A 72,089-nucleotide genomic window follows, 5' to 3' on the forward strand; every position below is an offset into this window, starting at 1 on the left:
GAAGCAGACAGAGCAGATTGAATGGGCCCAGCCACAGTCATGGGGCACAAGCGGTGCCATGATCCTGGAGCAGCCACTGAGCTGCCCCTCCTCCTTCCTTCTCCCAGCCTGTCTCTTAGCAGCCCTGCACTCACAGTTGGGTGCACCCCCAACCCCGCTGTCCCCTCCCCTGCTCCGCAGCCTGGGACCGGTTCCTGGGAACCTGCAGGTGGAGGACTCATGGCTGCAGGCAGGGTGATTACCCGCCTCACCCCTGCCAGTCTCCACAAGACTTCCCCTGAGGCCCAGCTCAAGAATGCACTGCATTTTTCTCATCTCAATAAAGGTACAAATGGTACTTCTGGAGCCAGGAAGCCAAGAAATCACGCCCTTTCAGGTGCATTCTTGGCTGCTGTGTTGAGGATTTTTTTAGGGGGTTGGTAATGCTGCTTTATTGGATAATTTACCTCTTTGACTCAGGCCTGAGGAACGCCAGTCCGCCCCCTCCATCCTAACCTGCAGAACCCTCAGCCTGTGACTCTGGTAACAAGGAGGACCTCAGTTAATCAAGGCAGGGAGGGATGTGGAATTGCAGGTTGGGAAGAGGGAGGCCCACCCAGCAAGGGGGGCAGCGAGATAAGGAACTGAGGCCCTGTGAAGCCAAGTGGCTTGAAGGAAAGTGGCTTGAAGCAAAGTGGCTTGAAGCCCCACATGGTGATGGCAGAGAGAGTGCTCTCGGGGCTGCAGCAACTATTGATTTCATCACTTTCCTTTGCAATGTTGGCTTGTGGACACACCAGCCAGGTGGCCTAAGGATAAACCTTGGCCTTCAAATCTTGAAATTCACCCTTTCCCAGTTCCAGCTTTGACACATTGAGTGACTTAGGGGTCACTTGGCTTGCCCCAGTCTGGGCGTCCTTGGTTTGAAAATGAGTCGGTTACAGCTGTGAGCTCATAGTGTGTCGTGAGAACTGGTGACTTACTAATGCTTATGAATTCACGGTTGGGCTCTCTGAGAGCTCGGGCAGGGCACACCATACAAGGCACCAGGCCCGCGGGGCGGTGAGGAGGGAAGATCAGGGGAGGGAATGTTTCCCCTGTGTGCCCAGCCCCGTGCCCCTCTAGGGCCTGCTCCCAGTGCCCTGTGACCTTGGGCAATAAATGGTGCTATTAATGGTACATCTGTCTTGCCTGCTGGAACGTCAAGCAGTTTCACAGCATCAATCAAAGGCTTTGAGCTTCTGGGAGAAGGCGCCAAGGAGCTCCAAGGTGTTATTAGAAGTAATTGGGTCTGCAACTGGGGAAACCTTCAAAGCTGCCAGACTCAGTTTACTTTACCCACTTTCTCTCTTTCACCTTTCTCCTCCCCCCACTACCTTGCTATTGCCCTCCTTTCCCTCTCCCTCCTCCAACAATTCTTTCTCATCCTGTCTCACCCGCAAGTTGCCCTCACACTTTCCCTGCCAGCATAAGAACCACCCCCAGCCCCCACAGCCAATAGTCTGATTCTACAGTGATGGACCCTCACACAACCAGGACTGGCAGGAACCCCGGAGAACATGGAATCCAAACCTCAAACCAGAGAGGTGAAGGTTGTCCATCCATCCATCCATCTATCCATCCATTCATCCATTCACCCACCCATTCATTCATCCATTTATCATCCATCCATCTATCCATCTACCCACTCCATCATCCATCTTTTTGTCTATTTATCCATCATCCCTCTATATATCCATTCATACATCCACCCTCTCCATTTATCATCCACTGATCGATCCACCATCCATCTATCCATTTATCCATTCATTCATCTACCCACTCATCCATCTATCCTTCCACCCACTCTACCATCCATCTTTTCATCTATCTATTCATCCATCATCCTTCTATCCATCCACCTGTCCATCATCCATCCACCAGCCAGCCACTCCATTCATCATCCATCCATCCATTCATCTACCCACTCCATCCACCATCCATTCATCTTCTCATCCACCCATCCATCATCCATCCATTCATCCACCCGCTCCATCCATCCATCCACTCACCCATCCATCTATTCATTAATCCATTCATTCATGTATCTATCTACCCACTCATCCATTCATCCTTCCACCCACCATCCAGTGCTGACTCTGCCAGGCCTACGTTTCTTCTAAACATACCCAGATAAAGAATTTAGGCCTGCCTTTAATGTCTAGTCAAGATGCAAAAAACAGGACTCCCCTGGTAGGACAAATGTGGGACAATGCCCTGGCTTCTTACAGGGAGCCCCTTATCCTGCCCTACACAGCCCTGTGGGGCCTTTCTTCATTCTCATTGCCCTGACTCACACTCCGTGTTGCTCCTCACAGGGGTTGGGGTGAAGGGGCAGGGGGTTGACTCCAATGCTCCCCTCCCTGTTCTTCTGACCTCATGACTCCTGAATGCTCTCTGCTGGGGAGATCATGTGCAGACAGGCAAATATGGGTCCTGGAGAAAGAATCAAAGGTGGGGGCAGTTTCATGAGAGGGAGGTCCAGCAAAGGGAGAGTAAGCAGAGAGGACTGCCAGCTCTGCTGGTCCCTCCTCTGCCCACAGTGGGTTCTAAGGACTCTCTGTCATCTTTGACACACATCAAATTCCTGGGGAAGGCAACAAGTTCCCAGGGAGCAGGACCGCCCAGAGTGGCCCAGGCACTATCTGCATCAGAATCTGGAATCACAGAGGAGCTTGTTAAAAGCATGCATATGTCTGGGCCCAGCCCCTTCGAATTAGGATCTAGGCCAGGCCCAGGAATCTGCATGTTAACAATTTCCCAACGTTCTTTGTACACAGTGTTTGAGAACAGTGGCTCCAGAAGCTCAGTGTGTGGTTGAGGGTGGGATGTTCCCAAACACCCTGAAGCTGATAGTGCCACAGCCTTGCCTATGTGGCTGAGATCCAGGCACAACAGAAGGGCTCTTGCTACCGTTGGGTGGCCCTGTGGAGGTTCCTCTTCTTGTTCTCAATCCTGAACACAGGGGATGCAGGAGAAGCCTTGGATTTGCAAGGGCAGGGGAGACAGCCAGGCTGGCTTCTTCCTCCACTCAGGACAAGAGCCAGGGTTTGGAGCCAAGCCAGCCCTACACAGAAAAATTCAGAGTGTTTCGAGCCCATCTTCAGCTCCAGCCCCCTGCTCTGTGCCCTCTCCCCTTTCATCTGCCTCCCTGGCCTCAGTTCCCTCACTGTCCACCTCGATCCTCACCAAGCGGATCTGTGGAGTGGGACGCTTTGCTTTATGGGTCTTCTATGATGTGCTGGGTAGCCTGCCAGGTGTTTTCTATAACAACCCACTTACGAAGTGGGCTTGCCTTCGTTCCTTCTTCCCTTCCTTTTTCTGCTCTGCCTTCGTGTCTTTCCTTCTCTCTTCTTTCCCTCCTCTCTTCCTCCCTCTCTCCCTCTTTTCTTATTTTTTATTTTTAATTTTTTTTCTGAAATGGACTCTTGCTCTGTCACCCAGGCTAGAGTTCAGTGGCATGATCTCGGCTCACTGCAACCTCCACCTCCTGGGTTCATGCGATTCTCTTGTCTCAGCCTCCTGAGTAGCTGGGATTACAGGCGGGTGCCACCACACCGGGCTAATTTTTGTATTTTTAGTAGAGATGGGTTTCACCATGTTGGCCAGGCTGCTGTCAAACTCCTGACCTCAAGTGATCCACTCACCTCAGCCTCCAAAAGTGCTGGAATTATAGGTGTGAGCCACTGCGCCCAGCCTTCTCTCCCTCTTTTGTTTCTCCTTACTTCCCTCTTCTCTTCCCTCCCTCTCTCCCTCTTTCTTTCCTTCCTTCCTAATATATTTTTTGCTGAGTACCTATAATGTGCCATGCATACTCTAGACCCTGCGAAAGGACTCACCTCAAGGAATTCACATTCTCGACGGGGAGACAGACACTAAGAAATAAGCAGGTAAATCTGGGAAGCCTCCTATGGTAGTAAGTCCTTTGGAAAAGGTGAAGCTGGGGAGAGAGATTGAGAGGGTCAGAATTTTAAACTGGGTATTCAGGTGAGATTTGAGCAGAGGCCTAAAGAGGTGTGGGAACACCCCAAGCAGGTAGCTGGGAGAAAAGAAGGTTAGGCTGGGAGGCCAGTAAGTGCAAAAGTCCTAAAGCAGGACTGTGCTTGCGGTGTTTGACAACAGCAAAAGGCATGTGACCTGAGGTCAGAGAAGAAGCAGAAATGACAAACTACCCCCACACTGCACAGCTGAAAACAACCCATTTTATTTCTTCATGAGTCTGCAATCTGGGCTGGGCTCGTCTGGGCCGCTCTTCTGCTGGTCTTGCTGGTGGCCCTCCATGTGGCTGCTGTTAGCTGGGATGTCAGCTGGGCTGGCCAGAATGGGGGTGCTGGGGTGACTGGATTTCTCTCTCTATGTCTCTCCATGTGGTCCCAGGGCCTCTCTCCCTTCTGTGGCCTTTCTGTGTGTTCTCTCCATGAAACTTTTGGCAGGATAGCTGGCCTTCTTATGTGGTGGTTCAGAGCTCCCAAGAGTGCAAAAGTGGAGGCTACCAAGTCTTCTCAAGGCTTAGGCCCATAAGTGGCACAGCGCCACTTCTGCCACATTTAATTAATTAAAGTGAGTCCCAGGGTCCACCACATTTAGGGGGAGAGGACCGTGTAAGGGCATGAATGTTCAAGATGTGTGTTCTGCAGTGGGCAGGTCTGTGCAAACCTACCTCCAAAGTCTGAGGAAGCGGAGAGGCTGAAGAGAGAGGCTGAAAAATCCAGTTTCTTAGAAAGAAATATTTATTTATTCATTAATTTTTTTAGAGACAGGGTCTTGCTCTGTCACCCAGGCTGGAGTGTAGTGGCTCAATCATAGCTCACTGCTGAGTTAAACTCCTGGGCTCACGCGATCCTCTAGGAGCCTCCGCCTCCCTAGGAGCTGGGACTACAGGTGTGAGCCACCGCGGTAATCCAGAAAGAAACATTTAACAGGAACGTGTGAACAGAAGCCATGTCTATATCTCTGTCAGCAGCAAGACTAGATGGTGGATCCCCATTACTCCTCAGACTTACACAGTGCCAGAAGGAAGGTGTAGGACAATTGTAGGGAAATTTCACATATGCAAGAATGCTATGTGAATTTGCCTAAGGACAGGAGTTATGGTCAAGGTTGTTTTGACCTAAGGGTGAGATTTAAGTGGGTGCTCTTACACAGCAAACAGCGGATAACTTAGAAATCATAGAGGCCTTCCGGAACTGGGGTCAATTCAAAGTCAGCATGGTGGGTTGGCATCCAAGCTGGAGTTGCTTTCGCCTCCACGTGTGGTTCCCGGGGGCCGGGAGCACAGATCACGGAGGGCAAGGCCCAGCAACAGAGCCTTGCCTGGAGACTTGGTAGAAATGCCAGTTATCAGGCCCACCCCAGGCCTGCTGCCTCCGAACCACGCTGGCAGGGATTCTGGGGTTCCTCACGCTGCCGGCTCTCTGGCTCTCTACTGTTGAGAACAGTGAATATAGGGCTCTGTAGACTGTTGAAAGGACTTTGGCTCTTGCTTTGCATGAGGTTGGAAGCCACTGGAGAAATGGCTTAGAGCAGAGGCGTGCTCAGAGAATCCCTGTGAATGGAGCAGGGCACTCAAGACCAGGTGGGGGCTGTGGCCAGGACACAGGTGAGAGCCTGATGGCGACGTGGCCCAGGGTGGCGTGGAGGGGAGAGAGAGAGGTGCCTAGGTGGGGACAGTTGAAGTGGAGCCACTAGGAATTCCCAACACATTTGACATAGACTGTGAGGGGGGCCAAGGGTGCTGAGGTAGGATCATGCCTGCGATGTTCAGGAAACCGAGAACACTAACAGGCTAGAAGCAGTGCAGTGGAGAGACGGAGCAAGTGAAATGAGTGTTGCTTCCAGCTGTGAAGTTCCAGGGTGTTTGTCACGCCCTGGTCCCTCTCAGGCCTCAGCTGGACCAACCGGAAGAGTGGCATTTCCACTGCAGAGCTAAGGAGAAAGATTGCTGCAGGTGCGGGAGGCAGGCAGGAGCTCAGCTGGGATGAGTTCAATGTGGATGCTCTTAAGACATGAACAGCTACGCAAGTTGAGAGGTCTGGAGGAGCCATACAGCCATGGAGGTGGAGAGCTCTCCATCCTAGAGATGGGTCTATTTTGTAGTCAGCATCTAGGTACCTAAAGTCTTGGGACTAGATGGATTTTCTTTTCTCTTCTTTTTCTTTTTTTTTTTTGAGACGGAGTTTTGCTCTTGTCCCCCAAGCTGGAGTGCAATGGTGCAGTCTTGGCTCACTGCAACCTCTGCCTCCTGGGTTCAAGCGATTCTCCCGCCTCAGCCTCTCGAGTAGCTGGGATTACAGGTGCCCACCACCATAGCTGGCTAATTTTGTGTATTTTTAGTAGAGACAGAGTTTTACCATGTTGGCCAGGCTGGTCTCAAACTCCTGACCTCAGGTGATCCACCCACCTCAGCCTCCCAAAGTGCTAGGATTACAGGTGTGAGCTACTGCTCCTAGTCGACTGGATGAATTTTCTAGGATGTGAGGGTGGAGAAAAGAAGAGGTGAGGGAGGCAGCAGAGATTGAAAGGTGTGGGGGTAGAATGACGCCCTTGCTGAGGTTGAATTTTTTACAAGTATGACTCTTATGTAACAGGAGCATCTGTCAATGGTTTATGGAACTCAGTATGGAAGCCAGCATGGTGGCAGAGCTGGTTCAAAAAGTAGAAAAAGAATGAAAGACTACAGTCTCTGACAGAAGGCATGCTGGAAGGATGTTGCCAGATCACAGGGCCCTACGGTGCAATAAAACAGTCCCTGTTGGGTGATGATCTATTGTTCAGTAAGCTATTAGCATCTCGACAAGACAAATTCAACTGTATTGCCAGCAGATAGAGTCAGTTGCATCACTGTCCATTTTCTTCAAGTTAATATGAACCTGGCAGAGATGTCAAATGTCCCATCAATGGAAAATAGTCAAAGCAAGAGGCCGTGCCCCTGAGATAACTAACGGTCTCTGACATGCCACCACCGGTTCCTGAGGGCTTGTTAACAAGACAGTGTCTGACCTGAGATAAGGAGGTGACCATCATTTCAAAACAGTTGAGAACTAACTCCTGCATGTTGGTTGTTGCTGTCACTAACTATAGAAGAGAAATCCACGTGGGATCATCTAAACCTGGCAGAGGTTGCATGGCCGGAATGTGCTGGGTCACACTCAAACTCTGGTCTCTCTGACACCAAGGACCACAGATGCTGAGTCCAGCCAGCACTTTCCAATGACCTCAGTCCCTCTCAGGACAGGCCCATCCAAGGACGATTTGCCTCAAGGGGAAAGCAATGACTAGCCCAAAAAGAATGACCTGGCAGGGAAGTGCCTGGGCTGGGGGAGGCACTTCCAATACACTGCCTAAAATGCAATTTTTATCCACTTTTCTTTGCACAATATTCATTATTTCCAAAGAGTGTCTAAAGACCGACTACAGAGGAGAGATTCCAGCCCCCTTCACACTGCAGATTGTTAGAGCTAGGGCTGCAGGTTCCCTGGGACAGGGACAGGCCCATGTTAGGGGGCTGCCTCTCACCGGGAGTGCCCTGAGTGTGGTGGATGCTAACATTTTGGGTAATAGCACAAGACACAGGCTTTCACTGAATCTGTCTTTTCAGCAAAGGTAAAAAAAAAAAAAAAAAAGGCAGAAAGGAAAGAAATCGTCCCATGGGTACTGTGGGAGAGGGCCAGGAAGAGCCAGAGAAATCCACAAAGTTCAAAATGGCCAGACCCTATCAGGTTCCCCAGGGAGCCAGCAGCTTATCACAGCTTAGTCACAGGGTTTTGAGAAAACCCATGCCTTACTGGAAACCCCCCAAAGAACAATGACCCCATTGATCCAAATCAGGTCGTGGCCCCCGGAGTGCTCAGATCCTATCATCAGGAACACAATATCCCCATTTCAGGGCCTCCGTCAGAAGGCTGGCTGGCACATCCGTGAGTCACAGAACGGAAAGGAAGGCAGCGTGCATGTTCATGGAAAGAAATCCTGTTTGTCTCTCTCCTTTCTTCTGATACAAATGCAGACAGTTTCCCAGTTGTCAAAATTGAACATGATACGAGGAAAATAGCTTGGTAAAAAACATGCATTAGTCATTCAGCAGTAAAATTTTCCGAGTTTTACTAATCTCATCATCTTGACCACTAAATGGACTTTCCAACAATGGATTTCTCTGAGAGTGGCACAAGTGTGTTAAGGAATTGTCACAGGCATGGCGCCTGCTCCGAGCTCTGGGGGCTTGGACCCCTCAAAAGCTCACAGTCCCTGGAATTCACTAAGCTGCAGAGCACAGGGGCTACTAAATATTTCTCCAATTGGACAGACTTTCACGTGGGGATAGACAGGATTGAATTACCCAGATTCAGAGAAAAAGGGTCTATTATCTCATAGAACAGTCTTAAGTTCAACCGGGAAGTCATATTTTCCACTTAAAACCACAGGGCAGTTATCCAATCTCCGTGCAATTTCATCAGAGGAGAGGTGAGACTGTCGGGGGGCGGCAGGGCTGACTGGGAGGCTGTGGAGAGGGTGTGTTTAGGATGGGCGACCTTTCCTGTGGGCTAAGGTAGGAAAGCAGAAAACAGTTAGTGTGACATTCTCGGTGTCCTCAAGAGCAGCCTGTGTAACAAAAAAGACCGTTCTTAGTTCCTTCACTTTTGATTAACATCGAAGGTATTGTTTCACATTTCTAATGTCTAGTTTTCCTTGGGTTTTTAATAGCACTTTCAGGGAGACTTAATTCAATTAATGTTTGGCCAGGGGAAGTGGCTCATGCCTCTAATTCCAGCACTTTGGGAGGTTGAGGTGGGAGAATCACTTGAATTCAGAAGTTCCAGACCAGCCTGGGGAACATAGTGAACTCCTGTTTCTACAAAAATAAATAAATAAATAATAAACAAAGTTAGCTAGGCATGGTATAACTAGCCTGTGGTCCTAGCTACTCAGGAGGCTGAGGCAGGAGGATCACTTGAGCCCAGGAGTTCAAGACCAGCCTGGGCAACAGAATGAAACCCCATTTCTACAAAAAAAAAAAAAAAAAAAAATTAGCCAGGTGTGGTGGTGCTACGCTGTGGTCCTGGCTCCTCAGGAAGCTAAGGTGGGAGTATCGCTTGAGCCTAGGAGGTCAAGGCGGCAGTAAGCAGTGACTGTGCCACTGTACTCCAGCTGGGCAACAGAAGGGAGACACTGTCAAATATATATATATATATATATATATATATTACAATGGCTATTACTACAAATAGCTTAGAATAACTACAGTGAGAGCTGCCGCAGAGACTGGAGCTCTCACACCCTGTGGTTAGGAATGTAAAATGGTATAGGCACTTTGGAAAACTGACAGATTCTTGGCAATTAAATACACAATACCACATAACCCCATCGTTCTACTCAGAGGTATTTATTCAAGAGAAATGAAAGCCTGTGCCCAAGTGAAGACTTTTGTGTAAATGTTCATAGCAGCTTTATTTGTAATAGCCAAAACTAGAAACAACCCAAATGTCCATCAACAGGCGAGACGGATAAACACATTGTAGTACATCCGCGCATGGAAGGAGGCATATACTTTCTGTCTTGTTGTTGGGGTGGTTTCAGGACATGCCCATGTGTCGACAAATGTCAAATTGTACACTTTGAGTATGTGTAGTTTATTATATGGCAATTATACCTCAATTACCTTGTTTAAAGCCTTAAAAATGCTTTCCAGATTAGTAGTAACTAGGGGCAGGGCTCAGGGGAAGGTCAAAAGAAAACTTTTTAGAGTGATAAAAATGTTCTATTTCTTGACTGTGGTGATGGTTACACTACAGCTACCAGTTGCTAAATTAAAATGGGTGGATTTTATTGGATATAAATTGTAACTCAATAAAGCTGGGGAAAAATAAATTTGCACTGAAATATCTTTGCATATTAGGACAAGGGCAGAATACTGTGGTAACATGTAATTTTTATTTCTAATAAAGCAGACATTGTAATTGCAGAGAAAAAAATTAAATTTAAATTTAAATTTTCATTTCTCTTGGACAAATATCTAGGAGTAGAACAACGAGGTCATGCGGTAGTTGTATGTTTAATTTTCAAGAAACCCTCAAGAAACGCTTTCTCAAAAAGGAAAAATAACATGTTTACATTGAAGCAAAAAACTAATATCTTCTTTGTTGTATTGATTATCTGAAAATTAAAAAACAATTACAAGCTGAATAACTATTCTTTTTTTTTTTTTTTTTTGAGAGAGAGTCCCCAGGCTGGAGTGCAGTGGCACGGTCTCGGCTCACTGCAACCTCTGTCTTTTGGGCTCAAACAATTCTCCTATCTCAGCCTCTCCAGTAGCTGGGACTACAGGCACGTACCAGCATGCCCGGCTAATTTTGGTATTTTTTTGTAGAGACAGGGATTCTGCCATGTTGCCCAAGCTGATCTTGAACTCTTGGGCTCAAGTGATTCTCCCACCTTGGCCTCCTAAAGTGCTGCGATTACAGGCAGGTGCCACTGTACCCAGCCTGAATAATTATTCTTGATACCTAGTCACATTCTTTAATCAGTTTTTTAGCCTTATTTGATTCTATCACCATTAGTGGCATTTTTTCAGAAGAATGCATTATTTTCAGAGCTATCTTATTTTAATCTCTCATTAAATTGCCTGGAAACTTCTTTAAGAAGACATTTTTGTGGCTAATGAATTTGAATTTGCCGACCAGCTAAGTGGAATCTTCTCCGTAGACCCTGAGGTTGTCAGATGACTGAGCACCTGTGGATGAGCTGACTCTGCTCAGGACAAGACAGTTTCAATTTTTCCTAATGGAAAGGTCAATATTTCACCCAGATATTGTCACAGATCCTGTGTTCTGACTTCAATCCAAAGGATCTTTCTTTCATAAGTGTCTTTATAGGGCAAATTGGGTCAAATAGGCTTTTTTCATGCACGATTCTTTTAAATATTTTGTCAAATTTAGGTGTTAAAAGTCATAGGCCTTTTCAATTTTACTCCATTCTGATACATACTATACATATATCCAATTAAAATAAGAGCTCTATAAAATTTGTTCCACACATTGAGACACTCCAGGAATAAATTTTAGAATTCCAAAGTCACTCTCCTACACGGGGTAGGCATCATGCATTTTACTCAGTTCCTCTCTTACTTTTGTGGTGACAAATTTAAATAGTCTTTCTGTTTGCAATCTTGTTTTTAATAATTGTAATAATTTGCTAAAAGTTTCAAAAGTTTTTAGTTATGTATTTGTTGAATAGTTTGATTAAAGATTTCCCACTGATTTGGAACTAAATGCAAGGTAAGTCGAGAAGACCCAATTATGCACACACAAACACACACGAATCTATTGTAAGTCATTTAGATGGATTTATAAACTACTTTCTCTGGGGCTGTGCACTTCCAAAATCTGACTAATGATGGAGCAAAAAGGAAGAAAGTATATATTGCGCTGATTAAGGCCTTCTTGCCACTTCTATTAGCATTGTTGTGGCAATGTTGCATTTTAGTACATGTAAAAAATTTGTAAGTTTTAATATCGGCAACTTTCTCTTGAATTAGAGGCGTATTAAAGTTTAAGACTCATGCATAAATTATTCGTTCACTAAAAACAGCTCCAACTTGATTTCTGCTCTATGCTTTTTTTTTTTTTTGAGACTGAGTCTCGCTCTGTTGCCCAGGCTGGAGTGCAATGGTGTGATCTCAGCTCACTGCAAGCTCCGCCTCCTGAATTCAAGTGATTGTTGCGCCTCAGCCTCCCGAGTCGCTGGGATTATAGGCGTCTGCCACCATGCCTGGCTATTTTTGAATTTTTAGTAGAGACGGGGTTTTGCTGTGTTGGCCAGGCTGGTCTCAAACTCCTGACCTCAGGTGATCCGCCCGCCTTGGCCTCCCAAAGTGCTGGGATTATAGGCGTGAGCCACTGCACCTGGCCTGCTCTATACTTTTTAAATTTGATAATAGCACATTTCTACATGATGCTGTATGACACCAACATTTGTATTTGTAGTATCACCATAAGAACAATGATACCAGCAATATTGAATAGTTAACTGCAAGTTACATCTTGCATTTTTAAAAGGAGCCAGTGATACATCTTCAACAAAACGAATGTTCAAAAGCTTTACTTTTTTTTTTTTTGATGAAGTTTCATTCTTGTTGCCCAGGCTGGAGTAAAATGGCACGATCACTGCTCACTGCAACCTCTGCCTCCTAGGTTCAAGCGGTTCTCCTGCCTCAGTCTCCTGAGTAGCTGGGATTACAGGCATGCGCCACCACGCCAGGCTAATTTTTTGTAGAGATGGGGTTTCTCCATGTTGGTCAGGCTGGTCTCAAACTCCTGACCCCAGGTGATCTTCCCACCTCGGCCTGCCAAAGTGCTGGGATTACAGGCGTGAGCCACTGCACCTGGCCTCAAAAGCTTTACTTTTATTTAATGATTTAATAAAAATTAAGTTATTCCAATTAACTGAGTGGGCTTTTCTGTTGGAAGCATCTGATAATACACATATTATATCCACGTCACTTAACGGTCTGTGAAATTCTGCTCGTGGAGGTAACACATAACAGCTATCACGTCATCAAGTAAATTCATAAGAAAACTCGAAGTTGACAAAGAAGGAAATTAATGAGCGCTGACATTTGATCTACATGAAAAGTCCCAGAGTGACACGGCTGCAGGCGTCAGTCACTGTCTTTGGCTGCCTGAAAAGAGTTACCAGCCTTTGAGGCCGATGCTGCTGGTTCTTCTGTTTTTCATGTGCTTGGTGATGTCACTGCATTTACCGCAAATGGTAAACCTTCACAAACATTTTGCATAAGTAGACATCATAATCAACTTTCCGGAGAAACAGAAATCCAATAACTTAATTTTATATTTTGCATGCGCTTTCATTTTATTTTTTAGTTCACCATGGCCCAAAGGGTTTATGACAAGTATAAAAATGTGTTGCCAAATGATGAGATAAATAGAGTTATGCCATAAAATATTGACAGAACCAATATTGAATGTAATAATTTTCATATTTCAATATCTAGTTTTCCTTGGGTTTTGAAGTTCACCTTACAAATCAACTCATTTTATTTGTCAAGCCAGATAATTTTAATATTATTTTCAAGGAGACTCAATTCAGTTAATGTTTGGCCAGGTGTGGTGGTTCACGCCTGTAATTCCAGCACTTTAAGAGCCCGAGGCAGGAAGATGACATGAGTCCAGGTGTTCAAGAGCAGCCTGTGAAACACAGTGAAACCCCATCTCTAAAAAAAAAATAAACAAAACTAGCCAGGTGTGGTGGTACATCCTAAGGTCCCAGCTATTTGGGAGGCTGAGGTGGGAGGATTGCTTGAGCCCAGGAGGTCAAGGCAGTGGTGAGCCATGATCACGCTACTACATTCCAGCCTGGACAACAGAGTGAGACCCTGTCTCAAAAAAACAAGATTAATGTTTGAACAAATGGATTTGAACTTCTAAACGCCCTAATGGTATCAATCATATTTACAAACCTAATAAATGAGGTTCCCTTAAACACGTTAAACTGCATTGCAAATTCATTACGTCTTCTAAAATTATTGTAAATGGTTCTAAGAAGCAATAACATCTCCAGTACTAAAGTCACTCCACTAAATCCAACAAGCAGAGTTTGAACAGGTGAATATCCATGCCCTGGACTGTCCCAACATTGTGCAAAAGCTCAGTAAAATGCTCTTATATTTTCCACCCAAAATCACAGGCTAAAAACAATTGCTCAATGACATGATTTAAACCCAAATCACAAGGCTAATTAAATGTGTTTTTCCTCTAATGTGCCAATTTCTCTTAATATTTCAAACACTTTAAATACCAAACATGCCCAGTATTTTTATTCTAGACTTAATTCTTCCCATACTGATATTTGTGGTTAGACTTACTCCATCATTCTGATGTTTAGTTCTAAACCTTCCTCATGTTAAAAGACTCTTGCCAGCTAAGAAAAAAAATGCTGCCTTCCTAGGCAGATGGGGGTTCCCGTCCCCTCCTGAAGTTGCTAGTAAGTGGGTACTTTTAACTTGGACACAGGTCTCTCTCTCCCTGATACACCCGCAGCTGTGTTGAGCCCTTTTTAGGGTCAAAATGGCAACTGGTGACCAGGACCCCAGACCCTCTGCCCCAGTTCCACCTGGATGGAGCCTCCCCTCCCACTCCTGAGACTAAGGTGTGGCACCACATGTGAATGTACAGGGAACAGGCAGTGTTCACACAGCTCCTTCAGGAGCAGGCGCCTGTCCTCTTTTCCTTTCCTGACTTCTTCCAGCTGGAGCTGTACCCATGGCTGGGACCACAGGACGGAGGCCACAAGCCCACCAGAGAGGGCCACAGCGCAGGTGGAGTTAGACTGGCTTCCCTCTGGACCTCGAACATTCTGACAGCTTTGTCTGGCTGCACATTTACAACACTAAAGTTGTGTGGACTGCAAGACCAATGGGCTGGAAACCCAAAGCAAATGCATTCCAAGGGAGGGTGATGTCTCCGTGGATGTGCGAAGCTGAAGATAAGGCACAGCAGCAGGGTGGCAGGAAGAGCAGAGAAGTGTTCATGGCTCAAGATGGCCAGTGACCAGCTGGGCCCCGGGGGAGGCAGAGGGAAGCAAAGCGCAGACCCGTGTCCCGTGTCCGGAGGCAGCTGCTGCACCCAGACGTCCCTGTCCCTCCTGGGACCAAAAGTGTCTCCCAGCTGTGAGTGGGAGCTCAACATAACTCCACAAGATGAAACCTGCATTGAGGCACCAGAATGAGTCATGTATGGGACTTGCCGTTATTATCTCATCTTTTATCTAATTCAGCCAAAATACTGACTTCTTTCCAAAAATGTTTTGGTTTTTTCAAAAGTCCCAAGTTAAGCCAGGTGTGGTGGCTTACGCCTGTAATCCCAACACTTTAGGAGGCCAAGGCAGTAGGATTATTTGAGCCTAGAAGTTCAACACCAGCCTGGGCAACAAAGTGAGACCCTGTCTCTACCAAAAAAAAAAAAAAAAAAAAAAAAGCCAGGCATGGTGGCACCTGTCTGCAGTCCCAGCTTCTTGGAAGGCTGGGGTGGGAGGATTGCATTGAGCCCAGGAGGCCGAGGCTGCAGTGAACCATGATCACACCACTGCACTCCAGCCTGGGCAACAGAGCAAGACTTCATCAAAAAAAAAAAAAAAAAAGTACCAAATTAAAGGACCACATTCAGGAATTGTTGAAGTAAGATGATTTCAAAATAAAATAAAACATTGTAAACAATTGAAAACCACCAACAATTGGACACTGATTGAATCGATTAGGGTAAACCTATAAAATAGAACATTTTGTAGACATTCAAAATGTTGCAGAAGAATGTTTAATGAGAAAAATGTTCATAGTATGTAAAAAAAGACTTTATTATAGCATAATCCCAATTCTATACAAACATTTATTTACAGTTTTTAAAAGCTAAATTTTAAACAACAACAGAAACAGATTCAGCATTAAAAGATGAATCATAAAATTAAAAACATATATTAAAAACAGTTTGAGTCCAACTTCGCCTGACTGATTTCTCATGGTTCCCACGGTGGCAGCCCCAGGCCAAGTCTGTCAGCCTAGGTTAGACTCTGGTGTGGCGGAAGGAGAGCTTTGCTTCGGTGTGCTGGGGAGCGAGCTCACTTGGCATAAGCATTTTTTTTTTTTTTTTTTTTTTTTGAGACGGAGTTTCACTCTTATTGCCCGGGCTGGACTGCAATGATGTGATCTCGGCTCACTGCAACCTCCACCTCCTGGGTTCGAGCGACTCTCCTGCCTCAGCCACCCGAGTAGCTGGGATTACAGGCGCCCGCCACCACGCCCAGCTAATTTTTTTGTGTTTTTAGTAGAGACAGGGTTTCACTGTATTGGCCAGGCTGGTCTCAAACTCCTGTCTTCAAGTGATCCGCCTGCCTTGTCCTCCCAAAGTGCTGGGATTACAAGTGTGAACCACCACACTCGGCCGGCATAAGCATTTTAAGGCTCCTGGTGATAGAACTTAGAAGATGCTTACTAATTGCACCATCTAGCACTTAGAGGATAAAAGATATTTGATGTGGAGTCTGAAAATCTGGGTTCCAGCCCCCATTCACTGTCCACTGACCCTGAACAAGAGACAGCCTGCCCTGGACTTCCAGGTTGATGGAATGAGCTAAGGTACTATTCCTCCCCACTCACAGGGCTACTGGGAGGGTAAAAGGCTCAAGGTGAGTGAAGTAGCTTGCAGGTGGCAAAGGGCATGTGAAAGTTCTTTGGGACCAGGTTTTCACATTGAGGGACACTTTGGACCTCTGTTATCTCCTCTCCTCTGTCTTCACCTGCTCTCTAAAACCTGGTTACCACATGGAAGCCAAGCAGGAATAGCTCGAGACTGCATATAAGCTGCATTGACTGACTTAATCCTGCACCCAGCCTGGCTCCATCTTCACTTCCAGAGAGGTGGTGTCTGCTGGCTCTGTTCCATGCATCTGTGCCTCCTCCAAGGGCCAGAAGGTCACACAGGGAGCCTGGGAGAGAGGTTGTTTGTAGGGCAGCACCTTTCTTTGGTTTGGTTGTTTAGTTAAACAACACACATCACCATGGTGCGGGCAAAACACAAACACGCTGTTCCTCTATTCTATTCTCGTCCATTCCCAAGGCCTACAGCCGCCCACGAGCAGCCACCAAGGCACGCACCCCCAGGCTCCCGAGCTCAGAAGGGCCTGTGCGTCCGTCAAAGCTCTGCTGTGGACGTCTTGAAATCCTTAATACTTTCTGAACGAGGAGCTCCGCGTTTTCATTTTGCACTGGGCCCTGAAGAGTCTGTCCTGCCTGCCCACTCCTTCAGCCAAGGTTCCTGCACATCACAGACTTTGTCTGGGGCTCTGCAGGGCTGAGGCTCATCAACAGGAGAGAACTTTGGAGCAGCAGAAGGAGATAGTAGAGGAACAGCCAAGCAGGTGGAGGATTAGGTCTGGGACACGGAGAGGGTGTCCCCTCTTCATCCCCAGGTCCTGCCTTCCAAATTGCAGGAAGGGACGGGTTGCACATACTTGCTGCATGTACTGCGTTGCAAAAGGCCGAGGAGAGTGAGGGGGAAACTGCTCCCTGGGATTCTGAGCCCCGCCCCCCTCCCAGTGGATGGCCAGCTGTATTTCTGAAATGCAACCAGGGGTGAAAAGAGATAGTTCCATGTTTTTCCTCAAATACTTCACAGCAATGTCACATTAATTTTTTTTCCCTTCCTGAGTTCCATCTGGTTTGCAGCCAAGGAAAGGAGGCAGAGAGGGCGTGAGCAGCCCAGGGGTCCAGCGAAGCATCGCTGTGTCTGAGAGGCCCTGCCAGCTTGGGGCTCTGGGAAAGAGTATGGACATGCCCTCCCCATGGGCACTATCCCTTCCTCTGCCAGGGAGAACTTCCTCCTGGCTGCTGCTCCTGGAAATGGCTTATTTCCTCAACACAGTCATTAAAAATCACTCTTAGTAGTTCAAATTTAGAAACAGGAACTGGCATATATCTTATTAATTTCTAAAATAGTAAGTACAAAACCAAAGAGAAACGGAATTTTTACAACACTTTCTCCTTATTTCCTAACAAGCCCAAATGCAAAACACAAATTTATGAATGGCAAAGGCTTCAAATCAAACCTGATGATCTTTGACCTAGGGCACTGCCCATAATTTGCAGATGAAACAAGAGAGGACAGATCAGAGAGGTGGAGTAACTTACCAAAGATCACACAGCCAGGGTGAGGATCCAGTTCTTCTAGATCTTGGGCCAGGAGAAAAGGAGAGGGAGCCTGACTCAAGCTACAGTCATTGAGGTCAGAGAACCAAGGGTCACACCAGACATCACGAAGATCCAACTAGTGGCCGGAGAGAGTCACTGGGGGTGATACCCAGGCCTGTCTCCCAGCCAGCGAGGGAGTCAGGGCCTCCCAACAGAGCTAAGCAGTGCCAAGGGACCAGGTCGAGGACAAAAGATTTATTTGATGTGAGGCATTAGCACCTACTAGCACCTTACTGTAGGGAGTTTTGTTGCATTTTTTAATTCAAAATATTTTAAAAATAATTTTATTGAGCCATAATTCATATGCCAAAGAATTCACCCAGGTAAACCGTACGATCCAATGGTGTTTAGTATATTCACAAAGTTACACAATCATTGCCACAGTCAATTTTATCTTTATTATTATTATTAGTTTTTCTTTCCAACTTTTGTTTTCAGTTCAGGGGGTACCTGTGCAGACTCGTTCCCTGAGTAACTTGTGCATCGTGGGAGTTTGGTGTACAGATTATTTCATCACCCAGGAACCAGCATGAGACCCAGTAGGTAGCGTTTTGATCCTCACCCTCCTTCCACCGTCCACCCTCAAGTAGACTCCAGCACCTACTGTTCCTTTCTTTGTGTCCATATGTGCTCAGGGTTTAGTTCTCACTTCTAAGTAAGAACATGTGGTATTTGGTTTTCTGTTCCTGCATTAATTCACTTAGGATCATGGCCTCCAGCTCCATCCATGTTGCTGCAGAGGGCATGATCGCGTTCTGTTTATGGCTGCACAGTATTCCATGGTATATATGGACCACATTTTCTTCATCCAGTCCACTGTTGATGGGCATCTAGCTTGATTCCATGCCTTTGCTACTGAGAATAGTGCTGGGATGAACATACAAGTGCATATGTCTTTATGATAGAAGGATTTATATTTCTAAAGGATTTATATCTCTTTTCTTTTTTCTTTTTTTTTTTTTTTTTTTTTGAGATGAAGTTTCGCTCATGTTGCCCAGGCTGGAGTGCAATGGCATGATCTCAGCTCACTGCAACCTCCACCTCCCAGGTTCAAGTGATTATCCTGCCTCAGCCTCCCAGGTAGCTGGGATTACAGGCATCCGCCATCAAGCCCAGCTAATTTTTTGTATTTTTAGTAGAGACAGGATTTCACCATGTTGGTCAGGCTGGTCTTGAACTCCGGACCTCAGATGATGCACCCGCCTTGGCCTCCCAAAGTGCTGGGATTACAGGCATGAGTCACAGCGCCCGGCCAGAAGGATTTCTATTTCTTTGGGTACATACCACAGTCAATTTTAGAACACGGTCATCACTTCAAAAAGATGCCCTGCACCCTCTAGGCATCACCTCCTCAGCCCCACCATTCCTTCCCCCAGCCCCTGGCACCACTAAGCTCCTTTCTGTCTCTATGAATTAGCCTATTCTGGGCACATAGATAGAATCGTTCAGTATGTGGCCTTTTGTGTCTGGCTTCTTTCATCCAGCATGATATCTTCAAGGTTCGTGTGTGTTGTGGCATGTGTCAGAGCTTCCTGCCTTCTTATGGCTAATGTTCCATTGTGCAGATATTCCATTGCACGAATATGTCCTATGGGTAGATGCTCTGTTTCTCCCAAGGCCCAGCAGGCTGCCCAGGGAAGGGGCCCTGTGAATGGAGTGCAATTCTCTGCTGCACCTGTGCTGGCCTTGCTCCATGTCTCTAGCCGTCGGCCCTGCAACACCCTCGTTGGTCGTGCTGGAGGCCCCCCCTGACATCTTCCTCTTCCTCCACTACCTCTAGGGACAAGGAACCTGCCAAGTCCTATGGTCCTGGCAACAGGGTTGCTTGTGCCAGAGCCTCAACCTGCCACACATTTCCTTTCTTTGAGCTCTGCTCAAAGCTAGCAGCCTTCCACTTTGCCTGATGGGTGGGTCAGAGAGGTATTCCAAGGTGCAGCACATGCTGCCTTCAAAATCCAAAAAGGCTGCCAAGCACTGTGCTTCCTTCTTAATGGTAGGAGGTGCAAGGTGCAATAGCTTGTACTTTACTTTGGAGGGAATGTTCTGGCAGGTCCCAAACCATTCTAAAAAATTAACCAATGCAGCTGGCCCCTGAAGCAATATAGAGTTTATCTACTCCCCTTTGGAATGCACATGTCTTGCCAAGGAATCCAGAATACAGGACTTGTCCCTTCTTGCTCCTTAGGTCTAATCAGCATATAATGGGCCACTGTGGTGTTCTGCAGAATGTCCGGGTGGTCTGGGTCACCACCAGCTATATTGCAACAGAGCAGAATTAACAGAGTCCTGGGGAGAGATGGTGCATGTGCATTGTTGTCTATCTCAGGTAAATAAAAACTGCTTCTGATCCTTCTCTCTGGTGGGTATTGAAGCCAGATGGTTACACATGTCATACCGGAGGCTAGAGTGATCTCTGGTATAGACCCCACACCCAGCCCAACAGCTGTGATTGGAAGGGTCTACTGTCGTGGACATGACCCACCCAGCTTCGGCAAAGGCTGGACTGGTGAATTGGACGGTGTATTAGTCCGTTTCCATGCTGCTGATAAACACATACACGAAACTGGGAAATTTACAAAAGAAGGAGGTTTAATGGACTTACGGTTCCATGTGGCTTGGGAGGCCTCACAATCATGGCAGAAAGCAAAGGCACTTCTTACATGGTGGCGGCAACAGAGGGAATGACAGCCAAGGGAAAGGGGTTTCCGCTTATCAAACCATCAGATCTCGTGAGACTGATTCACTACCATGAGAACAGTATAGGAGAAACCACCCCCGTGATTCAATTATCTGCCACCAGGTCCCTCCCACCACACATGGGAATTAAGGGGGTACAATTCAAGATGAGATTTGGGCAGGGACACAGAGCCAAACCATATCGGATGGGAATATGATGACAACCACCATCCCTGTGTTAAATTAAGTTTATACATTGCAAACAATGCTATTCACTGTCTCATATAAAAATGAAATGTAGGCCGGGCGCAATGGCTCACGCCTGTAATCCCAGCACTTTGGGAGGCCGAGGCAGGTGGATCGAGAGGTCAGGAGATCGAGACCATCTTGGTTAACATGGTAAAACCCCATCTCTACTAAAAATACAAAAAAATTAACCAGGTGTGGTGGCGGTTGCCTGTAGTCCCAGCTACTGGGGAGGCAGAGGCAGGAGAATGGTGTCAACCTGGGAGGCGGAGCTTGCAGTGAGCCATGATCACGCCACTGCACTCCAGCCTGGGTGACAGAGCGAGACTCCATCTCAAATAAATAAAAATGAAATGTAGCTCATTCACACTGCCAAATCTCTCTCATATTCTCCTTGATATTTGATGATGGCATGATTCCAGTTATTTCCTTGACTTATTTTGAAATGATAAATAATATACTTAACTCTCACTTCTTCTTTCATCAGTTTTGCACAGTAGCTTAATTCTCCTCCGTGTAAGTTGATCAGCGTTTCCCTCGTGCAATTTACTTCATCTTTTCTCACCTCCAATTGCACCATTTCTTCCCAGTTTCTTACTGTGGTTACAATACTACCACAAAATTGACCATCTTAGCATTGTTAAATGTAGTGTTTAGCAATACTAAATACATTCATAATGTCATGTAACAGTCACCCCATCTACCTCCAGAATTCCTCTTTATCTTGTAAAGCTGAAATCGTATATCATTAAATAATTGCTCCCCATTTCCTCCTTTCCTCTGCCCCTGACCATCACCATTCTACTTCCTGCCTCTATAAATTTGATACCCTAGGTACCTCAGGTAAGTGAAATCATACATTATTTGTTTTTCTGTTACTGCCTTATTTCACATAGCATAATGTTCTCAAGGTTCATTCATACTGTAACAAACGTCAGAACTTCCTTTTTAAGGCTGAATAAAATTCCTTTTTTAGTATATGCCACACACACACACACACACACACACACACACACACACGGATTAAAAAAAAAAAAAAAAACACTTTACCTTCCAGAACCTGAGTTACAACCACTGGATGGGTCAGAGGACCCAATGCACCTGCTGTGTGAGAGGACCCGAGAACTGGAAACTTCATGTATTACTTCACCTCATACACCCTCACCCTAGCAAGGAGCCGTGAAGGCGCTTTGAATCTCCAGATGTCAGAATTAATTCAGACTGTAAATCCAACAGCCCCCAAAAGATCTGGACGTGCTCCTTTTCCAGTGGACTACCTGAAAAATGGCTCCAGGGCCCTCCAGGAAAGGCCTGGGGAATTGCTACAGCTTTTCTCATGGTGGGATTATGGCATCTTGTTGTGGGGACTTGGCTTCTCCATTCCATGGGTTCCTGCTCAGGTCTGGAAACTGGCAAAGGACTGTGACTTTCTACCAGTCAAAAGATATTAAGAATGATGGCCACTCATTCTTAAAACCTTTTGATTTTAAATATTAAATAATACTCTTTTTAAAAATGTTATCTTATTTTATAAATAGAGACAAGGTCTTGCTATGTTACCCAGACTGGTCTTGAACTCCTGGGCTCAAGTGATCCTTCCATCTCCCAAAATTCTGGGGTTACAGGTGTGAGCCACTGCACCTGGCCTAAATAATATTCTTAGTATTAACTGTTGTATCAGTCATTGTTCCACCATTGAAACAGAATCCGTAGGAAATACATGTAGAGAGATTTATTGCAAGGAATCAGCGTGTGCGATGGTGGAGGCCGCCTAGGCAAGTCAGGAGGCACAGGCTGGAACTCTGGGGCACAGACCAAAGCTGGCATCCCTAAGGGAGCTTTTTCTTTAGGAAAGTCTCATCTCTATTCTTCAAGCCTCTGAACAGACCAAATGAGGCCCACCCAGATTCCCCAGGAAAATCTCCCTTACTTAAGGTAAACCAACGATGGACTTTCGTCGTGTTCACAAAACACCTTCACAGCAGCAACGAGACAAAGATTTGAGTGAATAACCGGGGACTCCAGTCTGGCCGAGCTGGCATGTAAACCCCCCATCACACCTGACCATCTCTCTTCTGGGAGCACTACGTTCTGCCATCCAGCTCTCCAGATTCCTGCAGGCCAGGAGTCTCTGGCTGCCTTTCTGACCTTGCTGTGCAGTACAGGGATCACACTGACCTTGCTTCTGATGGTTAAGGGTTGAATAGTCTCTGCCAGTCCAGGAGCCCATCACCCCCCACTGCTGCCAGGGAGTTAGTTCTGTAACAGCATCTCCTATCATCATCCGCATTCTAGAGAGATCAGCCTCCACTCCGATTCTTGGTAGTGTTGGTGTCCGCCCACCCCATGGAGTGTCCTCTGGGCCCTTCTAAGGAACCCAGCTGATAGGTTTTCCAACATTCCCCAGTAGACGCATTCTAGCACAGCCCCTTCCCTGAGCCACTGTCTGCCATGCAGGGTGCAACTATTCTTCACTTAATGTGGACTGTTGGCTTTTCCAAGCTTTTTAGGGCCATCCTAATGGTGCACTGAACTTTCCCAGGGTCCTTCTAAGGTGTCAAATCCTGTGCTACAGTGACAGCCTTCAGGGCAGTAAATTTCTTATCCAGCTTTCTTTTCTGTTGTTGGGGAAGAAAAACCTTTCCTTCTACCCTTATAGGTTTAGCAAATGAGGGCCTGTGAATTAAACTGACAAAAGACAGATTAGCAAGAGAAAAGACAGAGTATGTGGGGTGGGGGGGCGCCGGTGGGGGGTGCTTGGTGGCTCACACCTGTAATCCCAGGACTTTGGGAGGCTGAGGAGGGCAGATCACAAGGTCAGGAAATCGAGACCATCCTGGCCAACATGGTGAAACCCTGTCTCTATTAAAATACAAAAAATTAGCTGGGTGTGGTGGCGTGCGCCTGTTTTCCCAGCTACTCTGGAGGCTGAGGCTGGGGAGTCGCTTGAACCTGGGAGGTGGAGGTAGCAGTGAGCCGAGATCATGCCACTGCACTCCAGCCTGGCGACAGAGCAAGAATCCGCCTCAAAAAAAAAAAAAAAAAAAAAGGAAAGAAAAGCCAGAGTTGATTTACATGTCCAGCACACACACATGCAGAGTGCTCAGTGGTGAGGAACTCAAAGGGCCCGTGCCTGCAGTGTGAACAAAATACCAAGCAACAGAAATTTATTTCTCACAGTTCTGGAGGTTGAAGAATCCAAGATCAAGGTGATGTAGGGCAGACAAGCCCCAAAGTGGAGCTTAGCCTGTGAAGACACTTGGTTTTGTCCAGGAAAGAATTTAAGGGCAAGGCGGAGGTAGAAGGAAAGTTTCATTGAAGCAGTGGAGTTACAGCTCCAGGACTGCTCCTGCAGAGTGGAGCTAACCCACAGGCAGCGAGTAGCAGCTCAGGGCAGTTCTGTAGTCATATTGATACCTACTTTTCATTGCATGCAGGTTAAGGGTGGGTTATGCAGACATTCCTAGGGAATTTTGGGTCTTTGGGTCATTGCCATGGAAAGGGGCAGTAACTCCCAGGCGTTGCCATGGCGATGGTCAACTGACATTGCACACTGGTGGGCTGTCTGATGGAAAGCTGCTTCCACCCCAGCCCTGTTTTAGCTAGTCCTCAATTTGATCTGATGTCCAAGCCCCACCTCCAGAGTCAAGCCTCGCCTCCTACCTCCCTGGTGCCAGCAGATTCCGTGTGTGGTGAGGGCACGCTCTCTGCTTTCAAGATGGCACTTTCTGCTTGCATCCTCACACAATGGAAGGGATAAGGCAGCCTCTTCCACCTCTTTTTTAAGGGCACCAATCCCAGGGATGAGGGTGGGGCCCCCTGGATTTAATCTCCCCCAGAGCCCCACCTCTTATCCACCAGGTTAGAGATTAGATTTTAACACAGGGATTTTGGAGAGACACAAACATTCAGACCATAGCATGTGCCTAAATTATAGGGGAAAGGGAGAAGGAGACAGGTTTCTAAGGAAGAACAAAGTTGCTTTAGGAAAGACACATGGGCTTTTAGCAGGACAAACGGGAGATGAGAAAGTGAAGGACAGAGTTTGTTTATGCAGATGTGAGTGGTCATCATTGTCACAAAACTCCCCTGGAGAAGGAATTCATAGCAGGTTTATTCTTGATCTCTCTCCTGGGAGGAGAAGCCACCTCAAAGAGGGAATTATGGCACTTCTCACCTCTTAGAAGTTTCTTTTAGTGAGATAAGAGAAGTTCTAAGAAGCTTTCTTTCTGCATCTATTAAAATTTCTTACATGACTTCAGCTTAAAAGAATCTTCATACCGACTCTGGGGTTCCCAGGGGTTCCCCACCCTGTTTCCCTGGATCCAAAGCCCTGGAGACTCCCCTTCAGGGATGGTCTTCTGGGTCCTGCTCCAGGTGTCAGCCAGGCAGTGCTGCGATTTGACCAGACACCCAGAGTTCAGGCCAGGAAGGAGAGGGAGGCAGGTGCTGAGGAGGCCAAGATTTGTCCCACAAGACATCGCCATACCAGACCCCTTTCTACCTTTAAGCAGAAGAGAGGGTGAGGGTGAACGGGGGAATCTATCTTTGAACAAGGGGCAGGGGACCACTTTTGCAAGCCCAGAGAATTAGGTGGAATCTGGCATTTAAAGACTTCAGATGCACCTGCCCAAGTATTTCCCTCCCAAGGCTCGGGGTCCCCTCCCCGTGTCTCAGACCCTTGACTTCAGCCCCGAGACGGCCCGTTTTCCTCTTTGAAGGTGTAGCCGCCCACTTCTAGCCTTTACAACCACCATTCCCATGACCTTCCAGCCACTGTCACCTTCCTCCACTGTCACCTGCCCACTCATCCAGCTGAGGGGAAGCTCCCTGGACACCGGGGCTGAGAATCTTCTCATCCCAGGTGCTGGGACCCTCAGGGCTGCCGAACTGGCAGGGATCCCACCTGGACGGGGTCTCATCTGCAGAGTCTGCTTCCTGGGACCCCTTCCCTCGACCCACAGCCTGAGAGACGGATTCTCATGGCCAGTCTATTGAAAAGATGAGTGGCAATGGGAGGGGGCCTTGAGCAAGCCGGGGGCCGTGGGGAAGGAAAGAGCCGAGACAGCCTCTGCGTGTGGTCACACCACTGCGTTGCCCCTCGCTGACGAAAGGGGCTGTGGCTGTACCCCACATCAGGCAGTGAGGCCCTGGTTGTAGGCTGGGAGTAAGTGGTCACTTCTGGAGGCTGCCATTAGGCCCAGAACACTGCTCCAGGTACAGGCATCCGGGTGGGGCCACCTCGGCACGCACCTGCCCTCATGTGGGCAGCCCTGATTCCTGGGACAGGGCTGAGGTTCAGCTCTACGGCAGTTGGTGGAGCTGCCCCCCTCTGCCCCCACTCCCCACCAGCTATTGCAAAGCTCAACGCCTACAGGGCCAGGCAGTAAGTAGAGAGTGCGCCAGCCCCCGGGGACTCTGTGAACTGCAGTGTCAGCAACTCCCCTACACTGGGAAGGCTTGGCCCAGGGCACTGGACTGGTCAGATCCGGCTGACTCACAGGTCACCAGTCCGCAACCTTTGCCAAACACTCTCACTCCATCCCGCTATCCGGAGCCAGTTGGCATCACCTTGGCCATGCCAACATTCCAGGGTAGAAGTTAGCATTTCCAAACCCGGTTTATCGGCAGAATTGCCTGAGACACTTTCTTTAGACTGTCTGGATTTTCTTCTCTTTTTTTTCTGGAATTTTTTAAATTTCAGAAGTAACGCATAGTTGGTTTCAGTAGGTAAAGCATGAAGGAAGAAGCAGCTACGGGAACATTTTGCAGCTGAAAGCCTGTCCCCCACAACCTCTGTAGGGCAGCTGCGGATGCCTCACACATGTCAGTCCATTCCGAAGCAGGACTTTTGGGATGCGGCCGTGCTCTTGGATGGTCCACTCAGTGCTCTCTCTCACCCTCTCCAGGGTGTGCTGAGAAATGGTAGACTTGGGAGACACCCACTGTGAGGACCTGTGGCTCTAGAGCCAGGTACTCTGAAGGAAAACAGCAGAAAGGGATGCAAGAGTGGCACGGGCTGGGTGGGCACAGCCGTCCCTTCGGGGCTGCCTCTTTAGGAGGTGGGAGAGGGCTGAGGCCAGCGGGGAGAAGGAGTCAGCTTCACCCACGGTGCTGGGAAGGGCAGAGGGAACAGCGCAGTGCAGCCAGGCAGGGATCCCCAGCGTCACTGTCAGGTGTGAGCCCCAAGGTGCCCAATGTCACACTGCTGGGAACTGAGCCTCCGCAGGCCCTTCTCTAAACCTGCATCCCTCTCTGTTGCACTGGAGATCCAGGAGATGAAGATGATTACACTGCTGGGAACTGAACCTCCGTAGGCCCTTCGTAAAACCTGATTCCTTCTTTGTTGCACTGGAGATCCAGGAGATGAAGATAATTAGTATTATTACTTGGTAGAGACAGGGGTCTCACCATGTTGCCCAGGCTGGTCTCGAACTCCTGGGCTCAAGTGATCCACCTGACTCAGCCTCCCAAACTGTTGGGATTACAGGCATGAGCCATGGGGCTCGGCCGCCAGGAAATAATTTATATATAAATCTCTCATGGGCCACTGTGTATCACCTGACATGTTGGTGCTCACCTCAAATTCTCAACATCCTTATCACGTGGAGACACTGAAGTCACTAAAACATCCCTTGGGGGTGGTTGCCAGGGACTCGGGGGACGGAGGAAAGGGGGGTTGTTTTACATGGACACAAAGTTGCAGTTTTGCAAGATGAAAAAGTTCTGGAGGTTGTTTGCACACCAGTGTGAATATACTTAGCACTACGGAATTGTGCATCTATGATTGGTTAACGTAGTACATTTTATTTATGTATATTTACCAAAATTGTGTGTGTGTGTGTGTGTGTGATAGAGTCTCGCTCTGTTGCCCAGGCTGGAGTGCAGGGGCGCGATCTTGGCTCACTGCAACCTCCGCCTCCTGGATTCAAGTGATTCTCCTGCCTCAACCTCTCTAGTAGCTGGGACTACAGACGCACGCCACCACACCCGGCTAATTTTTGTATTTTTAGTAGAGACGGGGTTTCACCGTGTTGGCCAGGTTGGCCTCAAACTCCTGACCTCAAGCGATCCGCCCACCTAGGCATCCACAGTTTTTTTTAGTTTCTTGGAGAAGTGGGCTGGGGCCTCCTGATCCCATCTCAGTACCATACTCCATTCCAGTCACATCATGAGGATGGATCATCTGATGAGGATCCCATCAGATCCTCCTGATCCCAATACCATACTCCATTCCAGCCACATCAGTCTAACCCATAAAACAAGGGAGGAGATGGCAGCTCAAATAAGCCAACAAGCCTGGGCTTTTGCACCATCCCCGCAAGGAGGAATGCCATCGTCCCTTAGGATGCAAAGTTTCTGGGCTCCTACAAAAGCCTCCTGTCCCCAGAGGACTCTCTTGGCTTCTCACCCTTGTGGAGGGTCCCGGGCATCACCCCAGGACCTCTGTCAAGAGCCAGGGCTCCCAGGCTCATGGTGGTCCAGTGGCCCCCTGCAGTTGTGGCTGGGACACTCGGCTGCATGATGCAGCTGACGTTCGGTGTTTGTAGCAATGGGGTCAGCCTTGCATGGTCCCTAACCTCACCTGTGGACTTACAAAGTCTCTGGTCCCACATGGCATCTGAGATCTGCTTCCTAACTGAGGCAGCTTCAATTTAGCTTCCAGGTTCAGTGGCCTTGCTGTGGGACAGGGGCTCACCTACAACAGCGGGTGGAGCAATCTGCAGCAGGATAGAAGGAGGAGAAAAAACTAGAAGCTGAGAATGAATGGACCCCAATGCAGCAAAACACTACTGGTAATTGCATTAACATAGATAATAGCCTGTAGTCATTCATTCACTCCTTTTTTCTTTCTCTCATTCCACAAATATTTATGGGGCTCCTCCCTATGCACAGCACTGCGTTATGCACTGCAGACTTGGAGGTCCATGCATCTGTGATGTCTACTTCCCTGAAGCTGGCATCCTCCAGGTGGAGATGGACAACGCACCAGTACCCAAAATGATGGCAGGTTCTGGGCCGTCAAGAGAGTCAACATGGTGAGAACGTCGGGTGCAGCTGCTGGGGATGGGGCATGGCAGCCCATCTTTGGGTCCGGTAGTCAGGAAGGCCTCTCGGAAGAGGTGATATTGGATCTGAGATCCGGAGGGTAAGAGTGATCTTTGGAGGGGCCGCCCTTGCTCAGGAAAGAGCAGAGACAATGATCATGTCATCTAGTATTTCAGCCCCTGTTCATCTAGCTTGGCTAACAAATCACCTTGTGATATGGTTTGGCTGTGGCCCCACCCAAATCTCATCTTCACTTGTAGCTCCCATAATTCCCACATGTCGTGGGAGGGACCTGGTGGGAGATAATTGAGTCATGGGGTTTTCCCCCACACCGTTCTTATGGTAGGGTCTCATGAGATGTGATGGTTTGATAAGAGGAAGCCCCTTTCACTTGGCTCTCTTTCTCTCTCTTCGCTGTCACCATGTAAGACCTGCCTTCACCTTCCGCCAAGACTGTGAGGCGTCCCCAGTCACATGGAACTGTGAGTCCATTAAGCCTCTTTTTCTCTGTAAATTACCCAGTCTCAGGTGTGTCTTTATCAGCAGCGTGAGAACAGACTAACACACCTTGCCAGTGTTTATCCTTAGAGGTGCATTCCTTTGCACCAGTAACGGAACCATTGATATTTAGAGGATCAAAGATGCAACCAGGAGTGGTGGCTCATGCCTGTAATCCCAGCACTTTGGGAGGCCAAAACGGGAGGATCACTTGAGGTCAGGAGTTCGAGACCAGCCTGGCCAACATGGTGAAACCCTGTCTCTACTAAAAATACAAAAATCAGCCCAGGGTGGTGACAGGCACCTGTAATCCCAGGTACTCAGAAGGATGAGGCAAGAGAATCGCTTGAACCTGGGAGGCAGAGGTTGCAGTGAGCTGAGATCGCACCACTACACTCCAGCCTAGGTGACAGGGTGAGACTCTGTCTCAACAACAACAACAAAAAGATGCAATTGTAATGAGCTCGGTGTAGTCTATGAGCCCCCAAACACGCACATTTGCCAGGTGTGTGTGTCACCACAAGATGGGGCACAGGGGCTGCCCTGGCAGGAGGGTCACCTGGAGAAGGAGTAAGCCCTGTGGAGGATCCAGTGTTCATCCATCCTGGGGCTAGGCATGAGAGGGTCCTGCAGGAGAGGCTGCACACAGAGGAGGAAAACCGGCAGGGCTGACTTGAAGCCAGGACACTTAAGGAGAAGCCCCAGTGTTCACACTGTAAAACCAGCCAGGACACTGGCAGGAACACTGGCTGAGTGTTCGGGAACCTGGCATTTCCAGCCAGCATGTGAAGGCGCGTTCTTCCACTTTAAGGTCCCCTGCAGAAGTGGCAAAGCCATGTGCCTTGAGCTCTGCTCACAGGAAAGAACACGACAAAGCTAAGGGGACTTCACAAGCGCTGTGTCAAAAGAGGTTCACTTCCCTTCTGTCAGACGCGGGCAAGGGTCGGGAACATGTGCTGCTGTGACTCACTGCATGTCTGTAGCTGACGCCCAAGCCCTCTTGTTTGTTTCAATGTCTTCATGCAGAGATTGACTTTTTAAAATCAAAGGGACCAACATGTCTTCTCTGAAATCCGCAGGGCCAAGGTGGGTATAATTGCTTACAGGGGAACCTAACAGTGCCCCTCAGCAGTTCTGATTCTAAAAACTGTCGCACGCTGGGGGTGTCACCCGCAGAGGGAGGGGGTTCTTGTTTATCCAGCAAGCGTGTGAGTACGGACTTAAATCGTGACGGCCACCTCTCCAGCAGCTTCACAGTCCCCCACTGGCAAACTCCTTGAATTTTCTGGAGGTCAGGTAAGTCTATAAAATATCACAGAAACAGCAGGTGCTAAATCAGAGGAGGTGACAAGAGACCGGAAGGGTTTCTGGCTCTTTAACTCCCTTCCAGCAAAAGGGTCTTGCGATCCCTCCACTAAGTTCAAGATATGAAGATACCTCCTCAGAAGGAAGCCCCTGGGTCCGGTCGTGGAGGCCCAGTGCACTGAAGCTGTGTAGTAAGCCACTCAGATGTGAGATTTCCAACGCCAGGTTCAGCTGCGGCTCAGACGACCCATGTCTAACCCGACCGGGTGCTGTCAGCCCCTCCCAGCCCAATCTGCTCCTTCTCCTTCCTGGACCCACCCCAGAGCCCCGTTGTTTGTTTTTGGCAGGGGACAGCCAAACGGCTCTGTGAATGAGGCATATCCTGAACATTTTCAGTTTTGTGGGCCATGCTGCGCTCTGTCATGCGCCTCTGCTGTTGTCGTGGGAAAGCAGTCCTGAACAATGTGTCAATGAACCGTGGGGCTGGCTTTCAACCCAATGCTATGTTCAGAAAGGGGCAGCGCCCGGACCCAGGCTTACAGGATTAAACTGACTCATCTGGGGCCGGCATGGAATGTGAGAGGGAACTTGCCTCACCCACGGGCCCCCATCTCCCCATGAGCAGACACGCTGGGACAGAGAGGGGGCTTCACACTGTGGCTTCCAGGAGCCCCTGCAGGCTCAGACAGGGCTGGGGGAGCCCAGCGGATCATGTGGGGCCGCCTTCAGCATCTTCGCAGCTTCCTCTAAAGAAGGCAGAGCTGTTCTGCTAAAGGCAGGCCAACAGTGCAAAAGCTGCCGGCCTCGATGCTCTTTCGGTCCGCAGATGGCTTCTGTGACTGCACCTAAGCAGTGGCCGCTTGGACAGGGTCCTCAGACAGCCTTTGTGATTTTGCACATAAGCAGTGGCTGCTTGGATGGGGCGCTGTCACTGGGCTGACCGATGTCGCTGGCGGGAGCCCTTGCCCCACGTTGTCCCTGTCTTCTGAGTGACAGCCCCCAGGGTCCCTGTCAGCCTTCTGGGGAGGCTCCCTCCCTGCTCTTCCTTAGTTCCGGAGCACAGGGAACCACCAGGTCGCGTGGCCCCTTCCAGGCTGGTATGTGGGCAGCCTAGTAGCACCTGCTTCAGGTCCCTGTTGGAACTTGGCACGCAGTGGGTGGGTGGCGGGGGGAGGTTTACAGGTTGCCATGGGGTCCTGGGTGTCCTGGCAGCAGGCCTGCCCCACCCATGAGTGGACCCCAGCTCCCTCTGGGGTCGAGAGGCCCGTGTCCTCACAGCACAGCCCCTCCGACAGTCAAGGAAGAGGTCTCGTGAGCCGGGTCGTGTGTTTACAAACAGCACTGGCATCTTGTGGAGCAGTCACTAGCCTGGCTTACTTCCCGGGCAGGAGGGCTGATTGTGAGGCCCAGTGGTCCCAGTGGTTGGCCTGGGCCTTGCTGGCTGGTGGTCACAGCTCCAGCTGGAGTAGCTCAACCTCTGCAGAAGATGGGAGAAGGGTGGCACTGGGATCCTCTGTATCCACTGGGGAGGGCTGCCCAGGAGACCTTGGGTGGCATCAGGTCATCACTGCCCTTCCATCCAGGGTACAAAGCTGCCTGGAGACTGAGCACCGCCTGAGGCTGGCACAAGGGCTGGCCTCACACACGTGGCACTCCTCACACATGGCACCCCTCACACATGGCACCCTTCACACACACGGCACTCCTCCTCACACACATGGCACTCCCCATGCATGTGACACTCCTCTCCTCCTCACACACACATGGCACTCCTCACACACACACGGCACTCCTCATGCACATGGCAGTCCCGACCCCACCAGAAAGGCATCGAGACTCCATCTTACCCTCAGGGAAACTGGCACTCAGTGAGGCCCAGGGCCAGGCTGCACTGCAGCTGAGGGCTGGAGATCTACACACCCGAAGGCTTTGCTTTCCTCCTCGCGCTCCATGGCCTCCAGTTGGGGCACCCATGGACCACCTTGCTCCCAAGCCAACCTGATGTGGGGAAGCAGCAATGGAGAAAAGAGAATAGACTGGCAACAGGAAGCCTTCCGCAAAGGAGCCAGCGGGGCCTCTCTGGGAGAAGCACCCTTCCCTTCTGGGGCTGTATCTGAAGGGGAAGTGCTCTCTTAGCTGCCCCCTCCACCATCCCCTGTGGGCCGCAGGGAGGTGGGGCTCCTGCCTGGGCTGCTTCCCCCAAGGGAAAGCATCTGATAAGGTCATAACAGCCCCTTCTCCAGCCTCTCCTGGGGAGCTCCAAGGATGACCTCACCTCTGCACTACCTATGAGTCAAGGAAACGGGCACAGCCTCTCATTCTAGAAGAGGGAAGAGGCAGAGAGGGGAAGCACATGGGTTAATGGCGGGACCCAGGCCTTCGAGACCTCCCCAGGCACAGCTGACCCCATCCTGGTTTTGATGACTGATTGACAAGCATTCATTCAACATGCTTTGCTTGGGGACAGACACCAGATTCATCAGATGGGATTGGGGGTGGATTTGGGGTGGGGCCAGCTCACGGAGAGCCTTGGTTTCCAGGGCATTTGGATGCTTTTCTGTAAAGAGGGGCACTCCGTGAACATGTGTGACCAGAGCTAGGCCTGGGCAAAGGCATGAGTTTTAGCCCTGGGGGTACAGGAGACCCAGCTGGAGGGGAGGGGGCAGCCCCCACCAGAAGCAGCCTGGGGTTCGGGAGGAGATGTGTTGTTATAAAGTAGGACTTCCTGAACCTTTTGTACCACAGATGCGCTGCTCAGAGTGTTTCAAAATAGCATGTAGGATTCCAGAGGAAACTAATGATGTTAAAACACATTTGCCAGACTTCAAAAAACAAAGTTAGATATAATAGTATCTGAGCTTTCTATGAGCACATTTCATTGCAAGACTGGGCATGGGATCTAATGACCATCACACTTTTACCACTATGATGAGTGAAAACATCATTTCTAGACAGCAGCAACACCTGAGATGCAATATGAACCTTTCTGTGACTTCAGCTGGGAACAGGGTCACTTGCTAACCAGGAACACCATTGCAAGTGGTTTACTTTCAAAACAGAAGGAAATTCTAAACTTCACTTAAAGGTTGGTAAAAATGAGATGCAATTTTTTTTCTCCTGATTTTTTTCTCAAGGGAAGATGCTTTGTAGAAAACTCTGAGAAGGTCAGGGGCATGAGAAGCCCTGAGATCAGCCAGAAGCTGATGCCTGAGTATCAGGGTACAGGGGGAGCCACGAGGGCGGGACCCACAGCATTGGCATGGAAGCGAGGAGGCTCCTGAGACCAGTTAGTTCTCCCCGGACTGTCCCAGTGAGGAACCCAGGACCCAGGTGACCAAATGATCAGTGGGTGTCAGAAGTAGGATGGGGACTGGCCCTGGCTCGCAGCGCCATACTTACCCAAGACAGACCCTGGGGGCAGACCCCTGGGCGAAACTTCCCAGGACAGCCAGACGTGGAGCAGCCAGCAGGTGCTTCCAGAAGAAATGAACATTCCAAGCCAAGGCACCTCCCGCCAACACCACCCCCCAAGGCGCTAAGGATGCCCAGAGCCACTCCATCTTGGGGGCGCTGTCATCTGGTTTCAGAAAACCACGTTCTGTAGCGGGTGCCGGGGTGTCCTCAAGACTTCTGGGCTCTGGCACTCATCATCTGGACTCCTTTTCAAAGGAAAATGCCCCAGGCGAGGTGGGGCTAGCATCTGCCCCTCACCCTGCGGCCAGCTGGGCGGCCCCACCCAGCCTGGCTCTAAGACCTGTGCCCCCACCCCTGGAGCCTCTGTCCTGTTTCACAGAATCCTCACAGCCACCCAACACTGCCCATGCTGCCTACAGCACCGCATGCCCCCAACATAGCACCCCTTGCCCTACACCCACACACAGGTAGAATGTGGGGTCTTCAGGGTTTTGGAGGAAGGGAGGGGAGATGCAGAGGTGGGGGATCTGAGCCCCCAAGCAAATATTCCCTACCCCCCGACCTCCCCCAACCTTTTACTCCTTCTGTGGTTCCCAGACTGCAGGCGGCAGGATCCTCCACCCCAGCCCCCACCCCCACCGGCTTGCCTGAGCTGGGCGGCCCCGCGGTCTAAGCATTAGAGCGACCTACCTGTCTCATCTTGCCGGAAAACTGGGGATAATAACGCTTACCTCACAAGGAAGGTGTGGGGATTAATGACTTAATGCTGCTTAGCGCCCCTGTGGGTCTGCTGAGCCAGCCAAGGAGGGCCGGCTGCCCTGGGACCGGAGCCCAGCACTTGGGACTTCCGGGGCCCTGTAGGAGCCGGGGTCCTGGCGAGCACTCCCCAGGCCTCACCCCCGGCCCAACCAATCCATGGCCACTGAGTTTTCCAGCCCTGAGAGTTCGGTCAGTGCTGGCTCTGACTTTGGGGATTTTCTGAGGAATGTTTCATCCAGCCCCATCTAGAACATCCCTGGTGTTGGAGCAGCAGAATGCTAAGATGGGCTGGCTCAGTCTGGGAGCCATGAGCAGAGGGAGGAGGAGGCCTGCGGTGCTTCCACGCGGGGCCTGAGATGCTTGGAGCTCAGAGCAGGTGAGAGTCCCAGATCCCCAACGTGGTGAGATTCTGGGGTCCAAGCTCGGCACCCCCTCCCATGGAATATCCTGCTGCATCTCAGCCACACATCTAGAGGGCAGGCGGCAGGAGGAAGCCGCTTCAGGATGACACAGCCCCCCATGGGGGCTCTGGCTTGTCTTCTATGGAAGAGTTGCTCCCCTGACCTGGGAGCCAGAAAATTACACTCGAGCAGCGGGCTTGGGGACCTCCGGGACCCTGGTGACCGCAGCAGGCCCAGCACCAGCATTCATCAGCTACTCCCAGGTGTTTATCAGGTCAAAGGAGAACAAAGCTCCCACGAAAGAAAATCAGGTCTCCTAGACACACCCCCACCCACCACCAGAGCATCTCTCCCCTCACCCTGCCCTTCCCATCCTGACCTGCAGGGCAGCCAGGGTCCCCCACCAGCACGCAGCTCATCCCTGAATGATCATCCACACACTACGGCTTAAACTATAGAAATGTATTTGCTCACAACTCTGCAGGCTGGAGGTCGATCCCAGGGGTTGCAGGGCTGGTTCCTGAGGCCTCCCTCCCTGGCTTATCAATGGCATCTTCTCCCTCTGTGTTCTCACCTCCTCTTTTTATAAGAACATATGTCTGTGTTCTCACCTCCTCTTTTTATAAGGACACCAGTCTGATGGTATCAGAGCCACCCTCATGACCTGGTTTTACCTTAGTCACCTCTGTAAAGACCCCATCTTCAAATACAGCCCCATTCCAAGGCCCTGGGGGTTGGAGCTCCCACACATGGACTTGGGGATTGATTCAGCCCACAGTAATCCCCAGCAGAGCCCTACACATCCTTCAAGGAGAGCAGGAAGCCTGCTTCCTCCATGGGGAGAGGCGCCCTTGCAGCCTCAGCAACGTCCGTTTAGACCTGCTGGGCATGAAAACAGTGGGGCTGGGTGCTGGGTGTCTAGGGAGGAATCAGGCAGCACACCCGCCCTCGAGGCCTCCATTCATCCCGGGCTATCTGTTAGCACACACTCCAGGTGCTGGACCACAGCAGTGAAGGACCTGCGGCCTCCACAGCAAGCTCTCCCAGATTGGCCTGCGACTCCGGGAGTACTGGATCGCGTCCTACAGTTCTCAGAATCTCCCAGCCAGGGCCTGCGTGCCCGGCTGGCTTCTGTTGACCGAGGGTCAGCACGCAGGTGGGCAGGTGGCTTCCCAGCACCAAGAAGAGGCGAGTCCAGCAGGTCATCTGCCAGGTTACTGCAGCAACAGGAGGTGGAGGGGGACAGGGAAGGAGGCAAGGGAGGCGGCCGGTCCTCCATCTCTGCCGTCCACCCACCATGCCCTGGTAGGATCACAGCATGGCCCGCGTGAGCCGGCCGCCCTTCTGAGCGAACACGTGTCCCGTGAGCCTGAGAAAGAGCCCCAGAGTCTCCCAGGCAGAGGCATGGGGTGCATAGGGATATGGGGTGGGCCAGTTTGCTCCTCAGACCAGAAGGGGTGCAGGATTCCCCCCGATCAGGATCATGGAGAAAGGTGTGGACAGCGGAAGGGAGGGAGGGAGAAATGGCAGCTGCCCTGCAGTGGGTCCAGAAAACCCCCAGGCTGGGCTACATTCTGCCTTGGGAGGTGGAAGTCAGATTTGGGTGTTTTTTTTCTTTATTTGCCTTTCTTTCCTTTCCTTTTCTTTCTTTTTTTTTTAAATGAAGCAAAGATTGAAATTGACCTTCAAATGAGAGCAGGCAGTTCCCAGAAGGTCCAGTTTCTTTTAAGTAATTTTGTTTTGGTGAAAAGAAACCAGCACTTATTACATACTGTCTTAGGAGGTGGGGTACCCACAGCTGGGCCCTAAGTCAGTGGCAGCTACCCAGAGACTCCGAAGATGGAGGCTTGGAGTAAAGCTCTGTCCTGACAGAGGATGGGCATTCTGTCTGTCTCCTTCTCAAGACCGTCTTTCGTTTGGGGGTGGAAAGTTATCAAATCAATCCTCCCCAAGCCAGGGTAGGTAATGAGACAGCAGGCAAAACTGCCTGGGGCACCCAGGCCTGGAACTGTGAGCAGAGAGATTTTTGTGTTCCCAGAGAAGCAGCAGCAAGGCTGAGACAGAACTCCAGCTCAGGTAGGAGGGAGCCTGCACCCGCAGGTGGTGCCAGCCGTGTCTCGGGCACAGACCCCTTCCTTCTGCTGGGAGGGCCCTCAACATCTGAGGGTCTTACAGTCAGGTGCCTGCTGTGGAGGTGAGCGTTCTGGAGTAATGAAGGCTTGCATTTATAGAGAACTCTCAGTTCTCATGCCAGATCCTGTGGGGGTTTGGAGAGGAGTCAGGGAAGGGTTAGTTGGCTATTAGCATTGAGGAAACTGAGTCACAGCCAGGTTAAAAGACTTCCCTGGGGCATGAAGGGATTACAGCTAGAGAATGGAGCTCAGATTTCCAGGCAGTGCATCCTGTCCCGTACACTGGTCCATGGCATGGCTGAAACACTTACAGAGGCTTCCAAAGGGCAGGGACAGTTTGGCACAAGGAGGACGGTAGTGGAAGCCGCAGAGCACCCGAGAAACCACTGCTGGGGCAGGAAAGGGAACCCCATTTCCTGAGTCCCGCCCAGGGAGCTGCTGGGGGCCGGCTCACTAACCCAGGAGTGAGGTCATGCCGGCAGCATCATGGTTCTTATCTTTTCTCTCTGATCCAGGACCTGGCCTGTGGGTCCTTCTGAGAGGCTGCCCTCAAGAGCAGGTATGAGAGTGAGCGAGTGCACAGCCTGAATCCATGAAGACAAAGATGATGGTGAGAAAAGTGTCCATGAGCCCTTGGAGAAAACCCTCTCCAGCAAGAGGGACACATGGGCCACCTGGGCCACCTGTGGCCTGGCCCGGATCACCCGAGCAGGCCACTGCCAGAGGCCGTGCAGGAGAGGACACGGCTGGCCTGGGCCCCACAGCCGTGCTGGGCGGCAGAGCCCCGGGTCACGGGCCTCACCAAGGTGGACAGAGACCGTCTTCCAGCAGACAGACCTGGTCCAGATGACCCGAGCAACTGGGTGCTAGTGCAAGCGTTACAGGAGGGAATGGGGGTGCAGAGCCCTGTGCGCCAGAAACCTTACAGAACCAGCTCCCGGGGGCCTGCGGATTCACCCCAAAGCCAATGAGGCCCTCCTGACCCAAGGGGAAATGGAGAAACTGAGGCAGGACGGAGCTGACTCCAACCACCCCCTACTTCTCTCTCTCTCACACACACAAACCACACACACACCACAAACACCACATATACACCATGCATACATATGCCACACACACACACACCATGCACACATATACCACACACAGCACACACACACACAAACCACACACACACATCATACACACATATACTACACACACCATATGCAAACTACACACATACACCACATAGACACCACACACACACATCACATAGACACCACACACACACATCACATAGACACCACACACAATGACCCCAAACACAAACCACACACAAACACACCACATAGAACACACAGACACAACACACACACCAGAAACACCACAAATACCACACACAAACACATCACACAGAACACACAGACACAACACACACACCATGCACACATATACCACACACACCACACCACACACACACATACATGCCTCACATACACACCACACACCATACCACACATACCACACACAGATACATGCCACACACTACACACACCACGCACATACACCACACAGACACACACCACACATATACCACACGCACACCACACACACACCACAAACACCACACACAAACCACACATACACACATCATATACACACCACATAACACACACACACCACATAGACACAACACTCAAACCACACACACAAATGACACACACACGCCACACATACCACATAAACACCATACACACAGAAACCACACTCACACACGTCATACACACACGACATAACACACACACCACATACCGCATAGATGCCACACACACATACCACATAGACACCACACACAACCCCCCCACACAAACCACAAAACACACGCCACACATACCACATAGATACAACACACATACCACAAACACCACAAACACCACACACAGAGAAACACACACACACACCACACCACATACCACATAGATACCACTCACACACCACAAACACCACGCACCACACACACCCCCCCACACAGACACCATACACACACACATTATGCACACATATACCACACACACACCACAGCACACACACACACACACACACCACACACCACACCACACATACCACACAGAGATATATACCACACACTACAAACACCACACACACACCACACATGGACACACACAGACATACACACACATGCACACACACCACAGACACCACATATACCATACACAACACACATGCAACACACATACCACACACACACCACACACAAAAAACACATACTCCACACACACCCACCACACATAGACACCACACACATACAGACATCCACCACACACACACAGACCACACACACACCACACACAGACATAAGGTCACACTTAGACACACACACTCACTTGTACAAACAGAAGTGGGCATCCACAGTGTGGGGCTGTATTTTCTTTTCCTTTCTAGGGAGGGGATGCGGCTAATTTGTGTGTGTCTTCCCAGCGGCCTGCAGGCACCCCACCGCCCCCCACCCCCTGCTGTCCTCCCCGGGGCCAGGGCCACCACAGGGAGCCATCCCATGCGGAAGCCACGGAGAGCAGGAGCGGTGGGGCACCAGGCAGCGAACAGACGGGATCAAGAGGCTGAGCGTGTGACCCCAGGGAAGACAGTTCACATCAGCTGTGCTTCAGTCTCCCAGGCACCGAAGTGAGGGGTCAGGCCCGACTGCAGCTGGTGATGCCACCCCCGTGCTGAGGGGCAGAGCCCCTGGGGCAGGCCCACTGCAGGTCCACAGCGAGATGGGGAGTTGCGCCCAGCCAGCCTGTGGGGACAGAAGCAAGAGCGGGAGGACAGCAGGGCCGGCGGTTCATGGCCATAGACGGGACAAAACAGCCTCAAACAAAATGGGTGTGGCTGACAGAGATACTGGACACAGGAGTCCTCGAGTCCAGAGCCTACACCTGCCAAATGCCCAGCTCACTGGGCACCACAGACATGATGAGGACACCGCTTCTCATGCTAAAAATCAGCAATGGAAGGAAGTCATGAAACCGTCTTCTGTTTTTCCATAGACAGTCTCTTGCAGGGTTAAAACATAGCCCAAGTTGCTGTAGGTCAGTTCTTCCTACAGGGAATTCAAGCTGATCAATATGGAAGAAATTACAGAATTAGAAAACCCCATTTTGCAAAATAATTGAGATGCAATGAGCCTCAGCAGGTGGCATCGTTGGGTGACAGTTGGTGAGAAGGGCAGCTCTCCCTGCTGCCCTGGCACCTCCACTGCAGGTCTGCCTCTATCATGGTCTCGCCTGATAAAGTGAACAGGAGGCACAAGTCCCCACTGGAACACTGGCTACCTCTGAAAGAAGGCCAGCAATCAGCCGTTCCTCCTTTTCCTATCACTAAAGCTTCTCTTCCAAGGACAACACGAGAAGCTCCCTGAAAAAACCAAAGGCACCCAGACACAGTGTCTGGGAGCAGGGGAGCCCCTTTAGTCTTGGTGGGTTTGGCGGGAGGAGCATTTGACGCTGCCAGTTCTTCTGCCCAGTGGGTGAACCAGCGGCTGTGCTGTGGCCTGAGTCCAGGCCAGAAAGATGTAGAAAGCTATGAGGGCACTAGCTGGTAAGGTCAGTGGGAAGCAGCTGGAAATGACAAGTTGGGCGTTGGGAGATTTGTTCAGAATGTGGAGACTGAGCTGTGCCAACAGAGTGCGTGTAGAGAGGTGCCTGACCACGCTGCCGCAACGGGGTCCTTCTATATTTCATGGTGTGGCTCTAATTCTCTCAGCATTTAGCAATGCATTTTTATATTCGTAATAAGACCTTTGGGCCACGGTGAGCTACAAAATAAAATGAAAGTGCATGTGAAATAAGAAGTTAACTTATTGGATTTCTGTTCCTCCAGAAAGTTGATTATGATGTCTACTTACACAAAATGTTTGTGAACGTTTATCATTTGCGGTAAATGCAGTGACATCACCAAGCACATGAAAAGCAGAAGGAACAGCAGCATCAACCTCAAAAGCTGGTAACTCTTTTCAGGCAGCCAAAGACAGTGACTGACACCTGCAGCCGTGTCACTCTGGGACTTTTCTTGTAGATCAAATGTCAATGCTCATTAATTTCCTTCTTTGTCAACTTTGAGTTTTCTTATGAATTTACTCGATGACGTGATAGCTGTTATTGTGTTACCTCCATGAGCAGAATTTCACAAGACAGTTAAGTGATGTGGATATAATGTGAATTATCAGATGCTTCCAACAGAAAAGCTCATTCAGTTAATTTGAATAATGACTTAATTTTTATTCAAATCATTAAATAAATGTAAAGCTTTTATTAAAAACAATTATTAAAACAGTTATTATTGTTTTAATTATTAGCAATTATTAAAAGCAAGTTTGCAAACAGAAAGACTATTTAAATTTCTTACCACAAAAGAAAGAGAGAAACTGAATAAAACGCATAATGTCTACCCAAATAGTGTATGAGAATAACTTTGGAATTCTAAAATTGCTTCTTGGAGCATCTCAATTTATGAAACAGATTTTTGCTAGAGCTCATATTTTAATTGTATGTATGTTTATTATGTATGAGAATGGAATGAAACTGAAAAGGCCTGTGATTTTTAGCACATAAATTTGATAAAACATTCAAAGGAATTATACATGAAAAAAGCCTATTTGACTCATTTTGACCTATAAAGACATTTATGAAAGACTTTGGATTGAACTCAGAACACAGGACCTGTGACAATACCTGGGTGAAATATTGACCTTTTCATTAGAAAATACTGAGACTGTCTTCCCCTGAGCAGAGTCAACTCAGATCTTACCTCTACAGCTGCTCATTTCATCTGACAACCTCAGGGTCTATAGAGAAGAATCCACTCAGCTGGTCGGCAAACTCAAATTCATTAGCCACAAAAATGTCTTCTTGGAGAAGATTCCAGGCAATTTTATGAAAGATTAAAATAAGGCAATTCTGAAAATAGCACATTCTTCTGAAAAATGCCACTAATGGCAATAGAAACAAATAAGGCTTAAAAACTGATTGAAGAATGTGAATAGGTATCAAGAAAAAGTATTCAGGCCGGGCACGATGGCTCACGCCTGTAATTCCAGGACTTTAGGAGGCCAAGGTGGGAGATCTCTTGAACCCAGGAGTTTGAGACCAGCCTGGGCCACATAGGGAGACACTATCTCTATAAAAATAAAAATGAAAAAATTACCTGGGCATAGTGGTGCATGCCTGTGGTCCCAGCTACTCGGGAGGCTGAGATGAGAGAATTGCTTGAGCCTGAGAAGTCAAGGCTGCGGTGAGCTAAGATCACACCACTGCACTCTAGCCCGGGCGACAGAGCTGGACTATGTCTCAAAAAAAAAAAAAAAAGAATAATTATGCTTGTAATTGCTTTTTAATATCCGGATAATCAATACAACAAAGAAGGCATTTGTTTTTTGCTTTAATGTAAACATGTTATTTTTTACTTTTTGCAAGAGCATTTAATTTTTTCTCTGCAATTACAATTTTCACTTTATTAGAAACAAAAATTACGTACCACCACAGCATTTTCCCCTTGTCCTTATATACCAAGATATTTTAGTGGAAATTTATTTTTCCTCAGCTTCATTGAGTTATAATTTATATCCAATAAAATCCACCCATTTTAATTTAGCAATTGGTAGTTGTAGTGTAACCATCACCACAATCAAGAAATAGAACATTTTCATCACTCTAAAAAGTTTTCTTTTGACCCTCCCCTGAGCCCTGACCCCAATTACTAATAATCTCGAAAGCATCGAAAGCATCGAAAGCATCTTTTAAACAACGTAATTGAGGTATAATTGCCTATAATAAACTATACATATTTAAAGTGTGCAACTCACATGTGTTGACACATGTGCAAGTCTTGAACATGTGCTCAAGACGTTCAGCATCAACAACAAGATAGTCAGCATGTGCCTCCTTCCACTGTGTGGATATACTGCAGTTCCTTTATCCATCTCACCCACTGATGGACATTTGGGATTTTTCTATTTTTAGCTATGACAAATAAAGCTGCTATGACTTTTGCTTATTTATGCAAAAGTCTTCACTTGGGCACAGACTTTTCTCTTGGACAAATACCTCGGAGCAGAACAATGGGGTCATGTGGTAGCTGTGTGTTTAATTGTCAAGAAACTGTCAGTTTTCTTTTTCTTTTTCTTTTTTTTTTTTTTTTTTTGAGACAGAGTCTGGCACTCTCGCCTGGGCTGGAGTGCAATGGCGCCATCTCGGCTCACTGCAGGCTCCGCCTCCCGGGTTCACGCCATTCTCCTGCCTCAGCCTCCCGAGTAGCTGGGACTGTTTTCTAAAGCGGTTGTACCATTTTACATTCCTAACCACAGGGTGTGAGTTCCGGTCTCTACACATCCTCACCAACACTTGGTGTGGGAGCTCTTCTTGCAGTCATTCTAAGCTGCTTGTAGTAATAGCCACTGTAGTCTTAATTTGTGTTTCCTTAATGACTGATGCTGCTGAATCTCTTTTCATGTGCTATTTACCATTTCTATATGGTGGGTGAAGTATCTATTCTTTTCTCTTTTTTTTATTTTTATTTTTTGAGACGGAGTCTCACTCTGTCACCCAGGCTGGAGTGCAATGGCGTGATCTTGTCTCACTGCAACCTCTGCCTCCTGGGTTCAAGTGATTCTCCTGCCTCAGTCTCCTGAGTAGCTGGGATTACAGGTGCCTGCCACCATGCCCGGCTAATTTTTGTATTTTTAGTAGAGATAGGGGTTCATCATGTTAGTCATGCTAGTCTCAAACTCCCGACCTCAGGTGATCCACCCACCTCAGCCCCTCAAAGTGCTGGGATTACAGGTGTGAGCCACTGTGCCTGGCCTATTCTTTTCTTTTTTAAAAAAATTAGGTTATTTGTTTTTTTACTGTTGAGTTTCAAGCAATCTTTATCTATATGACTACAAGTCATTTATCAGATGGGTGATTTGCAAGTATTTTCTCCTGTGGTTTGTCTTTTCATTCATTTATCAATGCCTTTCAAAAGCAGAAGAACCTCTTCACTTTGACAAAATCCAATTTATGGTTTTAGTTTTTGTTTTTAAACATCTAATACTTGTGATGTTGTCTCTAAGAAATCTTTACCGGCCGGGTACCATGGCTCACGTCTGGAATCCCAACACTTTGGGAGGCCAAGGCAGGAGGACGGCTTGAGCCCAAGAGTACCAGCCTGGGCAAAAGGGCGAAACCCCATCTCTACGAAAAATACAAAAGAAATTAGCTGGGTGTGGTGGCAAGACCATGAGGGAGGGGCCATAGGGAGACGCAGGGGCGCAATGGCAAGTGGTTAATTCTAGCAGCCTAAGAGGTAAAGTAAACAGGAAACCGTTGAGGTGGTGTTCAGAGCCACAGGAGAGACTGGAACACTGGCCAAATGCTTGGCTCTGTTAGAGTGAGCAGAATGAAAGCAGGTCGGAAAAAGCAAGTCAGAACTCTGGCGATTTCTGTCACTATCAGGAGGCACTGGACTGCAAGTCACAGAATAAACCCATCTACCGTGCCTTAAACACGTAGGGACTGTCCTTCTCCCATCACAAGAAGACTAGAGCCATGTCTCTGCTGGGGGCTTCTGAGGTTCACGTTGTCAGAGCCAGGATGTCAGCAGTTCTTGGATCTTTTGTCAAGGCCATCTCTGAGTCACCTCTGTCTGCAGGGGACTGTGGGATGGTGAGTGTTTAGCTCTTCATCCTCTGGGTGGAAGCAGGCAGGGGAGAAGAAGGTTGGGGAGGGTGCTGGGTTAGCCACCCATGGCCACCCTGAGCACGCTGGGGGCCAGGCACGCAGCTTCTGCAAGACAAGTGTGGTCCCGAGCCCACCTGGAAAGCTGGGAGCTGGCAAGTGTTCCCTGAATTCCTGCCTCCCTGCTTCTCCATCTGCAGCATTGCTCACTGCATTCTTGTTGTAACCTGCCTTGGCTGTGAGCTCTGGGTGTTTGCTTCCTTCCTGGGTAGCTGCCAGTCTGAATTATTTATGAACCTAAGGTACACACTGATGGCATTCCAACAAAGGCCACCAAAGGGAGCAGCCTGTCTGTAACCCTGAAGCTTAGCACACAGTGAAAAGGACTCAGATAAAACTGTAAGCTTCCTCTGCAGGGAAGAGGAAGGACTGGACTTCTCCAGGGCAGCCGGAGGCACCAGAAGCAAACCTGTTCCTGCTTCCCTCCGTTTTCCAGGTGCCTTAGGGTGACTGCGGTAACAGGGAGCTGAGCACTGATGGGCAATGGGGCAAGAACTGGGCCATGTGCCTCGGGGTCCCCAGCACACAGGCCAGCCCCTGAGGGTAGGAACGAGAGCCCAGACTCTGGAGGCAGGCAGACCAGGGTTTATGCCCTGGCAATTCCTGATAGGGCCGAGGATCTTCACCTCTTTGTGCTTCAGTTTCCCTATCTGGCCAGTGGAGTTGCTGTGAGGATTAAATGCAGCCGTCCCTGTGTGGTAGATTGTTTGCAACAACAACAAAAAAATGGCCACAATTGTTCCACTCCCTGAGTTCACACCCCCTTGCAATGTGACTTAACAGCAACTCTCACGGAAAGGCGGAGTCTCTTCCACACCCTGGAATCTGGGCGGGCCTGTGACTCACGATGGCCAATAGAATGCCCTGCAAGTGACGTCATGCCCTTCCGAGCCTTGCAGCTTCTGCTGGTGGGAAGGCCGATGGCAGAGACAGGGAAGTTATGTAACGGGCCCAGCTAATGAGTGGCAGAGGCCAGAGGGCTTGGCCTGCAGAACTGTCTAAGGCCAGAGGCCGTCCATACACTCTTTCCACATACGAACGTCTCCTGAAGGGGAAGCGGGCTCTTCTCAGATGCACAGGGATAATGTGAAAATCCTGTCCTCAGATTGAGAGGCTGTTTCGTGGGCACCGAATTTGGGGTCAGGAAAGCAGCCTGCATCCACGAGTATCCTCGGGTTACTAAGTGGGGCCAGTGGCTCCAGGTGTAACCCATTTAAGTTTGCCAGACAGCCGGGATGTAAGGAATGCCCTAATGATTCCCCTTTCCCTCCCACGGAAAGTGGGCAGTGGGGTCTGGGAAGGGGTTTGGGAAGGGGTTTGGGGAGTGGGATGAGGTTGGGACTAACTCTTGTTGGTTTTCCTTACAGAAGGGGTAGCTGGAGTGTTTCAGGTCTATTTGCTTGTTTTTTTTTTTTTCAATTTCGGGGTTGTTTTTTTTTTTTAAGGCAGGGTCTTGCTATGTTGCCCAGGCTGGTCTAACTCCTGGATTCAAGCGATCCCTCCACCTCAGCCTCCCAAGTAGCTGGGACTACAGGCATGAGCACCTGCACCTGCTTGTTTTTTTGAGATGGAGTCTCACTCTGTCACCCAGGCTGAAGCGCAGTGGTGTGATCTTGGCTTACTGCAACCTCTGCCTCCTGGGTTCAAGTGATTCTCCTGCCTCAGCCTCCCAAGTAGCTGGGACTACAGGTACGCGCAACTATGCCCAGCTAATTTTTTGTATTTTTAGTAGAGATGGGGTTTCACTGTGTTAGCCAGGATGGTCTCGATCTCCTGACCTCATGATCCACCCACCTCAGCTGCTTGCTTGTTTTTAATATATCCTTGCTCCCTGTCTTTCACAAAAGATGCTTTTTGCGGGCAGCTGATGTGCTGTAACTTCTTGTGAGTCTACCGCAAGCATGCCTGTGTATGTGGGAGGAGGAGGTGAAAACGGCCCAGCAGCTTCCCCTGTGATCACAGAATGGGCACCAAACTCTCCATCGGGAGACACAGCCCTGGGGACTCCACCTTGAGCTTATGCATTGGGGCTTGGGGCCACCAGATAGTTCTATTTTGTTCTTAAAATCAGCCAATGGCCAAAATGCCAAAGCAAAGACAAAAGGTCCCCAAAGCTGCCATTGCTCATCTCCTATTAGTCTTTAAATCTGGAAAAAAACAAAAGCCACGGGAATAAAGCATACACGGAAGTGTTGGCAGCTTGCACACTCAGCCATGAGATCCCAACCTGAAACACCCATGTCTGTCCCAACGGATTTAGCCTCCTTTAACCAGGGCCTCCCAGAGATCTAGGTTTGCAAACTCCTTGGAGCCCTCCTGGCCCTGGATTCAGTAGCCTCTCCATAGTTCTGGCCTCTGGTATTTGGCAAAAAGCATAAAACAAAACAAACAAACAAACAAACCTGCTCTGCAACTGCCCAGAGACAAAAGCTGTTTAGCTGTGAGTCTCAGGCTGCTCTGCGTAGCTCTGAAAGGGCAGGTGACAGTCTTTGTTTTTAGCATAGTTGCATGTTTCCAGCACAATCTCGTCAATGGCTTATGTGGTAAGTAGGTGCTCCGCAAAGGTGTCAGTTAATTGAAGAACCCCCTGGACCAGTGTGAGAATCTCCAGGAGAGCTCCCTAAGGCACAGATGGCTGAGCCTTGCCCTAGATTCCGTGGGTCTGGAGAAGGGCCCTGGAATGTGCATTTGTCACAAGTTCCAGGTGATGCTGGTGCCGCTGGCTGGGGACCCCACTTTGCGAACCGCAGGCAGAGTGGATAGAAGCCTGTCTCCAGTGCCAGACGGCCCGGCTCCACAGGACAGCTCTGTAGTACTCAATTTCCTCCTGCCTTGATTTCCTCATCAGTAAAATTGAGGGAATTATAATGCACATGCCGCCTGGTAAATGACACATAAATGTTATTTAAAACATAAGGAAGCACACAGAAAAGAGAGAACAAAAGTGAAACTCCCCACCGCTCTGTTTCCCTCCTTTCCCTTCCACCTCCTCGCCCTGAGCTGGAACGAGGGGCACGTGGAACCCTGGCTCCATGCTAAGACCCCGCTGTGGGCAACCGGCCCTGACCCCCAAAAATAAGCAAATCTCAAGGTCAAATTTAGACTCCCAGGCCCCGGGGCTCCAATGGCTCCAATCCCCTGGACTCACAGAACCCGAAGAGCCAGTTCCTCTGGGCACAGAACAACACGCGTTGGGCACTGACAGGAAGGGAAAGAAAACAGCCTGCGGAGGTATTTCCAGCGTGCCCAGGGCAGCTGGGAGGAGGCTCCATGGCGCCCGGTTCTTCTGTTGGCAGAAGGGTCCAGAATCCCACATCTGTACCTTCCCTGCTGTCACGCGCTTATGCCAGGAACAGCCTGAGCAGGGCGGCCCTCTGGGGTTCCTGGGAGGCAGGGCTGAGGACCCACGGCAGGCCTGGGTGAGCCGCCTGCATGCACTCTGCTCACTCGTGACTCCCCTGCAGAAGCACAGCCTTTCCTGTGCTCCTCAGTTTACCTCCATTTGCACTAACATGAGGCGGGGGACAAGAACTTTCCTGTACCTCCTTCACTGGCTCTCTCTCACACAACCCCCACCAGGGCAGCTGAAAAACTCTCGGAACATGAATCAGACCCCAGAGCCACCTTCACATGGTTCAGTGCCCATAAGACACCTCGAGGGCTGCTCGTGAATTAGTCAAGGCCCCTCACCTCATCCCACACTCCCGTTCCCGCCACCTCCCACAGCTGGGGCCCCCGGACATCACCAGCACAGTCACTGCTGCCAGCCTTGACACCTGCTGTTCCCTCATCCGGGAAAGCCCTTCTGCACCTGGACCCCTGGGGAGCCCCCAGCACCAGCCTCTGGGGCACCTGGACCCCTGCAGGGCCCCCAGCACCAGCCTCTGGGACAGCCTCTGCCAGTCAGTGGCTTCTCTCTGGTCTCCCGCTATGTGCTGTGTCCGTGGCTGTCTACAGAAGTAGACACAATCTCCCGCTACCTCAGTTTTCTCAGTACCCCGATCACAATGTAGAAATGACCTGCTTTGTGTCTGGCCCTCGCCAGACTCTGAGCCCCTTGGAGCAGGGTCAGTGCCTCCACGGTGAGCCTTCTATTCCCCGCTCTGGCAGGCCCAGAAACTCCAGCCTCATGCGATTTGAGCACCTCACCCACGCAGCGCTCCGGGGCACGGGCTCTGGGCCCCAACTACCTTGGCCCAAGCTCCAGCCTCGCCGAGCAGCTGAGGCAAGTCCTTTCACCTCGTGGTGCCTCTGATTCCTTATCTGCAAAATGGGTACAACCTCTGACTCAGAAGGCTGAGAGGTTTTGTAGGTCTCTCACCCTGCCTGGCACGGGCACACCCATGAGGCTGAGGCACAAACCAGAAAATCTGCTTCTCCTGGGTGAGAAGAATGAATGTCAGGCAGCCCAGAGAGTGACCCGCACAGCATCTTGGCCTGCAGACAGGCGGATTGTCAGAAGGAAGCAGGGAGGCCGCACTGGGACGGAGAGGCAGGGGCGCCGGGGTGGAGAGGCAGGGGCACCGGGGCGGAGAGGCAGGGGCGCTGGGTTGGAGAGGCGGCAGCTGTCAAGGCTCACCGTTCCCGCGCCATCACTTTCTGCTTCTGCTCTGAGATGTTCCGCCTCCCGCCGTCTCACTGGAGGCCTCCAGACCTGCTCTCCTCAGCTGGACCGCTCTTCCCTGAACAGGTTTCCCCCCCAGCACACACCCCCAGGCCTGGCACATCCAGGCTTCCCCAGAGGCAGAGCCAGCCAGCCCATGTACAGGGCCTGACCTCTGCCCAGACATGTGTAGGTTTTGTAGCTTGACCTTCTGAAGGCAATGGTATTCTCCACTTTTCTTCTCGGTGGCCAGGGGTGGGGTGGGGAGTCCCCTCATTGTCACCATCTCGTCCCCTGTGCTATCTTCAGAAGGCATCCAACACTTGCGCGTGTTTTAAATAAAAAACCAGGTCCACCCACTGCAGACAAGCAGTTTAGACAGAGGCTGTCCTCACCCACCTGCTCACCGAGGTATCAGACAATGCCCTGTGGCCCCCACAGGGTGCTGACCGTGTTAATTTCATCCATTTTCTTAAGGCTCCAGAAATGGATTTGGGAGCTGAGATCAGTCAAAAGGCTTGTATCTAACATACACACAACCACACACACACTCATTCATGCATACACAGACACACACATAGGTACACACGTGCACACACACACGCACACACGTCACAGACCCAAACAATAAAGACACAGATTTGTTTGGTTTCTTACATCATTTTTGCTTCAGGTTTTCACACAATAAAGGCTATGTTCAGCTGAAAAAAATAGGATTAAAGGTAACCTACTGGTCTTTACATGTGTGTGTGTTCATAAACACAAGTGCATGTGTGAGCACCTCTACTCAGAAACCCACTGAAAATAAAGAAAATAATGATAGAAGAAATCAATGACTCTCTACCTGTAGCTCTGAAGGCAGTTCAGAAAAATGATCTTCACCTGCCGCAGAGTAGAGTTGGAGGCTGCATAGGAGACGTCATTCCCAGCATCCGATTTCTAAGACATGAGCCCACATAGGACTCCTGTGCACACTTCGGCCTTGTGAGAATCAGCATGAGGGCCTCCCCAGCACAGGTGCTGCTCCCATGGGGAAGAAGCTTCCTCCCCGAGGCTGAAGAAGGGGCCCACAGCCTCCGGTAGCGGCCAGCTACAGATGTCTGCAAAAGCAGCGCCCACTTGGGCCTGCCGACCTTGAAGTCAGACAGGCCAGTGACACTAGTCAGTCATCACTGGCCATATTGACTTGGGCCAGTCTCCAAATTTCCAACAGCTGTAGTTTTCTCACCTTGACAAAGCTATTTCATCAACTCACTGCTGTTTTGGAGCTGGGGTGACAGCAGCCGGTTGTTGAAATGGCTGCGCAGATGGAAACCATGTTGGTCAAGCCCTGACTTTACAAAAGGTGTTAAATAAGTGTGCAATGAATGGTAGCTATCATTAGTTTGTAACAAGGGGAAATACATCATCCGAGGGAGGCAGGATGTGCTGCTTGGAAAAGGCACCACCTTCCAGTAGGAAAATGTACCTTGAAAAGGCCCCCTGAGGACAGGGGTGTCAGTAACAAGACGGGCTGGGGTGCTACGGGCAGGGAGAGACTAGGTTATTTTTTCTTCTGCAGGAGAGGGGGTTGATATGAGGGGAGGGAGGAGGGAGAGAAACGGGAGGAGGGAGAGGAGCCAGGAGAGGTGGGTGGGGCGGGAGCTGGAGATACGAAATTCCTCCGCTGTGAGTAACCAGAGGACCCAGGAAACACGACCTCGACCAGGCGGTGGGTGTGAGAGTTTTCTTTTAACACAGACGAGTACAAACAAGGAAGCACAAAATCTCTCCCCGTGGATAGCTCCTGGAGACATTGCGAAAAACAAAGACCTGTACTGGAAGAAAATCCAAACAGTACAGCAAGGTACAAAATGAAAACAGAGCCTCTCCCAGCCCCACCTCCACAAAATGTTTTCCCAAATATCTTCTGTTCCTGAGATGGCCCCGGGGCAGGGAGAACGGACCTGACTTCCTGCCCCTGGGACTGCAGGAGCGGCTGCAGCTGCTGAATTCATGGCTATGGATTTAGTGGCTTAAAACCACAGAAATGTATTATCTTATAGTCCTAGAGCCCAGAATTCCGAAATGAGTCTTAGGTGTGAAACGTGAAAACCGAGTTGTGGGCAGCACCCTCGGAGGCTCTGGGAGGATCCTACCTGCCTCTCCCAGCTTGCGGCAGCTGCGGGGGTCCCTGGGCCTGTGGCTGCATCGCTCCCATCTCTGCCTCGTGGTCGCACGGCCTCCTCCTCCTTTGTATTCAAACCTCCCTCCATCTCCCTCTTGTAAGGACGCTTGTGATGGCATTTAGGGACCGCCAGATCATAGACGGTCATCTCCCCCTTCTCCCCCTTGCAACATCCTTCCTTACATCTGCAAAGTCCTTTTCACCAGGTAAGGTCACATTCACCGGTCCTGGGGTTAGGATGAGGCTCTCTTTGGAGGCCATTATTTAGCCAACCACAGGGACTTGAGCCTGAGTCTGGCTGGAGGAGCTGGTTAAGGGGGCCCACACCCAGCTCTGCCTTCAGTTCTGGCCTGCTTTCTTCTTAGGGAGCCCTTGTCTTGTACACGATCCAGCATCTGACCCCACCTTGTCCCCAGTGCCTGTCACCCTGCTGGGAACCCCTGTTTTTCCAGATCTGGAACTTCTGTTTCTCCAATACTCGTTGCACACTCCAGACCTCTCTAGGAATTGGAAGCTGCTCCTGAGCCCCAGGCCCGTGGTGTTCCCCCATATCTAGCCCACCTCCCAAATGACAACTCCCTGCCACCCTTGCAGGGACCCCTCCCCAGCCTCCTCCTTCCTCCTAGCTGGGCCTGCCTCCTGCTGTGCAGAGCAGCCAGGACATCCCCTGACACCACTCCTGGACCCCACCTTGCCAACCACAGGCTGCTCCTGGGTCTTCCTGTCTCCTGCATCTGGGAACACCCCCACCCACACCTGGCTTCGGTGGAACAGTCCTGGCGGTGCTGCTGCTGGGAGAGGGAGGGGAGGCAGCGATGGAGACAAAGGGAAACTCAAGGGCAGCTCACAGGCCAGGAAGATTCAGGGACTCAGAGGTGGGGGGCCTGAACTGGTGCCCCTGGCCTCCTACCCCACTATCCTCCTGTCAACAGGGTACGAGCCTCTCCCTGCTCAAGACAGGGGACCTCCACAGTGAGGTGTCCATGCCTATGGTCATGGTCACCAGCTGACACCCTCGGAAAGTCACCCTCAGGGTGCAGAGCACAAGGCCTGGGGTAACTGCCTGCCTCCGCTCCCTGGTCTGGAATCAGCAGTGTGGGGCAGGTGGGCAGTGGGGTATGGACTTGAAACTGCTTTCCCAGTGCAGAGCTGCTTTCAAGGCCCTCACTCTTAGCTTGAACAGCAACCATGACTGTTTCCCAAAAGGGAAGGAAAAATGTCTTTGCTGCTATCAATAGCCAAATGGATCACGAGTCCCTGGATCCTGGTGTTTGCACATCATGTCATCTCAAGGACCAAGCCACGTGGCCATTCTTGGGATAACATTGGGGTTTTTCTACTCCAAAGGGGTAGATCCGTTTGTTATACTTTGCATTTTGTAGCTTACTGAATGCTTGCTACAGGCAAGCCCTCGGGTAGTGCAGGAGGGGCTGGGAACTCCTCAAGGGCAGGGAGCAGGGCTTTTTGCTCTGATTGCCTAGTGTCTAACACACTTTCTGATAAATGGTGAATGGGAAAAGGGAGGAAGGAAGGAAAAGAGCATTCTAAGTTTCAAGGAACTTAAAACCTCTTGCTAGGGTTGAAATGGTTATGCCCCCCTCAAAGTGATATATTGAAGCCTAACCTCCGATCTGCTGATATTAGGAGGCAGGGCCTTTGGGAGGTGGTCGGCTCTTGAGGGTGGAGCCCTCATGAATGGGACAAGCGCCCCTATAATGAGATGAAAAGATCAGATTTCTCCCCTCCCCCCGAGTGAGGACACAGCGAGAAAGTGCGCTCTATGAACCAGAAAGCTCTCACCAGACGCCGAATCTGCTGGTGCCTTGACCTTGGACTTTCAGCCTCCAGAAATGTGAGAAACAAATGTCTGCTGTCTATAAGCCCCTCCAGCCTACGGGATTTTGTTCTAGCAGCGTAAATGGACTAAGACACCTATGAAGGACATTACACATTTTACAAGTGGACAGTGAATTGACAATTGTCACAAGGCTTGAGCTACTCATTTGGGCTTCCTACCCAACTCTGGCTGAATCCAATGTCCTCAAGCTTCTCTTATTCCATTCTGCCTCTCTCAGGGTGTTCTCCTCTGCCAAAGTGGGGGGACCCTCTTCTGATGTTTATGCGAGTCTCAAGTCCCCAGGGATTCATCTCACTGTGATTTAGCCAGGGCCTCGTTGCTTCTTCGGGAATCAGATGGCTGGACCACGAAAGTCCAGTGCCTTTCCTTTCCTGACAGAAGCTCCGGGGAAACCTTATTAAATACGTGGAGTTAGGGAGCTGCATCCTTGGCACGAATTCAGGAAGTATCTTTTCTGTTTGAGATCAGGCGTCAAAAGCCATCATGCCACATTGCTTAAAAACCTGGCCCCTGGAACCAGAACACCTGGGTTCAAATCCTGCCTGTGCCTCATGTCCTTGGGCAACTTTCCTAGCGCTTCGTATGTCAGTTTCCTCATCTGCAAAATGGGGACCACAGAAGCTCCTCACCAGGGGCTGCCGTGAGAATCAATGGGGCTGGTGTGTGACGATCAGGTGACCAGGGCACCTTGGTTGGTTTGACTCACTGTGAGCCCCACCCACAGCACTGCACAAGCCCTCTCAGCACTTAGGGTCAGAGAAGTTCAAAATTTTTGAATTTCAGGAAAGTAAAATGGTGCATGTACCCAACAATCCCCAAACCCGATGGTGGGGTCTATTAATATTTAAGGGCAACACTCTTCATATTTCTGTGACACAGCACAGTCCCCACACCCTGAGCAGGATCATTAAATGCATTTTTATAGTCGGTTCAGGTCAGAAACTGCTACTGCATGAGTCACATATCAGATCAGATTTTGCCATCAAATGAATTACAGAACAGGCTTTTCTGTGTATTTTAGACTTCAGAATTGAGGACAAGAGGTTTTTATCTGGTCTTACAAATGCCAATGCAGTCAGGGCCCGGGACATGGGGTCCATGAGTGAGGGGCCCTGGGGCTGTGAGAGATGGAGCCCACAGAGGGCACAGAGAGTTCGACTCCAGCGGAAGGAGACTCCTGGGCAAGCACGTCCAATGCCGCAGGACGTCAAGGTTTAGGTGAAGTCTCCTGGTTCATAAATGTTGTAAGACGATGAAATTTAAAGCGAGGGTTGGCAAGCCAAGAAAAGCTGACTTGTAATGTTGTCCAGCCCATCGGGAACTCCAGGTGGACAAAGAGAGTATGGTACCCGGATGGCCGCCCGGCCCTCCCTGGATTGTCCTGCCTTTCCCGGGCTCTGCCTCACTCACTCTCCCTTTTCAAAGGTTCTGGTGAAGGATCTGAAGTGTATGGCCACACCGGTCCCAGAAGAGCCTGGGAGAAGGGAGGATGGTGAACACAGTGGAGTTCTGCTGCAAAGCCGAAGATGGTTCTGGCGCGTGGCATGACCCACATGACTCAACATCAGGAGGTAGAGCCTTAAAAATAACTCAAATAAGGCTGAGGCAGGTGGATCGCGAGGTCAGGAGATCGAGACCATCCTGGCTAACACGGTGAACTCCATCTTTACTAAAAATACAAAAAATTAGCCGGGCGTGGTGGTGGGCTCCTGTAGTCCCAGCTACTTGGGAGGCTGAGGCAGGAGAATGGGGTGAACCCGGGAGGCAGAGCTTGCAGTGAGCCGAGATTGCGCCACTGCATTCCAGCCAGGGCGACAGAGCAAGACTCCAGCTTAAAAAAAAAAAAAAAAAACTCGAAACTCAAATACCCTTCCATTAAATTAAATTAGGGTGCAACTCCCCCCCGCCACACTGTCATCACTGCTAAACATTGCCATGCCTAAATTTGACATCCTCTTGATGAACAGGTATAACATTGATTCACAAGGAGTGCTGCTTCAGGTAGCTTTGGTCTGAACTCTAAATTTCTCTTTTCTCTCTCTCTTTCTTTCCTTTTTACTGTTTAGAATGAACTCTCTCTGGCGTTATAATAACAGGGCAGCCTCCTAACTGTCAGGGTGGCTTCTGTTGCAACACCCAGATATTTCAAATGCAGGAGAGCGATCAGATCATTCCAAGGGCAGGCTATCCCACACAGGCCCTCATCACCAGGTCAGCCGACACAAGCCCTGATCACCAGGTCATCCCGCCCAAGCTCTCATCACCGGGTCACGCCGCACGGGCCCTCATCACTGGGTCACCCCGCACGGGCCCTCATCACCGGGTCATCCCACACGGGCCGTGATCACCGGGTCATCCCACACAAGCTCTAATCAGTGGGTCATCCCAAACAAGCTCTGATCACCAGGTCATCCCGCACAAGCTCTGATCACCAGGTCATCCCGCACGGGCCCTGATCACCAGGTCATCCCGCACGGGCTCTGATCACTGGGTCGGCCCGCACGGGCCCTCGTCACCGGGTCGCCCCGCACGGGCTCTGGTCACTGGGTCACCCCGCACGGGCCCTGGTCACCGGGTCATCCCCCACGGGCCCTGGTCACCGGGTCTCTCATCCTCCCTCTGCATTTGCTTTTGTAGATTCCACAGATGAGTGAGACTGTATCATTTGTCTTTCTATGCCTGGCTTATTTCACTTAACATAATGCCCTCTAGGTTCATTCATGTTGTTGCAAATGGCAGGATTTCCTTCTTTTTTAAGGCAGACTAATATTCCATTCTGTAAGTATGTCACATTTTCTTATCCATTCATTCACCAATGAACACTTAGGTCAATTCCTTCTCTTGGCTATTGTGAGTAATGCTGCGATGGACATGAGAAAGCAGACATCCCTTCAACATACTGACTTCCTTGGGTGTATATCCAGAAGTGAACTTGCGAGCAATCATATGGTAGCTCTACTCTAATTGTTGAGGAGACTTCATATTGCTTTCCGTCATGGCTGTACTGATCCACATTCCCACCAACAGTCATGGCTGCACTGATCCACATTCCCACCAACAGTCATGGCTGCACTGATCCACATTCCCGCCAATAGTGTGCATAGAGGATAGTCCACATCCTCACCGGCCTTGTTTTCTTTCATCTTTTTGACAATTAGGTGTGAAGTGATATCTCATTGTGGTTTTGACTTACATTTCCTAGATGGTTGGGGATATTAAGCGTTTTTTCATATACTCATTGGCCTTTTGGATGTCTTCTTTTGAGAAATATCTATTCAGGTCCATTACCTATTTCTTAATTGGGTTGTTTTCTTGATATTGAGTTGTTTGAATTCCTTATATATTTTGGCTATTAACCCCTTATCAAGTGTGTGGCTTGCAAATATCTCCTCCCATTCCATAGGGTGTCCCTCCACTCCGTTGCCTGTTTCCTTTGCTGTGCAGAAGCTTTTGGGTTTGATGTGATCACATGTGTCTTTGATTTTCCTTTTGTTGCCTGTGCTTTTGGTGTCATATCCAAAATCATCATTGCTTAGACCAATGTCATAGAACTTTGCCCCCTATGTTTTCTTCTAGCAGTTTGAAAGTTTCGGGTCCTACATATAAGTCTTTCATTCGTTTTGAGTTGATTTTTGTATATGTATGAGATAAGGGTCCAATTTCATTCTTCCACATGCAGATATCCAGTTTTCCCAACATCATTTAAGTTTGTTTTGTTCGAAGCTATTGAGTTGGTGGTAATTTTTTACAGCAGCCCCAGGAAATGAATACTGTTGTCATATTCTGAACATTTGAGTTTTAACAGGAGCCTCGTTGAGATAAAGTTTGATCCATGTGCAAGGGTGGGTTGACAGGGAAGCCCTGGGATCCTCTCAATCCAGGTTTGAAGCCTCCTTGCTGAACAGGGCACCTGCACCCCTCACCTGGGATGTGGTGCTAGCAGGACTTGCCTTGGTGGCTTCCTGGCATGACTAAAATTCAGATAATAGGTGGAGGGTGCCTGGCTGGGGCTAAACAGACGCATCTCCAAAAAGAGTTTTGCTCCAATCAAGGGAAAGGAGAAGGAGGCAGAGCCTATGCAAGCCCTCAGAACCCGGCATCAGGGAGTCTTCTACCGCCTTCACTCTCCAGATGGCCTTGCCCACATCTCTGGAAAGCAAAGGACCCTGCCAGCTCTTCAACAGAAGCATTCACACCAGGTTTTCCATCACTCCACACTCACCAGCTCTTTAGAAGGAGGCAGAGCAGCGATCATCCCCTCCTTGCACAGACAGTGAGATACAGAGTTCTGCACCCTCAAAGCCACAAGCACAAGCGCATCTAGACTTCAGCCTTCCAGGCTGCAAAATCAGCAGGAGTTCCTCTCATCCACAGGGACCTCCAACCCCAGGTCCTTCCAGCTCCCCCAGGCAGAGCCCAGCCTCCATTCCAGTGTCTCTAGCTTTCTGAGGACTCTCTTCCAAGTCCTCCCTTATCTCTGTCCCCAGGCGAGAGGTGGCAGCTTCCTTCCTTCCTGCAGGTGTGGGAGGATGAGTGCTATTGATTCTCACTCATCGGCACCCACTTTGCTTTTGGAGGCCGCTTTGGAAATGCCTTTCCCAGGCTCAGCCCTTGCCTGCAGCCATGACCTTACCTGAAGAAGAGGATGGATGAGGGACTGTCCCTAGGACGCAGGAATGGTGAAAAATGACGCTTGTGTTTACTTAGACCTCCTCACCAAGTCGGCCTGCGTTCTCCTCTGAGTTCCACAGGGGTCCTATGACATAGGCACTAATGCCAGGCCCACTTTAGGGACAGGGACGTAAGTACCTAGCAAAAGTCAGAGACAGGTGCCACTGGGATATAAACCCAGCTCCGAATCCAGCACCATGCTTAAGAAAGCTGCTCTGTACCTTGTTGCCAAATTGCTGCTTCTTTCAACTCCTAAATGCAGCCTTTTCTTGTTCCTTCTCCAAATTCTTTCTCTGCTGAGCAGCTGCAGATGGAAAACCACCTACGATATTTACGTCTGCCAAAGCCAAACCTTCTCCAGTTTGGCAGGCATATGAGACTCTGGCACAGGGTGGAGGGGCCTCTTGCTAAGTCCCCTTGCTCCGAAGCAGGACAGCAGTTCCTGTCAAGCACCTGACATGTATGAAACAACTGTCAGCCCCATTGTGGAAACAAATGAAGACCACCCACCTGAGACCAAGCGCAGGCTATGTATTCTGAGCAGGCTCTAGCGAGGGGGCCGCCTCCACCAGCTGTGTTTGGCAGAGACTCAGGGCAGGCAGTGGGGAGCTTGGTGGTGGACGACAGGCTCCAGGGGTGCCCCGATGAGGCCGTCTTCAAAAGGGAGCTGGGAAGGCTCGTGGAAGTGGACATCCTAGGGGATTGGCTAGGGGCGCATATTTGACTTTCTCTGGTTGGCTCTAAATTAGAAGTAGGAACAAAAATTAGAAAAGCTGGCAGTCATCAACCAACTCCTGACCATTCTGGGCTGATTGCTGCAAAGATTGTGAGTCTCTCGATTGTCTTTGTAGGGAAGGAAACAACTACTTTACCCTCTTAGGTTCAGTAACTGAGGGCTGCAAATTACATGGACAAAAGACGGATAAACAGGAGAAACGGGTTTATTTCATGTGCCTACGGGAGCCAACAAAAGAAGTAGCCAGGCCCGGGTGCGGTGGCTCACACCTGTAATCCCAGCGCTTTGAGAGGCCAAGGCGGAAGAATCACCTGAGGTCAGGAGTTCGAGGCCAGCCTGGCAAACACGGCAAAACCCAGTCTCCACTAAAAATACAAAACTTAGCCAGGCATGGCAGTGTGCATCTGTAATCCCAGCTACTCAGGAGGCTGAGGCAGGAGAATCGCTTGAACCCAGGTGGCGGAAGCTGCAGTGAGCAGAGATTGCGCCATTGCACTCCAGCCTGGGTGACAGACCAAGACTCTGTCTCAAAAAAAAAAAAAAAAAAAGAAGTTGCTGGCTGATAAATAGCTAAAGACTTGTACACCTACTTAGTAGGGAAAAGGAAATGGGGGAGAAGTGGCTTTTATGAGAAAAACAAATCGTTTTCTTTAGGAAAAACAAATGGGATTTTAGGAGAAGAGAAGGGCGATAAAGTTTGTGATAATGTTTGTCTACACAGGTATGAGTGGTCTTTCCATCTTCTTCAGGGCCATAAAACTCCCCCAGAGAGGAGAATTATGGTTGCCTCCTTGCCCAGAAGTTGCTGTTTTTAATCAGATAATGGAAGGTCTGAGGAGGCTTTTTTCTGCATCTATTAAATCTCAAATGTCTTCAGCTTAAAGCAATCTTTATGTCATCTCTGGGTGACATCTGTGGAGTGGGTCCCCACATCTGTTTGTATACTCAGTCTCTCACCATTTTAAGGGTGAGGAAACTGAGGCTTGAAGAGGTGAAACACCTTACCCAAGATGCCCATCGGTGGGTCACAGAGCAGTCCTGCTCCAAGATCCTTTCTACCAAGTCACCTCACTCATACAGGGAGGGTCACCAGATTGTGTAAAGATGATGTAACAGAAGAAAATCCTGCTCACCCACTCATCCATTCATCCATTTATCCATCCACCCATCCATCCATTTATCCATCCATCCATCCACCCATCCATCCATCCACCCATCCATCCATTCACCTATCCATCCATCCATCCACCCATCCATCCATCCATTCACCTATCCATCCATCCACCCATCCATCCATCCACCCATCCATCCATTCACCTATCCATCCATCCATCCACCCATCCATCCATCCATTCACCTATCCATCCATCCATCCACCCATCCATCCATCCATTCATTCATCCAAATATCTATCCATCCATCCACCTATCCATCCATCCATCCACCCATCCATCCATCCATTCACTCATCCAACTATCCATCCATCCACCTATCCATCCATCCATCCACACATCCATCCATCCATTCATTCATCCAAATATCCATCCATCCATCCACCTATCCATCCATCCATCCACACATCCATCCATCCATTCATCCATCCATCCATCCATCCATCCATCCACTTATCCATCCATCCATCCACCTATCCATCCATCCATCCACCTATCCATCCATCCATCCACGCATCCATCCATCCATTCATCCATCCATCCATCCACCCATCCATCCATCCACCCATCCATCCATTCACCTATCCATCCATCCATCCACCCATCCATCCATCCATTCACCTATCCATCCATCCATCCACCCATCCATCCATCCATTCATTCATCCAAATATCTATCCATCCATCCACCTATCCATCCATCCATCCACCCATCCATCCATCCATTCACTCATCCAACTATCCATCCATCCACCTATCCATCCATCCATCCACACATCCATCCATCCATTCATCCATCCATCCATCCATCCATCCATCCACTTATCCATCCATCCATCCACCTATCCATCCATCCATCCACCTATCCATCCATCCATCCACGCATCCATCCATCCATTCATCCATCCATTCATCCATCCATCCATCCATCCATCCACCCATCCATCCATTTATGCATCCACTCATCCATCCATCCATCTACCCATCCATTTATCCATCCACTCATACATCCATTTGTCCATCCACCTAGCCATCCATTCATCCATGCATCCATCCATCCATCCATCCATCCATCCACTCATCCATCCATTTGTCCGTCCACCTAGCCATCCATTCATCCATGCATCCATCCATTCATCCCTCCATCCACTCATCCATGCAATAATAATTTAGGCCCGAATCATGCTGGATGCTTGGAGTATGAAGTCCAATATGCCACAGTCCCTACTCTAGTTTTGAGGTGTCCCTACTCTAGTTTAGGGGAGATAGACTCATAAAGAGTTATTGTTATAATATATTAAAATCTACAGTGACTACTTTCATGAAATACCTGGCCATTCACCTATATCCCGGAACAGAATGTTGTCAGTGCATGGTGACAAGCATGTTCACCAAGGTGGTGAGATGGCAGAGGTCTGTGTCTTCCCATTTATCATGTTTGATGTTTTCCAAATTGTCTGTTTTCCAAATGTATTATTTTTATAATGGGAGTGGGGATTCTTTAAAACTTCAATATTTCTATATTGTCTAAAAGTCGATTGGTTCTTGGGCCCATTTGACGCCTTACCTAATCAACTCTCCATCCTTGCCGCTCAGCGGCTGCCCTCCCCCAAGACTCCCCCAGCCCACCCCAGAACACCAGAGCTTCGCAAACCTCCAGTTCTTGCTCACCTTGAATTCTGTCTGCAGCGTTCTTACCATCACCTTTGCCTGGAAAATTCCTTTTCCCTCAAAATCTAGTTTAAAGGTCTGCTTTCCTGTGTCACGTGGCCTGCCTGCCTCTATGATTTTTCCCCCACTTTCAGTGTTCTTCAAAATGTGCTATTTAATAGATGCATAATATCCCCTATCAATGCACCATAGTTTATTTCATCAACCCTTGGTTTGGGATCATTTAGGCTCTTTCTGACATTTGCTGTTATAAATAATGCCTTAATTAGCCTTCTCCTTCACAATCTTTGATCATATCTCTGCTTCCTTAGAATAGATTTCTAGAAATGGAATCTCCAGGGCAAAGAGTAAGAACACTTTTAAGGCTCTTCATACATAATTCAAAATTGCTTTCCAAACAGGTTGAACAATCTGTGCTCCAGCACCACAGTGTAGGCATGCCTGCAGGAAGTCATTATTTCAAGTGTTTGTTACTTTGACAGCTGAAGATGCCACTGTTTCATTGTTTTAATTTGCATTTCTTTGACTGTCAGTTATTTTGAGCTTTGAAAAATGAGCTTACTTTAAAAAGTGTATTTATACAGTGTAGTGGTCAAGGGTGCAGGCTTCAGAGTCCAAGAGATGTTCAGACCCTGGCTCTGCTGATGAGGACCTAGTGACCTGGGGAGCCCTCGTGAAGATGAAACGAGGTCATGCACACAGGTCTCTCCGCTGGTGTCTGCGACATGAGTGTGCAATCAACATTAGCTTCATTGTTCTCAGAGTTCTCAGAGCTTCCTTTGTTTTGTGCAATTTCTGTGCATGCTTTCTGGCCAATTTGCTAGTGGAGTGTTTTTCTTATTAATTTATAGGAGCTCTTCTATATATTTAGGAGTTCAACCCTTTGCTTGCCATATTTATGCTAATATTTTTTCAAATTTTTTCTCTTTGCATCATTTTTACTCGAGGAGATTTTTATTTTATGTATTCATACCTTCATTGATGGTTCCTTCCATTAATTTTATGCCAACAATTTCTTCCCAGAACTGAGATCCATTAAATATTGTCCTCTAATATATATTGTTTTACATTTATCTTAAATTCACAGGCAAACTACCTTGGTATAAATTAGGGAAAATCTAACCTGATTCTTTTCCAGTGTCATTCAGAAAATAATTCCCTTTTGCGGACTCCAAAGCAGAATGTGACATAATCAGATGTGTTTTTAAATAGCTTGCTGGCTCCAGTGTGGTAGGAAAAAAAACAGCAATCATAAAAAACAACCAACATTTATTTAGTACTTACTGTGCACAGGCTGTGTTCTGAGTCCTTTGCAGACATTCACTCATTCAACCCTCATAATCACCCCATAGGAAACAAAGGCTTACACTGGGGTTTAAGTAACTTGCCCAAGGTCAGAGCTAGAAGCGGCTGAACCAGGGATGGGATGGAACCAGGAAGGGGCCATCAGAGTTAAGCAGATAAGTCAACGCACCAGTCCAGATGAGGTAGAGGGACTGGCCTAGACCATGGCAGGGAAAGGAGAGGAGATGGCATACTGGTCATGTATTGAAGATATGAGTCTGGGATTTGGCAGTCAACCACCCATTGCGGGCCACGAGGACAAGGGAGAGCTCTAGAGCCCCATCTCAGCATGCAGCTGTTAAGTCCCTCAAAGACTTGCACTTTCCGTAAAACCATCGCCTTCCTCTCCCTCACTGTTCCCAGCATCCCCGGACTGCACAGGGTAGAAAAGCAGCAAGTTTGGACCACAATCCCAAATACCGAAATCCCAAAAGATCAAAATCGCTAAAACCTCCAACATCTAACATCCCAAAAGTGGCAATTACAGGACAAGTTTTTTGTTTGTGTTTCTTTTCTTTTTAAAGTTTTTTTTTTTCACTATTTTAAATTGTCAGCATTTTCGTTCACAGTTCTGTACGCTGTGTATTTCATCTTTGCATCATTTCCAATACTGGAGGTATAAATTCTATAGGGACTTTTATTTTATTTTTATTTATTTATTTATTTTTGAGACAGGGTCTCTCTCTGTCATTCAGGCTGGAGGGCAGTGGCACGGCCACTGCTCACTGCAGCCTCCACTGCCCGGGCTCAATTGAGCCTCCCAAGGAGCCGAGACTACAGGCACACATCACCACGCCCGGCTAATTTTTGTATTTTTTGTAGAGACAGGGTTTCGCCATGTCACCCAGGCTTGTAGAGATTTTTAGAGTTCTAATTCTTTATGCATTTTTTGCAAATCTGACTTCATAAAAGTGAACTATCACAATGCTGCTTTGCAAGCTGTGTGTGTGTGTAAAAGCGTTGAAACTTCCTCAATAAATGAAAAGATATCTTTTTTGTACATCTGCATTTGTGAAAGACAACATTTCTCCAGATCTCTCTCAGCTCTTTGGGTGACTGCATATGTATGTGGCGGGGACCCATCGAGGTTGCTGAGCGATCTTGTCAGTAGACTTAGGTTGTCCGTCACGGCACTTCAGGTGACCGCAATTATAAGCCAGGTGCACACAATCACCAACCATAGCGATCTGCATTACCACATCTCCCTTTCTGACCCATTTCTTTATGAATACGGTTCATCTGCTCATAGTTGATATACCTGTGTGACTCTCATTAGCACACCTGTCTATGCTTACAAAAACGTGTGTTCTTACTGCCTAATTTTATTAAAGTGGCCTATGAAGTGTTCCATTGTGCTTTTTATGTTTAATTTTTATGTTTTATGTTTAATTTTAAAACATACGTTTATGTTTTGTTTTTATGTTTCTCAAATAAATTCCCTTTTAAAAATGTAAATATTTTCTAACATTTTAAAATTATTTTTTACAGAATCATGGTTTTAGGATTCTGATTTTTCAGGATTTCTACACTCGGGATTGTGTCTATTGGGATTATGATGCACTCCCAACAGCAGGCCAGTCCTCATCCGTCCCAAACAGCTCAGATGCGGTGGGCACTGATGTGGCCGGGTGGGCTCTTCTTTCCCTCCCACTGAAATCCCACCCACCTGTTTCTTTTCCTCTTCTTTCCCCAGCCACTCCCTTCCAAGAAGCCTGGCTCTGGCCTGAGGTTCCTGGGGAGGGAAGGTCCACGCAGTGGTCCAAGTGGCCTGCCTGAGTCACACCTGAGCCATCTAGTCACTTCTCCATTAGCTCACACTCTCTGAGCTACAGAGGCTTCAGGTGGTGTTAGGGGGCCTAGTGATCCTCTAGTCGACCAGCTCTTGCAGAACCAGCCATGACCAGGCCAGTCATTCAGGGTGTGACAAGCCACGGTCAGTCCCCACTCTGGACCTTCCAATCAGACAACGGGCCTGCTGTTCTCAGACCGAGGCAGCGTCTGCGAGGGCCGCAACAGCTGCTGGGCGGAGGGCAGACCTTCCTGATACTCCTCATCTGTGACCTCTGGGTGGATTTGAGCTCCTGGCTTTACCTCTATTGCCTATATGATCACAAGTTTCTTCTCTGTCTTCTGCTTCCTCTTCTCTAAGCTGAAGCCATTGAAGCATCCAGCTCAGTTTTCAAAAATTAATAGAGATTCATGGAAATAAAGTACCCACAGGATTGAGTCAGTGCCAGACCCATAGCAAACTCTCGAAAAATACTAGCATAAAAAAAAAAAAAAGTGTATTAGTCTGTTCTCACATAGCTATAAAGAAATACCTGAAACTGGGTCATTTATAAAGAAAAGAGATTTAATTGGCTCACGGTTCAGCAGGTTGTACAGGAAGCATGGGGACATCTGCTTCTGGGGAGGCCTCAAGAAACTTACAATCATGGTGAAGACAAAGGGGAAGCAGGCGCGTCTCACATGGCCAGACCATGAGAGAGAGGTGGGGGAGGTGCCACACACTTTTAATCAACCAGATCTCATGAGAACTCTATCACAAGACAGCACCAGGGGTTGGTGCTAAACCATTCATGAAGGATCCACCCCAATGATCCAACTACCTCCGACCGGGCCCCACCCCCAGCACTGGGGATAACAACTGAACATGAGATTTGGTGGGGACACAGGTTCCCACCTCACCACATCACACAATTTCTCTCCTTTCTTTCCAGGTAACCAGTTTGCAAGGGCTTGCCGTATCCTCCATAGATTGTGTAATTGGAAACGCATTTGTGGGCGTGGCGGTGTGGTCTGGGGGAGGAGCCCTAGCCCCCGTCTCTCCTCCAAAACTCTCACTGGTCACAGATTCACGTGTGTTTATAATTCCTCATTTTAAGAAAACATCATGATTCCCATTTTACCTGCCGTTTTCCCCTCAGATGGCTGAGGGAAGAGTCTGGGATGACGATCGGCTCCTGTGCTCCGAGTGTGGAAATGCTCCAAGGGTGCAGCCATGCTCTGGGCTCTCGAGTCAGTCTTAGTCAGTGCTCCTTCTTCTTCTGCCAGCTCCTCCCGTTCCAGTGACCATTCCTCTTGCTGAACCAGCTGGAGAAGGCGCGCGCGGTCCCAGGCTGCTGTCTGAAGGGCTTTCCATTTGTCTCTGCAGACAATCTCATATTCCTTTTCCAGCCTCTGATGGAAGGGGCGAGGGGGGCTCCTCCAACCAGCTAGCTGTGCCTTTCTGATCCAGGCCCAGGGGCTGCTGCCTGCCGTGGCAGGTCACTGGCTGTCCTGGAACTTCCTGGACATTGCTGGTCTTGCATTTCCTGTCGTGGAACACTTGCTCCATGACACAGGTCTACTTATCTGTCAACAAAACCACCTCATTTACCTGCTTCTCCACCCACCTCCTTCCAGCCACCTCCACCCCTGCCCTCACTGGTGAGTGGATGAATTACCCAACATGGCTTTGTGCTGGGAGCATGGCCTGCCTTGGAGAGAACCACAAACAATGACCTGGGCTGCGTGAAGAGTCAGGTCAGCACACCGGTGAGGTTAAGTCAACTCCCAGAGGCCACGATGACAGGCCATGAAGAGTCAATGAGAGCCTTTTGGGTTTGATGTCTGCAGCACTCTGTCCCCCATCACAGTCTTTAGGGGCAAGTGCAGGAGGCTCCAGCCAGTCAGAAGACATTTCCTCCTCCAAATGTGCAGCCATAGGGAATCAAAGCGAAGGATATTTAGATTTCTCAAACAGAATCAGTAGGAGTTAGAGAGAGAGGGAAGAAAGGAGGGAGGGAAAGTTATTGGGAAGACCTGGCTCCCATGGCTATGGAGGCTGAGAAGCCCCATGCTCCTCCATCTGCAAGCTGGAGGACCAAGGGTGCTGGTGATGGTGCCGAGATTGAGTCTGAATCCAAAGGCCTGAAAACCAGGAGAGCGATGGTGGAACTCTCAGTCCCAGGGCCAGAGAAGGTGAGAGGAGATGTCCCAGCTCAGCAGGCAGGAGGCACGAGAGGACTGATATGGTTTGGCTGTGTCCCCACCCTAATCTCAACTTGAATGTTATCTCCCAGGATTCCCACTTGTTGTGGGAAGGACCCAGCGGGAGGTAATTGAGTCATGGGGGCCGGTCTTTCCCATGCTATTCTCATGATAGTAAATAAGTCTCACAAAATCTGATGGGTTATCAGGGGTTTCCACTTTTGCTTCTTCCTTGTTTTTCTCTTGCTGCCGCCATGGAAGAAGCACCTTTTACCTCCTGCCATGATTCTGAGGCCTCCCCAGCCATGTGGAACTTTAAGTCCAATCCAACCTCTTTTTCTTCGCAGTCTCGGGTATGTCTTTATCAGCAGCGTGAAAACAGACTAATACAGGGTCAATTTCCCCTTCCTCCACCCTTCGTTCTATACAAGCCCTCAGGGGATTGGCTGATGCCCACCTACACTGGGGAGGGCCATCTGCTTTACTGGGTCTACCACTTCAAATGCTAATCTCTTCTGGAAACATCCGTACAGACACCCCCAGAAATTATGCCTAATATGGGTACCCCATGGCCTAGTCAAATTGACACCTAAAATTAGTCATCACTCAGAGTCTGTGTCTCTTTGCAACATGAAGTCAACTCCCGCTCCCCTCATCCTCCCCTCCCAGCCACAGGTCTTGCCCCAAGAAGGACCTCCCACCCCATCCTTTGTCCTTCCAGGAGATGCAGTGTCTTCCCTACCCCTTCCCCAGAACACCAGTGATTCCGACGCCTCCTTCTTACATGCACCTTCCATTCACCCATTCTCTGAACAGCAGACCCAGTGGTTACCACCCTGGGGTCAAGTCCAAGTAATGGGTATTTAGTAACAGTGAGAGCTTGGGTGAGTCATTTTGCCTCTGAGAGCCTCCGCGCCTCCATCTATAAAATGGGGATGATTTCTTCCCTGTAGGGTCATCATTAAGAGGTTATTACCTCCACTGAAATGAGTGAGTAGAGCAGAGGCATTTGTCAACTGTTGCAAATTTGGCAGAGCTAGGCTTCTGCAAAGGGCAGCTTCAGATTCTGTGACCCATGGCGGTAACAGGACTAATGCTTTGGTCTTTGGCAGCCTCCTGGGTGATGCTCAAAAAGGTGTCGGGGACCCGTTGGGCAGGTCCCAGGAAAGCTGACTGTTGGCCTTGGGTCATCTGGCCAGCAGCACCCCTTTTGGCCCCATGCCCCTCTGCGTGCCCCAGGAGGTCTACTGGCCTTCCCCACTGTGCCACCTAGCATTGGATCTGCCAAGTTGTGTTGGCTGAAGCAGAACCCATAGCAGGCACCCCGGGAACCTTCCCTGGAGTAAGGCTTCCCCCAGCGTGCCTGGGGGTCTTGGGCACTGCTCTCAATATCTCCCAAGTATTAACCCATCTTGTTCTCATGTAACCCTGTGGGGTCTGCATTCACTCTGCAAATACTGAGTGCCTGCTCTCTGCAAAGTGCTGTTGTACGCCCCGGAGACACATCAGCAAACAAAGCCCGTGAAGACCCCTGCCGCTGAGAGCCTCATGTCCTAACAGCATGACTCAGCAAACACAAGACACGCATTGTAGAATGTGCTGGAAGGAGCTGAGTGTGTCACAACTGAAATGAGGTAGTTGGGGTTGCCTTGCTAAGCAGTGACTTGATGCAAGTTCGATGACGAACCCCGTGGGTTTCTTATTCCCATTTTGCAGATGAGGAAACGGAGGCACAGACCAATACAATTTACTGTATTAGTCCATTCTCATGCTGCTAATAACAACATACCCAAGACTGGGTAATTTATAAAGGAAAGAGGTTTAATTGACTCACAGTTCAGAATGGGTAAGGAGGCCTCAGGAAACTTACAATCATGGTGAAAGGGGAAACAAATGCATTCTTCTTCACACGGCGACACTAAGGAGAGGTGCCGAGCAAAAGGGGGAAAATTCCCTTCCAAAACCGTCAGATCTCATGAGCACTCACTATCCCTGATAACTGCCCCCATGGTCAAATTACCTCCCGCTGGGTCCCTCCCATGACACATGGGGATTATGGGAATTACAATTTGAGATGAGATTTGCGTGGGAACACAGCCAAACCATATCACAGAGTACTTGGTCAAGGTCAGGAGGCTTATATGAGGCAGAGGGCACCCGGGAACACAAGCGTCTGATTTCAAAGCCCATCTCTAAACTAAAACACAAACTCTAAACTAAAACACAAACTTTTCCCTACAAACGGCCAGGGAGGAAAAAGTGGCTTTGCAGGTCACATGTGGTCTCTGTCACCTATTCTTTCATTTTTTACAACACTTAAAATGTGAGAAAACCATTCCTGGCTCTCCAGCAGTGCAAAAACAAGAGCGGTGGCATGGTTTCCAACCCCGGCTCTGAACCACCAGGCTCAGCACTTTCCAAACTAAGTTAACTCTTCTCAAAACCCCGCACAGCACAAGGAAGAAGGCACTTCTATTTTACAGATGAGGAAACAGAAGCTCAGAAAGGTGAAATCACTTGTCTGTGGTCATGGAGAGCCAGACAGACATGATCCGGGAACCCTTTTCATTCTGTGCAACGTGTCTTCATCCCACTTTTGACACATTCTTAAATCTCTGCTTTAAATGCAGCATTCATGGCCGGGCACAGTGGTTCATGCCTGTAATCCCAACACTTTAGGAGGCCAAGGCAGGAGGACGGCTTGAGCCCAGGAGTCTGCGACCAGCCCACACAACACAGCGAGACCTCAACAAATCTCTACAAAAAATTAAACAATTAGCTGGGCATGGTGGCTTGTCTGTAGTCTCAGCTACTCAGGAGGCTGAGGTGTGAGGATTACTTGAGCCCAGGAGGTTGAGGCTGCAGTGAGCCAAGATTGATTGTGCCATGGCACTCCAGACTGGGCAACAGAGTGAGATGCTGTCTCAAAAAAGAAAAATGCAGCATCCATAATTCCTCAAAGAATTAAACACAGAATTACTGTATGATGTAGCAATTCCACTTCTGGGTTTATACTCAAAAGAATTGAAAGCAGAGACTCAAAGAGACAATCACACATCCATTTCATAGCAGTGCTATTCACAGCAGTCCAAAGCTGGAAGCAGCCAGGTGTCCATTGACAAGCAGATACACAAAATATGGTCTGTCCATACAACAGAATATTCGTCAGCCTTAAGGAAGAAAATCTTGACCCATGCTCCGACATGGATGAATCCTGAGGACATTATGCTGAGTGAAAAAGCCAGACAGAAAAGAACAATAATGTCTGATTCCAGTTATATAAAGTCCCCGGAGTAGTCAAATCCATAGAGACAGGAAGTAGAAGGGTGGGTGCCAGGGCTTGGGGAGGGGGAATGGGGAGTGAGTGCTTCGTGGAGTGACAGTTTCAGTTTAGGAAAATGAAAAGGTTCTGGAGGTGGATGATGGTGATGGTTGCAAAACAATGCAAATGTCCTTAATACCGATGAACTGTACACTTAATAATGGTTAAGATGGTACATTTCATGTTAGATATTTTATCACAATAATTTTTTAAAAGCAACATTTATGGGAGGAATAATTCCCCAACCCCTGAACACCTGAGCGAATGTCCATCTGTGTGTCATCAACTTGTCCAGGGTGACAAGGGCCAGGCAGCAGCCAGGCCTACGAGGGAGGGAGTTGGGGGAGCCAAGGTCCGGGAGACGGAGGTTCACTCCCGCCCCAGATGACAGACCCCTCGCATCACACACCACGCTGACTCCTCCACACCCAGGCGTGAGAGGTGGGGAGGGGAAACACCCTGCCAGAGAGAGACCCGCCTGCCCACCTCCCCCCACCCCACTGCACCCCCGCCCAGCCTGGCTCTGCAGCTGTAGTCCTGAGCCGGGCCACTCTGCCCGTGGCCCCTTCAGTGCCTTGGCCTCGAGGAAGCCCCACGTGCTGGGAAGTTGTGGCAGGCAGGGCCTGCAACCTGCAAACCTCCTAGCTTCTCGCAGCACATGGCTGCGGTGGGGACTTTCCCAAAGACCCAGGTGAATTCAGCTGACGGGGCCAACCTGTTTGTCTTTATGATCCCAGTGTTGTCACAGGCCCAGGACTGCCTGTCCAGGCCCAGGGAGGAGTCACTTGGCCCCAGAATAGCCCCTGCAGGAGGTGAGCAATTACCTGGGCAAACAAAGAGAGTGCAGGTGTGCCGGGCGACTCACACACCTGACCTCAAACAGACACCACAGAGTTCAGGGGGCCACCCACTTATTGGAAAACTACATTATATTCATAATGATCACTACTATTTATTGAGCTCTTATTATGTGCCATCCACTGTGCCTAAGTATTTTGCTTGTAATAATTCATTAATTCTCACAGCCACCCATGAAGAAAGCACTTTCACCCCCACCTTCCAGGTCAGGAAGCTGTTCCGAAAGGTCAAGTCACTGGCCTGGTGTCACTCAGTAAATTGAGATGTCCACTCCGTGGCCCCCTCTCTGTCCCTAGCACATTGATTAACCTCTGCTTTTCAAGGGTGGATTGGATTTTGGAGATTGACAAGTGCTGGCAGAGCCAAGGGAAGGAAGTGATCCAGCCAGAGGCTACGCTGTGACTTCCGCAGCAGGTGCAGCTCTCCAGCAATGAGCCCAAAGCCTGGCCATGCGGGTCCTAAGCTCACCCTGGAGGCAAAAATCCAATGGAGAGTCTCCAGCCATTCCAGTCGGGTTCTCTGGGGTCTGTCCGTCTCTGCTGTTGGGCTGAGCGGTGCAGAGGACTCAGGGGTGCCCTCAGGACAATGCAATCCCAAGAAGGTTGTCCCCCTCACACACACACAAACACAAACACAAACACACACGCACAGCATGTGCAGCATGCCGGGTACACACAGGGTGCTAGGTCAA

The sequence above is a fragment of the Gorilla gorilla genome, chromosome 22, assembly GCF_029281585.2.
Source record: "Gorilla gorilla gorilla isolate KB3781 chromosome 22, NHGRI_mGorGor1-v2.1_pri, whole genome shotgun sequence".
In the NCBI taxonomy this organism is placed as follows: domain Eukaryota; kingdom Metazoa; phylum Chordata; class Mammalia; order Primates; family Hominidae; genus Gorilla; species Gorilla gorilla.